This window comes from Aristolochia californica, unplaced genomic scaffold (genome assembly GCF_029961685.1).
Source record: "Aristolochia californica isolate CCGP_79_NKW_82.1479 unplaced genomic scaffold, dmAriCali1.0.hap1 SCAF_13, whole genome shotgun sequence".
NCBI classification, from domain to species: domain Eukaryota; kingdom Viridiplantae; phylum Streptophyta; class Magnoliopsida; order Piperales; family Aristolochiaceae; genus Aristolochia; species Aristolochia californica.
This window is the reverse complement of record NW_027181804.1, coordinates 4,075,237-4,135,990: the sequence shown is the minus strand read 5'-3', so window position 1 is coordinate 4,135,990 and position 60,754 is coordinate 4,075,237. Positions and strand designations below refer to the sequence as shown.

Here is a 60,754-nt window from a genome sequence, read left to right as displayed (position 1 = left end):
AGATTCTCGACTAGTCATCGATAGATAGTCGGATCATCAAGGAGAGTCCCTTCATCTTTCTGATATTTGGCATTGACCTCCATAGGGGTAGCCACCGAAGATGTGTCCTCCAACCTAGCGAGTGTGATAAGATCTTGAATATACTTATGTTGGTTTAAGAAAATACCTTTGAGTGTGTGATGGACCTCCAGCCCTAAGAAGTAGGTGAGGCGTCCAAGATCCTTCATATGAAAAGTGGCATGCAACACCTTCTGAAGCATGGTAATCAGTTCAGAGTCAGTGCCAGTAATGATGATGTCATCCACATAAACCAAGAGAATGACCATGCCTGCAACAGACTTATGATAAAAGAGGGAGGAATCATACTGACTCTGGGTAAACCGGTGGAGGATAAGTGTGCTACGAAATTTCTCAAACCAAGCCCGGGGGGCTTGTTTAAGCCCATACAAAGGACATCAGCTTGCAGACATGATCAGGAGAGGATGTAGACATACCCGAGGGAAGCTTCATATAGACGTCTTCCTGCAGATCACCGTGGAGAAAGGCATTCTTCACATCCATCTGATGCAATGGCCAAGATTAAGAGGCTGCAATGGCTAAGATAGTAGGGACTGTGGTCATCTTGGCAACTGGGGCAAAAGTTTCCTCATAATCAATCCCATATTCCTGCCTGTTCCCTAGGGCCACAAGGCGGGCTTTGTACTGATCCAACGATCCATCGGAACGCAGCTTGACAGAGAATACCCACTTACTTCCAAGAGGCCGAATAGTAGGAGGGCAAGCCACAATGTCCCAGGTGTGATTCTCCTCTAGCGCTTGTAGTTCAGTTTGGATGGTCTTTTGCCAAAATGCATGTGCTATAGCCTGTTTATATCCAGAAGGAATGGAAATAGAAGACAAAGTAGCTACCAGAGATCCAGGGGAGGGAAAACCTTACCGGTCAGGAGGGTGAGAACTACGTGTGGATCTGCGAAGATGGAGGGGTGCAGGAGCAAAGGGAGGATCAGGAGCAAGCGCTAGGTCAGAAGGAGGAGAGGGCAGCAAAGCAGTAGGTTGAGGCTTATCAAAGCTCAGAAAACTAGACAAAGAGGTAGACGGAAGTGTAACTTGAGAGGGAAAGAAACATTGGTTTTCAAAGAAGACCACATTCCGAGAAACACGGACTCAATGCGCCTGAGGATCATAGCAAACATAGCCCTTTTGAGAACCGACATACCCAAGAAATGCACACATAACGGATTGAGCAGTAAGTTTATGTCGTTCATGATCAGGTAAATGCACAAAACAAATACAATCGAACGTTCGAAGATCTATGTAGGACAGAGAATAACCGAATAATTTAACAAAGGGAGAGACATGATGCAAGACAGGTGAGGGCAGGCAGTTAATTAAATGACGGAGGTAGAGAGAGCTTCACACCAAAACCTAGGAGGAACGGATGATTCAATGAGAAGGGTGTGGACCATATCAAGAAGGTGATGATTTTTGCGCTCAACAACACCATTTTGTTGGGGTGTCGAGGGACAAGAACGTTGAGAAATAATGCCTTTGCTTTTTAGAAATTTTTGGAATTCTGTCGACATGTACTCACCTCCAGAGTCAGAGCGGAGTACTTTAAGGTGAGCGGAGAACTGGGTTTCAATGAGTGCAAGAAACCTCTCAAAAATGACAAAAACGTCAGACTTAGCTCGTAGGAAGTAGACCCAGGTAAATCGACTAAAGGCACCAGAATCAACCTGAGATACCAAAAGTAGAAATGGCAGAAATGATCATCCGTTGTACCATTTCAGGAGTGAGAGTGGTGGAACTGGCAAGTGCTGGTGGAACAAAAATGATAGGGACCGAAACAGCAGGCGGCAATGTGGCAGAACTAGATGTACCGGTGGATGTATGATAAGTTGTAGGCTTCCTCCATGGAGGTCGTGTAGGGAAAATGGTGATGTGATGACCCGACTTCTTACAATAGCTACAGAATAGAACCGACCTCTTGGGGCAGTCTCGAACAAAGTGACCATAAGCCTTGCAGTGGAAGCACTAAACAGAACTGGTTTCCCGACCCTGAGGCCTTCCTTGTGCTACATAAGCTACAGAAGCCGAGCCTGAATGCGAGGTTCCATGCCAGCCTGAGTAGTAAGGCGCTGCTCCTCCCGGAGAAGTTCACTCAAACAGGCATCTAGGGACGACACCGGATGACGATTCATCAGATGTGATTGAGCAATCTCAAACTCGGGACGAAGCTTCATCAAGAATTGATCCCGTTTACTGGTGTCATGTACAGCTTGCACAACAGAGAGAGCAGCAGCAAGGACATCCTCGTAAACAATGTCAGTGTAGTCAGCCCACAGATTTTGGAAGCCCGAGAAATATTCTTCAATCGAACGATTGCCTTGGGTGAAATTTGCAAGTTCATATTCAACTTGAAATCGACGGGCCGTGCTAGTTTGACGATAAACCTTGTGGAGGTAATTCCACATATCGACTACAGTTTTGTAGGGCCTCAGATTTGGGACTAGGTGAGGCTCAAGAAATCCAAGTATCCAAGTCATGACTATAGCATCCATGATGATCCATTTTGACAACGCGTCAGCATCGCCAAGTGCCGAATCACTCCCATCAATATGACCCAATAAACCTCTTCCCTGAACAAATAACCGAAACTGAAATACCCAAGTACCGTAGTTCTTGCCCGTGAACAGAATAGGAGCAAAATCGGACTTGTCTGCTGACATGATAAAATTGAATCTAGCAAAATTCCTAATGCACCCCCCGCAAGATAAGAGATTCTAAATATACCCCCACTTTTCGAAAATTGCAAATAGACCCCTACACTTACAGAAATTCAAGAGTTGCCCCCAGGTTAATAGTAATTCGAATTAGACCCCCAAACTATTAGAAATTTGAAAAGCACCCTCACACCTTTAGAAATTCCAGAATGGCCCCCAAACTTTCAGAAATTGCAAATCGGCCCCCAAAGGTTCTCAAATTGCAAAACAACCATATGCCAAATAATCACTCGAATCGAACGCACGGGAGAAAAAAAATCTTACCTTCGTTCCCCCTTCCGGCGAGTTTCCCGGTGAGAACCCCCTTCCTGTTGTAGCTTCTCCGGCAATGAAACCACCGATGGAGTTTTTTCGACGACGGAACCACAACGTTTTCGTGCTCGAAAAATACTTTTCGACAACCCCTTTCGTTTCCCCTTCCGGCGAGAACCATCTGCCGTTCGTTTCCCCTTTCGACTAGAACCCCCTTCCTGGCAACGGAACCCCCGTAACTTGTCCGACAACTGAACTACCCGATAAGTATTTCCAACAGCGCCCAAAATCAATGCCGAAAGCGAAGAGGAAAAAAATTCGTCGGATAAAAATACGTCGGACGATTACTCTTCAGAGCTCTGATACCATGACAAAACAAGATCAAGGGACTGACGGAACAGTCCAAACATCCACAAGAGAGAGCGTAGCTCTCTGGTTTCACGGCGAAACGAAACACACGAAGGATCAATCCAAAATTGTTTTCGTCGGGGATTTTCCCCTTTTCATTAAGTATTTATCCTTTAGGTTTTCCTGTTACAAAATGGCCCAAGACAATACCCCCTAATCCCATTAAGCCTAATCAAATAACCCTATATACATATCCCAAATTATACAACAATTATGAACATAAATTACATTTAATATACATTTTAACATATCGTAACAGTTGGGGCAATAGTAACAAGACCAATAACCAAAATAGACAAAGAAGCACTACCAGAGGGTAGCTAGCAACCAATTAGGTAGGGAAAATAAGTCTACTGCTTAGGAAAAACACAAAAATAATGAAAAGTATCAAACCATGGGTTCCACATCAACAAGGGCAATCACTCAACAGTGCATGAGGAGTTAAATGGAAAGCATGACATTAAAAGACACTAAACAATAAACCATTAACAAATAAGGGGGGAGAACTTACCACTAAAACATGGATAATTGTTATAACTTCACCCAAAAAGATTCTTCTCTCAACCAAAAACTAAAGAAAATGAAATAGATTATGACAAAATTTTATAAAATGAATTGTAATGACAGCTATAGTAAGAGTTCTAATAAAAGAGGAAAAGTTTTTTAAAGAATAGTTATTTTTGAGTTTGAGACAGTTGCAAACACGATAACTTGTAAACTCCAAACCATAATAGCATGTATTCCGAAGGCGACTAGATAGAGATTCTATAACACAAAGCTTAACATGATAGTATGAGACATCTAATAATCCATAATCGACCTTAACAAACATCTAGTAACTCATAATTGACTTCAACAGACATCTAGTTGTCCAAGGTTTACCTTAACATTGTTATTAATTGTAAAGAATGTCGTCGGTTTTAAGTTTAAGATAACAACAAACACAAAAACCTATAAATTGCAAACCATGGCAACATGTATTTCAAAGATGACTATACAAAGCTTCTACTAAGCAAAGCTTAACGTACATCTAATAATCTAGAATTGACCTTAATATATATCCAATAATCCAAATTTGTACATTCTAAACCATGGTAGCATATTTTCCGATGATGACTAGATGGAGCTTCTATGAAATAAAGCTTAACATGATGACAACAAACATCTAATAATCCAGAATTGACCTTAAAAACATCTAATAATCTAGAAGTGACCTTAAAAACATCTAATAATCTAGAAGTGACCTCAACCATTTGATGTATTTTGTTAAAATAGAAACAAGATTCACACAAATAAAGGAAAGGAAAATATACAAAAAATAAAAAAGATATTTTTCACATGATTTGATTGACATAACATATTGTTAAGCATCAAGGTAGTTCAAGACACTAGTGAACATACTTAAAAAATAAAAAAACAAATGGGCAAGAAGTTACCAATGAACAGTAGACTTCATGGATCAAACATCAAAGGATTCTAGTCTTTAGTTCCTTGTGGAAGAGAACAAAAGTCAAAGGAGGCATAAATGTAGAGAGTAGACTTCATGGATTAAACATCAAAGGATTCTAGTCTCTAGTTCCTCGTGGAAGAGAACAAAAATCAAAGGAGACATAAATGTAGAGAGTGCTCTATTGATGAAGCGATTCTTATCCTCTTATAAGAAGTGCAAAAGAAAAAGTCAAGAAAGGGAGAAATATGTGATTTCTTTGATCACATAGGTACTTCATTTTATAGCTTAACTCCAATTGGTGAATTATAATACTAGAGTATAAAAAGGTTATTACATAGGTGATTGTTTTGATCTAAAAATCAATTTTCTTTTACCAATCTTCCCCATAGAATTCTTTTTATTAGAAAAAAATTACGTTGATAGATATCTTTGCACTTTCTATAGCTATATTAAAAAATTAACTGTAATGTTTATACTTACTATGGAAATAAAAAGATAAATTTTATCATTAAATTAAAAAATAAGATGGATATTTCTACCGTTAAAGTCCATGGAAGAATAGGAACAAGAATCCGAGAGAAGAGAGGCAGCAGTGACAAGAAAGTCAGCAACGACGTCAAGGGTGTAGGGAGACAGAGACAGAAAACGCGGGATAGAGGAAGAAAAACAGGAAAATAAGGATGCACGAGAGAGGGGGGTGCGAGAAGATCAAATAGACCTTATTTGAAACGAAGAATTTTAAATCACGGAGACGCTGGACCGCTTAATTCTCGAGTTTAAGAAGCGGACAACTCGAGAGCCGATCAGACCCATGGAAAAGTCTAATCCTTTAAGCGGACAACTCGACAGCCATTCATACCCATGGAAAAGTCTAATCCTTTGACACTAGAGCACAGGGCCGGCTGCGCACTTTCTCCTGTGTACTTCCTATAACACCCACCTACCCTTCAAAACTTCTTGTTCATCTCTCAGCTCTGGGTGACTTCTTCCTCTCTTTCAATGGAGAGCTCAACCCTGGACTCCCACCCTAAGCCCTCCGCTTCCAACGTGTTTACCCACGAGTCCCCTTTCCCCATCTATGCCCTGGCTGAGTCCTCCTCCTCCAGCGGTTCTCCCCGCCTCGCCATCGGCAGTTTCTTGGAAGAATACACCAACAAGGTCGATATTGTCGTCTTCGACGAGGAGACCCAAAACTTCGTGTCCAATCCCTCTCTCTCATTTGATCATCCTCACCCCCCTACCAAACTCATGTTCCACCCTTCTTCCTCCAAATCCCCTGACCTCCTTGCCTCCTCTGGAGACTTCCTCCGCCTCTGGGAAATCCATCCCAACAACACGGTCGAGCCCCGCGCGGTGCTCAACAACAGCAAGACCTCGGAGTTCTGCGCTCCTCTCACCTCCTTCGATTGGAACGAAGCCGAACCCAGGCGGATTGGAACCTCCAGCATCGACACCACTTGTACAATCTGGGATATTGAACGAGGAGCGGTGGAGACCCAGTTGATCGCCCATGACAAGGAGGTCTACGATATCGCCTGGGGGGAAGCTGGGGTTTTTGCTTCGGTTTCTGCTGACGGGTCGGTCAGGATTTTCGATCTGAGGGACAAGGAGCATTCCACCATCATTTACGAGAGCCCCCAACCCGAGACCCCTTTGCTTAGGTTGGCCTGGAACAAGCAAGATTTGAGGTACATGGCCACTATTTTGATGGACAACAGTAAGGTGGTCATTTTGGATATCCGGTCGCCCACGATGCCGGTGGCGGAGCTGCAGAGGCACCGGGCAAGCGTGAACGCCATCGCCTGGTCCCCGCAGAGCTCCAGGCACATATGTTCTGCCGGGGATGATTCGCAGGCGTTGATTTGGGAGCTTCCAACTGTGGCAGATCCGAGCGGGATTGATCCCATTTTGGCATATTCGGCCGGGTCGGAAATTAATCAGTTACAATGGTCAGCTAAGCAACCGGATTGGATTGCGATTGCTTTCGGAAATAAGATGCAGCTGCTTAAAGTCTGAGGTTAGTAATACGCTCGTCGTAGACTACTAATGCTTTGCTAAGAAATACGCTACCAGACACTGCGAATTTGTGTGAAGTATAGTGTACCAATCTATTATGTACTTTGTCCAAGTTCCCTCTCCTAGACATGAGTTGGGTATTGTGCCTTCGGTGTTTGCTGCTTTGTCTTTCCCCCTGGGTTGTTTTGGATACTTGGACTACTGAATTACCTGAACGAGTAGATTGGACTTGAGTGCTTGAAAGGAGTGAACTGTAAACTATGCTGTCAATACTTGTGATCATTTTCCCATCTGGAGCAAATTCTATCTTACAATTTCTGCAAGTTGCCTATTGTTGAGACCTCTCTATGTCAGTCTAGGCTGTGACTATGCTGAAAAATGCCTGAAATTCTCCATGCTCTCCACTACAATTGATAACATTCCAATATGGATTACAGTGTAGCTTTATGATGTTTTTTAAAGAAATATTCAACACTTTTCTCATCTGTCAGTGGTACCATGGATTCGCAGCTTGTCCAATTCTCCTTTGATTCTTAGGATTGCAGGTCGAAAGTCTATCCATTTCTCACTCCTCACTCAGGTGAAAGTCAAATAGTTTTGTTTTCAACTACATATCTGCCCATGTTGAGCCAACTTGTCCACAGTTTGAATTTATCATTCGATTCATATTCTCTTCGTCATTTATGAATGAAACAGTTCCAAAACTTACATTTTAGAAATATTTTTCACAAGGTAGTGAGTTTCTGGAGTAGGGTGCCTTATGTTTTTGTTAATGACCCGTTGGTAATCGCCATGCTGGGGTGGCTTTCTTACTGTGAATTCTTGAGTTAAAGTCTCATGGACGTCAAAGGGTGTAACCTATGCTCCAAGAAAGTGAGTTTTTAATGATGTTCCAATCACTCTGTGTTCCCGTTAAGATAAAACTGTTGCATCAACAGAATATTTCAGGGCTATATAAAACCGTTATGTCATTGAATATTACAGGGCTATCTTCATAAGGGCCAAATTTGCAGTTAGGGAAACAACTAGTCTAAAGTAGGTATGCCTTTCTTTGGACATTTATGCAATTGCATTTGCCTTGAGTGTGTACATTGATACCATATCTTTGTCTTTTTTACTGATTATTGTTTGCTTTTATGGCCTTTTGAGTACGCTAAAATGGAGAGATGTGCTATTAATGCTGATATCATTAGCTATACTTGTTTGAAAAGCTTAAAAAAGATCAAAGGTTAATCAAATATTTGAGATTCAAATTGCTATGAATAATTTAAAACAAAGCTATAGATGAATCAAACTCATTTCATGCAATTTAGGAGCAATACAATTACTTTTTGCCATATTAGGTAGGTTCAGTCTTCATATAGAGAGGGTCTACTTCCACCTTCTCTGTATATGTAGGCTTTAAAATGAATTAAGTTATTTGCTATGGAAAGCAAACTGTTTTCTTTCAAATGATGTTAAGGTCTCTTTGCTTTGCTGTTTGACTTTGAAGACTTATTGCACCAGATTCAAATTTCATGAAGCAGAAAAAGATTAAGAGAAAAATGTACTGCAAGATCTGTTAGTTCAATAGTACAGCTTTTTCAAGGAAAAAAAGTGGAATAATGGGTTTAAGTGAAACTAAAAAAGTTTTGCATTCTAAAACAAAATAGAGCGGAAACGCACCACCACCTTATCGATTTTTTATTTTTATTTTTGAGAAAAGTGATAATATATTAAACAAGAGAAAGATTACATAATAAGAGGGCCTCCCATTACAACCAGAGCAGGGAGGGAGGTCTCGTGTTTAGTTAGACCGTCTGCCAAAGAATTGGCTGAACGAGGAACATGAGACTAGATACAAGGTTGGCCTCAAGGTCAGAAACACAGTGATAAATATGCCATTGTCTTCTAGGTGAAGTAGCAGCAATGGAGCACCAGTGGATGACAACACTGGAATCACCTTCAACAATGAGGGGGCCTCGAAGATGGTCGTGAAAGGTAGCTAGCCCATGGTATAAAGCCAAGAGTTCAGTAGCAGTAGAATCCGAATCGTCCATTGAGTCAGCATAGAAGAATAGAATAGTACCAGAGGCATCCCTGATAACGCCTCCAAACACAGTCGGGCCTCGGTTTACCCGAGCACTTTTGTCAAAGTTTAGATTAAAAACCCCTTGGGGAGGGGGGACCAGGGAATACATGCTAGTGGACGGCGACTTCCTGCCATTTGAGTGATGCATTGCCAATAGTTCTCAAAAAGGTAACACTGAAGGTGCTGAAGGCATCCTTTGTGTGAAGCCACACTGAAATGTGCCCAACAATCGAATCAATGATCTCATTGGTTGAGTGGGATTTTGAGCTAAGCTGCATGTTGCTCCTCTCCTGCCAAAGCAATCAAGGAATGTGTCCAAGGTAGGCAGAGGCCAACATGTGACCAACTTGGGCAAGGAAATATGTTGGAGGAATTAACAAGCATCAGGTAATTGCTCAGGCATACAGAAAGTAATGCCAATGCACTGCAAGATCTGGGGCTAGACTCTCCAAGAGAAATGACAATGTAAGAGCAGGTGCGGGATAGTTTCATCAACCTGGGAGCATAGAGGACAGAGGCTGCAAGGAGCACAATTTCCTCTTCTTTTAAGATTATCCTCCATAATAATCTGGCCATGGAGGGCACACCAAAGAAAGAATTGAATCTTTGGAGGAGCCAATATCTTCCAGGTGATAGAGTATGAGGAGGTTGAGGTTCAAGTCTGCCGGTGATGAGCAAGTAAGCGGAGGAGACCGAACATGTTCCATTGGGGTCGGGTGTCCAAATGATTTTATTCGAGGTAGTGGGCCAAATATCCACATCTTGAAGGTCAGATAAGAGTTGGGAGGCTAAAATACCCTCCGGATCAGAGAGCCCACGCCGAAAATGAAAATTCCAACATCCAAGGGAGGACCAAAAGTCAGCAACCATGGCATTCTGCAAGGAACAAATGTGGAGCAATGGGGCAAAGAATCTGCTCAGATCCATGCCATTACACCAGCGATCGGACCAGAATTGAATTTTTTCACTATTGCCAGCATATTGATTGATCCTAGGTCTAAAAGAGCTGAGTAGACGGTAGAAGGAGCGCCAAAGAGGTGAAAGACAATGTTGGTCACTACCATTAATCCACCATCTCCTATCCAAGCGAAGGTTCATAGCAACCAAAGGTCTCCAAATAGCATTAGTATAGAGGTTAATGTGCCAAAACCATTTCAAAAGGCAAGCCGAATTTATGTCTCTGGTTAAATGACGCCCCCCCCCCCCCCCCCCCCAAAAAAAAAAAAAAAGCTTTGGGTCGACAAATTTCTGCCTAGGTGATATTTGAAGATTTTTTTGTTTTTTGTTTTTTTGCTATATGACATCCTTCATCTTTTAGACTTATGTTCATATTTGAAAAAAAAAAATTGTAGATCTTTGCATTTCTGGTCTATATGACTGCTTGAATTCACGCCAGAAAACAAAGGACTAGAAGTCAAAATGCAATGAGTTGTTAACCAATTGCAGCCAATGAGTTGCTAACCACTGTGTGCTTCACAATGCTTAGAAGTCAAGCAAACGACAAGCTGATTTGGACCCCTGATGACAACGGCAAATTCACAGTTGCTTCAGCCTGCAAGTATCAAAGGGGAAGAAGTCATATATCTGAGGTTCACACTGCAGCCATATCCTGGAATTTGTCTGGCCCTTTGCAAGAAGATTCTTACAGCTACCAATCTCTGGCTAAGGCACAAAGGAAACATGAACTCGGACATTGTCTTCCCTTTTTGCGTCCTGGAGGATGAAACAATTGATCACCTTATTCTGCAATGCCAATTTGCATGGAAGGTTGGACCAAACTGCTCGGCGAAATTGGAATCTAATTCCGTGTGATCTCTCTAATGCTAGCCACGAGCAAAGGCACTCAGATTTCAGGTCTAGGCAAAAAGCTCCTCTCGGCATGCATTGCTCACATTCCTTGGGGCTTATGGCTTGAGAGAAACGACCACAGATTTAACAATAAATTTTCTACAATGGACAAGGTTACCCTTCGGGTTACTGGTCTCAATTAACTTTTTTTCTTTCTGTTTTTTTAAGAGTAAATATATATTTTTTGGTGGATTGAGCCTTTGGCTCATTGGTCATTAGGGGGATCAGGGGTTTCTAGCATGAGGTTTTGAGTTCAAGTTTTGCAAGGAAATGATTTTGTATATATGTAATTGTTAAGGAATAGTCCCACATGGATTAGTGAGTACAAAAATTTTGAGTTTATTAGTTGAGAAAGAAGTTTTCCTAAGTTTGCTTGTCATTTTGGGATGGGCCTTGGACCCAACTTAACATAGTATCAAAGCAGGTACTCATATGTGAGCCTACACTTAAACTATCCACTTGTAGATCCAAAAAAGAGGGCCTACACCTAAATTATCCACTTGTAGAGCCACAAAAGAGGACCTGTACTTAAACTATCCCCTTGTAGAGCCACAAAAAGGGCTTGCACCTAAAATTATCCACTTGTAGAACCACAAAAGTGGGTTTACATGTGAGGGGGAGTGTTAAGGAATAGTCCCACATGGATTAGTGAGTACAAAGATCTTGAGTTTATTAGTTGAGAAAGAGGTTTCCTAAGTTGGTCATTTTGGGATGGGCCTTGGACCCAACTTAATAGTAATCAACATTCCAGAAAACTATCTTTATAATTATTATTAGACTGGCCATATAAAAGAAACTATCATCAACAAGTGTGGCATCCAGGACAGTAAGAAGATTGGGCTTCAAAGGCTTCCACATCTGTTATAGCCTTTCTTAGATTCAATTCCAGCAGCAACTTTCGATGGAAAGTGAATCTACTGTGGTTATTAGTTGGGCTCCGGTCGATTCCTAGTTTTCATTAGTAGAATTGAAGGCATATTTGTAAAGTCCTGGACACCACTTGGTCCTATACTACCAGGTGCTCTGGTAGTGCAGTGGATGCTTTGGCAAGGGAAAGGGTGACTATTCAGCAACTTGCTGTCGCTATTACTCTACTTCTTTGAGTTTCTTTTGGCTTGTTTTTCTTCTTCTTTTTTTCCATACTGCCATGTTAGTTGTACCATTAGATCTTTGTTTAATAAAAAACATTTTGTATTATCTCTTCCCTAGGAGTATCTTAATGGAATCAGTTTTCTCATTGTCATCAAAAAACAAAAATCAGCAACAACTTGCATCATGCTTGAAGTAGGAGCTTGAATATTTGTTGTCTGATTGTACATGTGCCGGGTTAACATTTGAATACTTGAATAGCTTGAATACAATTGCCGTTGCTAAGCAGCTTCCACTTTGTTTGCACTATGTCCCTCAAAAACATCTCTTTACTGCTGAAAAGATTGAATGCCCATACTTCATGCCCCATTTAGTTTGGTTCAGATTGTGTTGTCAGCATCTCAAATTTTTTTTTTTTTTTTTGAAATAAGGTGTGAATATATATTGCAAGATGAGGAAAGTATACATACCTAGCTAAGAAAGCCTTCCTCCACAACAAACTGTTGGAGGGAAACGCCTTGTTTAACCTGATTATCTGCTAAATGATTAGCAGATCTAAGAATATAATTCCATTTACGATGCAGTTGGGTAACTAAAGTACAAATATCCTCAAATAATTCCCAATACTGCCAAGGAGGTTTTGAAGAATCTATACGCCAATTGATAACAACTTTTGAATCGCTTTCAACACAGAGGGCCCTCCATCTTTTGCTTGAAGAGTTTTAGCCCATTGTACAACCCATGTAGCTCAGCACTGGTTGAATCAGATATATCAATCGATCCAGCATATGATAAAAGAAGATTCCCTTTTTTGTCATGAATGACTCCACCAAATCCAGCCGGCCCCAGGGAACCAAACGCACTTCCGTCAAAGTTTAATTTGAAGTCCCAATGGGGGTGGAGACCAAATTGTCATAGGAGGAGGGAGCAACGGGAAAGACATTTCCGCAATGAGACGCCAGTTTTCACGCAAATTTGATCCTTTTAAGTTCTGAAATTCCTTCCGCATGAGGACCCTAGAGGATACTTGCCCAATGATTCTATAGCATAAAATTTTCCAGGGAAGAAATTTTCGATTAAATTTTCTGTTGTTTCTCTCTTTCCATAGACTCCAGACAATGTAACCCACACAGCAGGAGATTAATATTGTCCCAAGTTTAGGAAAATGGACTCTAGTAACAGTGAGTACAGTGGAAGGTAATGATTGAGATGAGCAGTATTGTAACCCAATTTTGTTGTTCATGTGTAAGGCTGGACATGAGGGGGAGCATTAATGGGAATATAATCTAACACAGATTAGTGTAAAAAAAAATAATACAGTTATTTGTTGGAAAAAGGCCTCCGAACATTTTCTAGTTATTTTGGGACAGTAACTGATTGGCTGTTCACTTGCTGAAATTGTTTCAAATGATCCTTTTTTCCCTCATTGGGTTTACAACATAAAAAAATACATTATCAACTAGCAATTCTCTATTCTACCATCTACAACTTTACCAATGTAGAAGTTGAAGATTGTTGAGTGTGAGGCAGAGAAGGAGAGGAGGAGAACAGTAGGACGAAAGCTGTTCAAGAGACACCAGCAATTATTAGGGGTCAAGCTTAACCACTAACCTCGTTTTATTTAGTCACTTAATGATATTACATAACTGTCTAAAATACCCCTCATTTCTAAACACCTCATAACTCACTAATTACATATCAGAATTGCATAAAAACAGTACTAACCTGAGTCTAATCATTATGTAAAGACATCTGACCTATGAGGGGAAACATATATACGGTCAAATGACCATAATGCTCCTGGATGCTTATATCAACAACCAATATAAAACATTTCAGTGGTTAAAGTTACATGGTGCCTACCATTTACTATATATTCTTCATAAAAAGTTCAATTTATATTTACAATAAAATCAATTGCCTATTGTAGTTTTAGGGGTAAAAAACGTACCTTGAGCAATGATTTGCTAGCATTTGTCTGCTGTAGAGGAATTCGCACTTGACACAGTTCATACATGGAGCAGATGTCTCTGTATCATAGCTCATGACCTCTTGTTTTCTTTTGCATTTTTTTAAGGCATTTTCTTAATTGCAAAAACATCAAATTTGATACTAAGGTTTTAGGATGCAGAAATATATTCATGGTTACCATTCAAAATAAAAAAATAAAAAAATAGCCATGCTTACAATTGCTCCTTAAATAGGCAAGAGGTGGAAGTTACATAACGGAAATATTTCCAAGTATGCTGTCCGCTTTTACACGGTAATGCGTCATGGAAATTTCTGAAATCAGTTATTAGTTTTGCGAATAGACAGATTTGTCCAACAGAGAGCATGGTTCAATTGTTTGTCAAGGAGGAGATTGGGCAACTTCATCAAGCAACTTTGTGCTTGTTGTATCTCTATGGTGGATTTTTGGCAATGCAATAAAGATTACTGTTAATGTACCCAGGTCAACTTGCCAAACTGTGTGATCAATTTAATTGGATCAAATGTTCCACTGGCTGCTAACTTCTTGCATAGAAGCTTTTGGAAGCTATAAATCTGTTGTGTCTTGTCCAAGCTTGGGCTTTGGGACAATTCAGAGATACTCTGGGTGACCGAAGTAACAGAACCAAGACTTGAACCCTTCTTTATCATGTTATTGAGTTAGAGTGCCTTAATCCGTGATCTCAATACAATCATATAGAAAGATTTTGAGTCACATAGAATGTGGGTATAAATATTCAATAGGATTCCAACCCGATTGAACACTGTCATCAACAAAAACAGAACATTTAATGATGTTCATGACAGAACTTGTTTGGAAAATTGGCTGCTGCTTCTTGTTTGTCTGGCACAATGTGGAAGAACTCTTTACTGATTAGTAGTCATGTCAACGCATAGTAGATATGGGAGCTTGCATGAACAGTGATTGTCTGATGATGTAACATCAAATGATTTAAGTAGCTTATGTTGTTCTGTGTTTAAACCTTTGAAAACTCTCTTGCAGATTGTGTACAATGACTGGTATGTGATCAGATTACTTTCACTACAATCCTCGTCGACGGTGGCCCAAATCTGCGGGTACTCACGCTCATACAGCCATTTGTACTTCTAAATCTACTTATGATGAAACGGTGCATATGAAAGGATGGTTTCAAGTAGCAACCACTCATAGATCCTCGAAAACGAGAGGGATTATATCCGTGTACTGACTATTAGTAGATGTTAATACCCAGAACGTCAATCGTCTGGAAGCAGAAGGGGTGTGTAGTAAAAGATTGTTTCTATCTCCACATGCAATCTTGCACAGCAGATATCCGTCGTTTTTTCCTTTCACGATGCAAAACTAGTATTCGACAAATTGCGTTAAAAACTAATATGGGTCGTTTACGAAACTGCTGGGGGAATTATGTGACGGCCTTTCTTTGGACGAGAATGCGGGCGTGTGAGTCAGTAATTCTCTCCCTACCGTCTTTTCAAAGAGAGGAAAGCAGAATATCATCACCCCAATTTTCTAACAAATAATGCCTCGGATTTCGCTATGGTTATGAAATCAACTGAGGGGAACAGGAGAAACGTTTATTTAATCCGACATCGTGTTTTTTTATTTAATAATCACCCGAAGCACTATCCTGATGACGATGAGAGACGTTTAGCGCTTAATGCAGGATGAGAACAACAACGAGAGGGTGATTTGGTTTTGTATTATGTGATGCGTCATGTGTTTTGACATTTTCTGTCAGTTTCGGAAAAGGAGGGCGGCTGAGGGCGGTGGTCCGCCACCCACTGCCACCGTTATCGGTTGGATATGTTGCCTACATTTTAGGCGTGCATGCACCTTTCCAGGAAAAAAACACCGCATTATTAGTAGAATTGGATTCTACGCTTCTTCTGATCCGATAAGTCTTACTTCTCAGCTCTCTCATTAAAAGAAAAGAAGAAAAACAAAAATCAGGAAATCTGAGACTCTCTCGTAAGTTCTTAATCATAGTAAAGGAACGAATCTGCCTTAAAGATGGCAGCCACCCTCACACTTGTTCCCCATATTTTTAGTGAGGAGACAAATCCCCTCAGGTGAAGATGGCAGCGGCAGCCTCATCCGAGGAAGAAGGGTAGAATCCAATTGTATTAAATATTAATTCCTAATAAATATACTTTTTTACAAGGAAGAAGCTTGGATACGTGGGGACGAAGCAGAGATGGGATTACTATATGGAACGATAATGAAATTACAAAACAGATTACGAAGCTCGAAAATAATGCATCTTGTCTTCCCTTTTTCTCAAACACCAATCCTGAAAGCCGAAAGCCTCCAAATCCGTGATATCTTCCTTTTTCTTGAAGAGTAATTTCTTTTTTATCTTGGAAATCCTTTTCCCTGTCCAAGTCCTTAATAAATGCAGAGCGCGACCATTTTCCACCACTATGCTCTTTGTATATTTCGTCATAACGCTGGGCCCACTTGACCTATCTGGATATAAGTTGCGTAGCTAGTCTATCCACCCCGGCCTTGCGCGTCCACGGTCAATTTCTCTTGGGCCCATAATTAAAGCCCACAATCGGGTTCCTCCAAGAAGTTTGCGCCCTTTGAGGCTAGACGATTGATGGCAGTGCCAAAAACAACAACCCAGTAGGGACCACACGACTGTTGACTGCGTCAGCACACCTCACGAGGCCTGTGCGGGACCCAAGTTTAAGCATTTCAAAAGTAAAGCAAGCCATACGTGTGACCCACGTGACGTGTGAACAGAAGCGTCGCCAACAGCCGAGAAAGCGTGTTGGTTAGTAATAAAAGAAATGTAATTCCTGTAACGTGGCCACCCGTGGGTGGGCCAGATTCTTTTATAATTTTTAGTGGCGAGATAGAAAAGACAAGGAATTCAATTCCTCTTCTTGGATAGCTTTTACCTAATTTTTTGGTTGGCCAGCGTTGTTACTGAGTTTGGACTCATTTGAACGGTCAAGATAAGTTTTCTTTCTTTCACATTTTGAGAATATTTTTATCCCCAAATGGTCCCACGTGTACTACAACGAAGTTGGCTATAAATACGAGACCTGGCTCAGCTATCTTCCTTGACACTACCCACCAAACCTCCCACTATTTCTCCTCTTCCTTCTCCCTCGCCGTCCTCTTTCTCATCTTCATGGGTTTTCCTTCAATTTGTTACAGGGTTACAGTGCCTAAACCGCTGGTAGAGCTTGCCGACTTGTGGATCCATATAAAGCTCATGGTTAGGCTGGCCTTCTTCTATCTGGGTCTTTTCGATCCGACTGATGTGAGCACGAATTGGGAGCCACATGGGATTCGTCGCTCGCTGGCTGATACCCAGTCGCCTTCTGTATCTATCACGCCCCAGGAGATCAAGAAGAGGCTTCCTATTGTAGAATTTTCAGATTTCGTTAGATGGTCTGGGGAAGGAGCGTGCCAGGAGGAGGGACCGGTTTGTGCCGTCTGTTTGAGCTGCGTGAAGGAGAGGCACAAGATCAGGGAGCTAGGAAATTGCTCCCATGTTTTCCATTCCGGGTGCTTGGATAAGTGGGTGGATCAGGGCCAGGTTACTTGCCCTATGTGCAGGTCTATGTTGCTGCCGCAACAAACTGAGAAGAAGGGGGTGGAGATTCTTGGATGGTGGAGAGGATTTCTTTTCTCTTTGCGGAAGATCTGGTGAGATTTTGAGAATGGGGGAATCCTCCACAGCCATTTTTAACTGGTTTGCCGATAGGAAGAAAACAGAGGGAAGAAGGGAACTGATTACATAGACTGTTAAACATGCGTGATGTACATAGGTTTCCATTCTTTTCTTTTTTTTGACAGATTTGCAGCGAAGTGCTTGCGTTGTACATAAACATTAACGCTTTTCTTATCGTCTCTTTCCTTTTGTTTATTCTTCTTGCTACGAACTCGGAACAATGCGAATCAGTAGACAAGCATCACTTGGGCACACATGGCAGGCAGCCATTAACTGAAGCCTCCCAAGTTTGCAAAAGAAAATACAAAAGATCAAGATTCGAAGCCATTACAGATTATGACGGCTTGAATCGAACATGGGTGCAAATTTTTGCTCAAAATAATCACCCAGATGTCATATCAGTACAAAATTGAGTTGAAGACAGTTGAGCTTTTCTCGTCGAACTAAAAAAGTTTTGACTTTCATATCTTAAATATTATAAGATGTTCAGAGAAAGGAGACAAATGTTGCGTCTAAAAGAAAAAAGATGAGAACATTCAGCCGGGGATTTAATTACACATTAAATGATGAGCTTGGAAAAATCTTCTTATTCTGGGTTTGTAGCTAACATCACTTGTGCAGGACGATCGAATCATACTTGAACTTCAGTCAAATTTGAAATTGTCTAGTCTCTATTTGGATAATTGGGGAGAGGCCTTGAGTTGATTAGTTCTTAAGCGGAGCTGTAATATTTGCTTCTAAAGTGCCAATCTGACCAAAAAAAAAAAAACACAGGGACAACTCAAGAACTGTAAATTTTCTGCTCTGAGCAAAGTTTTCTACAATTTTTACCGCCATTGACGAGCTTAGTTAAGGCCTGATTGTCACAAAACCCGTATAAAGATTATTCTAAATTCAACTTTGTTTCCACTGAACTCTAAGTTGCTTGCTTTTAAGATTTGCTCGATATGGGTTCGGACGGTTTCAGCAGGAACTTAAATAAGTAGGTCGTTTCCATTGTTATGATGGAAATGACGAAACGACGATTGTAAAGATTATTTCTACTGTTCTCCCCAGTTAGATGAAAGATTGGGAGCTAATTTCTTGGCCTTCATTGATGTTAATCTCCCGTGTTGCAAACATCAAAGCAAGATATTGCAAACCTTGAATGAGCATATCATAGAGTGATTAAGTCTGACCCAAACTCTTTGATTAGAAGAAGATTTGGGCTAAAAACTCAGATTTTAGTAAAAAATGAAACTCAATTCACGTCAATGCATGGAGAGATAATAAGAGAGAAAATATGAAAAAATATTTTAGCAAAACTGACCATTGATAGTTCTGATATCAATATCTCCAAAAATATAACTCAAAATCATAAACAGATTATTGGACTAGAAACTAGACTCAAATATATTTAAATTGATACCTAATTTGGCATAAAAAAAAACCTTCATTCTTGAATCTTTTATGACCTCTTGAAATTCTTCATTTAGTAGTTTGACCCTAGCCGACCCCAATACGAATATTTATTTAAATATAGATCAGATTGACATAAAATTTTCTCCTTATGAAACTAGACTTCGATACCTTTCATCCAAATATAACTTTTCTTCATAAAATATATTTATTACGAGAGAAAGAATCTAATAAATTTCGGATTTTTTAATATGATCGAACAAAATACTCCTTCTTCTTTAGCCAGCATGACCATTGACTCTTCTAGATTGATATCTCCCTCTAAAAAACTCGGACTGAGAATTGGTTGGATAGGTAAGAAAATATACTTATATATCTTTCTTTTGATATATAATTCTTCATATAAAGTCTCATTTTTTATAGTATAAAATGACTCAAAATTTAAAGTTTTCTACTACTACTCTAACCTCTCTTGTAGTCTAACCTTTGCTATTTTAAATATCGATTTCTCTTTGTAGAAAACTCTGATTGATAAAAAAAAAAAAAAAAAATGGAAAGTAGACTCAGAGATCTTTTCATAAATATATTGAAATATAAAAAACTCGTTACAAAGGTGGAACACTAAAAAAACAACTTAGGATTGGAAAGAAAGAAAAAAGATAGAATACGAACCTCAACTACTAGAGATGATAAATAAAAAAGGATTACATTATCTTTATTGGTTGACCGAGTAAACTCGCAAAACCTGCTCTGATACCATATTGAATTTCTAGAAAAGGGAAAAAATTCACTTACTTGTTATAATTTGAATACAATGAGTCTCTATTTATAATAGAGGAAACAAATATAATCAAATTACAATTAAATTACCCTTATCCCAGTTACACCCAAAGTTAAACACTAAAAGACAAGTCCTAAAACAATTAAATAGCTGAACATAAATAGAAGATTAACATAACTAAAACACCTTTATCTAAAACTCTTTTGTGAGACTCCTATAAGACTCCATCATATTAATTTTAACTCTAGTGAGAATTCTTACTATGAGTGTCATGTTAGACTCTTCAATATCTGTTCTTCAACAATTCATTTTGCTACCTATTTTTGTGTTTGTTACTCAATAGATTGATTCTTATATAAGAAATTGGGTACGGATTCTCCACACTTATTGTTTTTGCTTTTGTTTATATCCAAATTGATATACAATTGTATGAAATGTTTCCAACTCTTTCTTTTTAAGGCCAATGAATTTAAATTTTCTTGGTTTATTTTTGCTACATTTTTTCTTTTTTAGATAATGTGGTTGTTGCTCAATAAGAATCAATTTTTGTATAAACATGTTAACACGAGTTATCCACATATTTAGTTTAATTCCAATCTTAAATTTGACCAATTGCATTAAACATGTTCTAACTTTTCTATAACTCTTTTTTGTTTCCCCAAGGAGGGTAGTCCCTAAGAGTTATTGCTTTTAACAAATTACATAATCATAATTTTTGGTTTTACAGATGTTGTCATCTAGAAAAGCACAAATGTATGTATCAAATACATTGGAGCTTCAATTAGAAATCAATGTTTGGGTTGTGGGTTCTTACCATGGATTTAATGGTTGTCTATTTTTTCCTCTATAATTAGAATCATGACATTCTGTTTTCTGCTTGATAAAATTCTCATCATTTTGCACAAAATATTTCAGATAACCATATTAGTGAAAACACTAGAATGATGGTGATTGCTGGGCACAAGAGTACTTGTATGCATTTGAAATAAGCAATAGCTTTTGAACTAGATACATACATTGATATAGAAGTTGTAGTAAAAGAGGCATTGCAGGAGGTGAATAATCAATCATACTCCCATCCCGGCTCTTATGCTGTTTGTCAAGTGAAGAAATACGCTGATATCATTCCAAGTCTCTCTTTTTTTTTACCAATATTACTCTGTTAACTATATAACATTACAAAACATATATAGGAGACCGATTACTAACCCCAATTCTCATCATCCATTCTTCCTTCCCCTTTTGTTTGGATTGATTTGATTCGGTAGAGATGAGATCATCACATCCACTCTATACTCCAGGCAGAGGAAATTGGCTAGCGAATTCTTCAACTCTCCACTTCAGATCGGAAATCTTTGCTAGGAGAGGGAACTCGGGAGATTCTACATAATCCATGAAATCTTTGAGCTTTGTTCCCTTGACAAGACTCTTTGCCTCCAAAGCAATCTGCACACCCTCATGAATGAAGTCTGCTGTGGATAGAAAATCCTTCTCTTTAAGGTCTCTGGTTGTCATAGCTGGGGCTCCAATTCGAATACCGCCAGGGACCAATGCACTTTTGTCGCCTTCAAAGTACCATCATTCAAGAAACCACTGAAATCAATGATTATGGGAGAAATAAAAAGAAAAATGAAAGAGAATGTGCAGCGATCAACTCACCTGGCACAGAGTTCTTGTTGAGAGTTATGGAACTCATATCCAAGATTTTCTCCACTCGAGCACCATCAATGCCCTTTTTCAGCATTTTATGAAATATCAAGGCCAAGGAAACAATATTTTGAAAAATGCAACTCCAAAAAGAAATGCACTTTTTATATCGACAGACAAACTGAATCTTTCAGCAGAAAATCAAGGCCCATAAGTCTTTTGGTACATGGATCTACTTAGTCAAGTTACAAACACAACCAATTAATTAAAAAACATGCAAACTTAAACAGAAGTCTGCTCAGCACTTTCCTTTTGACAGTTGTACTAAGAGAACGACAGCTTCTTACTACAAAGAAGTTAGTGGTATTAACAAGATAAAAAACATTAAAAAAAATCATTACATTGGGAAAGGACAATTAAACAGCATATTAGTGAAAACACTTATATGAATCATACAGAGAACTAAATAATCAATTCACGAGAAAACACTTCTTAAGTAGCTCATTAATATTTGAATCACCATAGAACATTTGACAAGACACTAGAAAATTGTTCGACCATTAGAGTTGGGGAGCCAAGAATGGAAAAGGAGATCAAAAGCTCACCACTGGTCGTAGGTCCACCAATACAAGGTGATTGTCTGTTCCACCAGAAACTAGCTTGTATCCTAATTCCAGCAATCGACTCGCAAGAGCCTTGCAATTTGAAAGAACCTGAAACAACCACCCACACACAACAAACAAATGTTAAAAACAGTAGGTTGCAAAATCTGGAAGATGAAGTAAATTGGAAATTCTATAATAAAAGGAAATACCTGTTCTTGATAGAGCTTAAATTCAGGAAATTGAGCTTGTTTTAAACAAACTGCAAGCCCTGCAATGGTGTGGTTATGTGGCCCCCCCTGTATTCAAATTTTAGTGTCAAAGCCACCCATAGCAACATAAAAAATTAAGAAAGAAATAGATGAAAAAAGTACATAGTTCTCCGGCTAACCTGTAAACCAGGAAAGACAGCATTGTTAATGGCAGTTTCCAAGTCAACTCCCAGAACAGGATCCTTCTTGTAAAAGATCATGCCACCCCTGGGACCTCGGAGTGACTGAAAATATTGCCTTTACAAGTCAGGCTACGTCTAGATGATCTTTAAAGATAGAATAATTGAAAGAAAAAGCAAATTCATGGAACAGATTAAGGCACAAAATTATCCCATGTAATCTAACACTACCTGAAGCTAAACACTGCTACAATTTGTTTTTACTCAATTTTTCCTCCTCTGAATAATTATAAACTTTTGGAAGATCAGAAACATAAAAATCCAGTGTAGGAGAATTTTCCACAGACATATTTACAAATATAGAGAATATTCCTCTTCTGCTAGGTATATAGAGAATATTCCTCTTCTGCTAAGTGTATGTAGTGAGCTAACTGCATAATTATATTCCTTGTATACCAAAATTGAATTGAAAACCTTCACAAATAATTGATAATGCAACACAGTCCAAGAGTGACTCTAGCAATTGAAAATTAATTATGTACCTTGTGAGTGGTTGTAGTGACAACATCACAGTACTCAAAAGGATCAAAAAGCACCGAGGCAGCAACCAGCCCACTTATGTGTGCCATATCCATCATAAGAAAAGCACCAGCAGCATCAGCAACCTTCCAAATTGTAACACATGAGATCAAATAGACATGAACTCAAAATGTTGAACTGTCTATGTAGCTTAATGAGTATTAATTGCAATATATATTATCACACAAGACAAGTACCTTCCTCATGCGTGGGTAATCAAAATCACGAGGATATGCACTAGCACCAACAATGATAAGCTTTGGTCGAAACAGAGCAGCAGTTTTCTCAAGCATATCATAATCAATAAGACCTATTTGCAAGATGAATGAAGAATTTTTATTTAAACAAGCAGAGAGAGATACTGATGTACTAGACTATATCAGAAGCAGATCCTTTTTTTTCTCCAGATTTGATCTATCAAGAGCTTTATATCGGGCTTTTCAAGGATTTACCTGTATTTTCATCGAGTCGATAAGGCATAGACTCAAAATAGATTGATGTTGCAGACACACGTCTTTTAGGAGTCATGAACCCATGAGACAAGTGCCCACCATGAGGCAAGTCCAGACCCTAATCAAGTTAAAGATAAATTTAATATAAAAGCACATATAATACGGAGGATTAGATGACAAAGAGTTGAAAAAGTAAACCCAAAAGAAAGAAGAAAATTAAAGTATTTTGAACAAGCAAATGACAACAAAATAAATTTCAAGTCTTAAACTCACCATTATCCGGTCATGTGGCTTAAGAAGTGCAGTGTAAACAGCAAAATTTGCTGGAGACCCCGACAAAGGTTGAACATTCACACCCCATTTCTTCCCATCTAGATGGAATGCAGACAGAGCCCTCTCCTGACATAGAATCTCAAGCTGATCAATGAATTCATTGCCACCATAATACCTGCAAAAATAAATTCAATAAAATACTTCATGAGATTCAGAACAGAAAAAAGTAATACTGAAAATCGTATGCAAAAAGCTGGAACTGCCACAATCATACCTTTTCCCAGGTAATCCTTCCGAATATTTGTTTGTGAGGCAGGATCCAACAGCTTCCATAACAGCTCGAGAAGTAAAGTTTTCAGAAGCAATGAGCTCCAAACACTGAAACTGTCGATGTTTTTCTTTGCCAATTATTGCATGCACTTCAATATCTGTTTCACTCAGACTTTTGTCCTTCATACTACTTCCATCACCTAAGAACAACATATAGAAGGCCACCCATGAGATGCCCGGTGATCCTAAATCTTTTGCAGTTAACCATTAGTAAAACATGAACAAGTTAAAGAGTAGATTTGTTACTGTAATAGAGATGTTCAAATTACAAACTGTGAAATGCCTAACGTGTAAACTCCTCTTAACAAATTGAAGCAAAAGACATATCAGTTGAACAGTCGAACTCTAGTCAATAGATTTGAGTAAGTCCTGTTGTCAAAGAGCTTCACGGCCAATTCAAAGTAACCTATTAAAAGAAAGGAAAAAAATTAAAAAATTCTCTGTACATGTCAAATTACCTTCGTAGTCCAGGATAGGAAGAGGTACAGATGAGGGCGGCTTTCCTGTCACCAAGCTTGCGTCACCATAAGAAGATTTACAAAATTTTAGATATTTCTGCCTTCCCTGAGATCGAAGGCCACTGTTTGTATTGGAAGGAAATGAAGAATTTCTACTCCAAATCGACTGGCGTAAAGTATCCATAACCGACCCGCTGTAAGTTTGCATCCTTTTAAAGACGAACAAAAAATAAAAGCAATGTGAGGAATACTGGTATGTTATCAAACTAGAATAGTTCTCATTTCTAACAGGTTGCTACTTTTTTTCTGCAGATAAAAGCTGTGGAAGTGCGCTCCACATTGCAATCAAGTTCTAATAAAATAGAAAGGTTGAAAATTTCAAAAGACACCAAACGTTTCACGAGATAAACTGAAAAAGCTTCTAATGGATTTTATAAGGAATTTCTAACCCCTAAAGATTGAAGCTTGATAACGAAAGAAATGAAAGATCGAGTCCGTATTTCAATCAAGTCAAGATTTCAACAAAATGACTGGTGGACAAATTTAAAAGACACCAAACAAATAACAATAATGAAGACCTCTTCCAAAAATCGTGGTGGAGGGGTTTTTCGAAGAAAAAAAAGCAAGTTGCTTACAGTCACTGGAAGAACAAGACCTCACAGAACAACCCCAGGATCTTTCGGTCTCAATGAACTCAAACAACTAGATATAAGACGAATACGCATTAGAAGAATATCGAAAAGAGGAAATGCATGAGAAGAGCAATATTGATTAGAGACGGTATCAGAGGAACAGATTTCTGCGACCAACCTGGAATTCCTAGGCTTTCTTCACCTTCACTTTTTGCAATCGAGTATGAAGCGGTGTAGAGCTAGAGAATAGAAATGAGCTAAATAACCACAACACAATCCAAATAAGTAAGTTTTTTGCCGCCGAATGAAAGGAAAAGACTGCCCAATTGATACGGAAGCCCTAAAAAGACTCCATCGGTGGGCCCTGTCGGCTTTTCTTGTATTTTCTTTAATTCTTAAAATATACCATTATATATCATAAAAACAATCTAATTTTTAGTTAACCAAAATTTAAAAATTCTGGACAAATAAACTCATCTTCATCCCGTGAATTCACCTACAAGGAGGTTACCAAGCTACAAAGCTTTTTTTTTTTCATTTTTCTAATATTAAATTAATGTTTAAATTTATATCAAGTCTAATATTAGGTTAGATTAAATATCTATGAATTAATTATGTTAAATCACTTTCTTCCAATTAGTATTTACATAAATAGTTAATAGCATAAACTTTACTCAATATTGAATATAATTTAGAATATATCAATATATAGATATATATTAAATATTAATTAAGAAATAGTGTTAGTTATAATTAAAATCCTACAAACAATTGCAATACATATTGCAAATATTCAAATTTGAATTTTAAATAAAATATTTAAAACATAGATTTTTATTAACTCCTAGTCTTAATTCACATTTATTTAGATCTTTATATTTTATTCTATATTTTTGTCTAGATTGAGTTTTCTCTTTTGAAAGAAGTTTTAGGGGGGATTAGTGCACTTTGTAAGTGTTGGGGCGAAAGTGGGAGGGAAAGTGAAGTATTTTCCCGGGTGAAAGTGAGAGGAAAAGTGAAGTATTTGTTTGTGTTATTGTGCGCAATGAAAAGTGTAGTGTAAAGTATTTGTTAGTGTTAATGTGCACAATGGAAAAGTGCAGAGTAAAATACTTATTTGTGTTAGTATGTACAATGGAAAATGTGGTGTAAAATGTAAATACATTATTTATTAAATAAAATATTTTGATATATCATGCAGTGTAAAGTGTTTGTCTGTGTTAGTGTGCACAATGGAAAAGTGTAGTGTAAAATACTTATTTGTGTTAGTGTGTATAATGGAACGTGTGGTGTAATGTATAGATAGATTATTTATTAAATGAAATATTTTGATACATCTGACTTTCATAAAATTAAATTAATATTAGTTAATAAATAAAATATATTAAATATAACAATTAAAAAATGCTTATTTTTATATTATTAAAATTGTAATCAAATTATAATTTTGTAATATCTAAATATAAAATAATTATACAAGCATCGTACCACACAAACATCATAATACAAATAATACAAATATAACTCAATCACCTATTTAATATACAAAAATTATAATTGTACATACAAAAATACAACACAAATTTTTTGTCAAATTAGGTGGGGAAACAAGGTGGATCTAGGTCCATTTTTTAGCTTTTTTTTTTTGTCAAATTATAAATTAGGGTAAGGGTTCGAGGTAAAGTTTAGTTCTAAAAAATATGGCCGAAGGGAATGAGGCAAGAACAGAGTTGAGGGAAAGGAAATGGTGTGGAAAAAACCTTGGTTTTGAAGTCGAGGCTCAAGGTTAGGTTGAGTGTTTAGAAACTCCATTTGACCCAAACATTAAACAAAACTAAAACTATTTTAAAAGGAATGAAAGAAAATAAAAATAAATTATTAGTTTTAATTATACTCTATAATTAAAAAATAAATTTGGGAAGTAATTAAATACTAAGTATTGCATAATGAAAATGTCCAAAATATGAATATAAAATCAAAAACAAAAAAAAATTTATAAAAATAAAACTTAAACAGAACATAAATAATAACAATGGTTATTTAAAATAAAAAATTAATAATAGTAATTATGGTGTGCCTTGCTCTTAGTTATTGTAGCTCGTCTTCCTCGCTTAGCGAGTGGAAAGACAAATAACAAGGGGTAGACATCCTAACAAATAAAACCGTTAAGAGGACAACAGAGGTTGCATAGAGGGGAGAGAAGTCGTCGAAGGTCGTTGGAGCTGGGGACATCGAGAGGAAGAGAGTCAAATACCGGGAAGAGGTCGTAGAGGGGGCGATTAAAATTGCTGAAGGTCGCGAGTGAGAGAGGAGCTGGAGAGGTTTCAAAGAGGGGAGAGAAGTCGCCGATGGTCGTCAGTGCTAGGGACGGCGAAACGACGAGAGTCGAGTGCGGGGAGAAGTCGCACAGGGGGCAATTGAAATCGCCGAAGGTCGCAAGCAAGAGAGGAATTGAATTTTTTTTCTCCCGATAGCCCGAGCCTGATGTAATTGATGGAGTAAAAGTGAATTCAGAGTTCCACCCCCTTTGATTTCACTTTCTCTCATACTATGCCTAAAACGTGGGAAAGTATATTACATTTGTAATTTAATTTCCCTCGTAACTTAAAGAGTGCAATAACTGTTTTAACATATTTTGAGTTTAAGTAAAATATATTTTACTTGGAGATGCACTAACAGGGCATTAATGTTAATTGAATGTTGTCAGTTCCTAGCTTGGTACCATTAGCATTTACTTTAGTGCCGTTTGCATGATTTTAATTTCTACCGTCGAACATTTGAAGAGTAATACGTTTCCCTTCACGACCGGAAAATTTCCGGTAAGTGTTCCATTGTGAAGATCAGTTTCTGTTTCATTAACAAATTTGTTCGAATTGGATGAATGTCCTAAGATGTTTAATTTACCATCAATCATCTATTCATTTAGCTTTAATTCCCTCTGTTCTTTTTTTCCATTCGACGCACGACGCTTTCCTCCGACAATCGCCGTCCGTCCATCTTCCCCGGTCTTCGTCTTTCCCCCTCGGTCACCTGTAGTTGCTGCTTTCTTCCAATCTCTTCTTCTGGGCTTGTAAATTTCATATCCGTTTCGCAAAACTTCAGTAGAAGAATGCGAAAGGGTTGAGATTAACTTTCATTACAACCTCTTCTGCATTGCGGCTTCTGCCACGCGTTAACCGTCAATGCGTCGCCAGAAAGTACACCGTGAAAAGAAAACAGGAAGCAGGGACGACGTTGACCTGTATCCATTGTCTGACTGGGCATTTACTTATTTAAATAAAAAAGGACATAAATAAACAACGATCAGAGGCACTGACACGGGCAACCGCCTACCACTTCCACTGTTTCCCGTTACAAAGACGCAAAAGCTCCCTCTAATCCGTCTGTCTCCGTCCCTCTGACTCTCTGGTTTCTTGCTCTCTTCTCAGAATCGTCACTTGCCGGTCTTCTCTGCTCTTTCCCGAGTAATGGGTTCACTGGGCAAGGTGGGAACCATCGCCCTGTCAGTGGTATCCGGCGTCGCCCTCGTCGCGGTCGTGTTGGAGCTGCTTTACCTGTTATGGTCGAGACAGCGGCGGAACGACGATAACGGCGGGTCTAGGATGCAGAAGCGCTCTGCAGAGGAGATGGAAGCGGAGCTCACGTGGCGGAGGAGCACGACCACGCACTGGGGTCTCCTCGGGGTGCTGTTTGCGATCAAGGAAGAGAGCGGAGACGAGTTGGCGGAGGCCGAGGACGGCAAGGGGAGGGGAAAGAAGCGACGGAGAAGTAGAAGGTTCTCCGGAGGAGGGAGCCAGGACTCAGGGGGAGGGGCTTCCTCTACGGGGACAACTCCTTTTATTACCCCTCCGGCATCGCCGCCTCCGGGTTCGCCCCGGAACGTCACCAGAGAAACGGTATGATAAAAACCGAAAACAAAAGAAGAAGACAGAAAAAGGCCGAAAAGGAAATGGGAGTGCAGTAATCACATAACTTTTGACGAGCTCACGAGGGCTGAGCGGATATAGATGAGAAGATGGCGATGTCGCAGGTCACCAGCTCTTTTTATTCATTTATTTACTTTCAACCTTTGCGATCGCACTGAGACGCTTGTAAATTATACATGAAGATATGGATTTACAACTGCTTTTCAATCAATGCCGTCGAGTTTTCGTTGGTATAATCAATGTCACGTAGAATGGCTTCTCTTCTTCTCCACCGCCGGATTCCAACTCCTCCGATTAGACCGATCCATATATGTAGTCTGTTTTTGCGTATAACCCAAGCACCTTTCACTCTTTCACCCACCACCTTAGCCTTTTAACTTTTAATAACTTTTTTTTTTTTTTTAAATATCACGAGATTAGATGATGGGATAATTATTTGATTGTGCCAAATCGACCACTCCCATCGCATGACAACCCTCCCCCTTCGTTTTCTAATCCATTCTTGCCTTCGCACTTTCCTTTGTTTGGCCTCCACCGCTCGCCACCCCCTCCAACTCCATCCTCCTCAGCTCCAGCCAATGCCACTGCGCCATGTTTCCTGTTGTCAACAACATCTCCTCCGATTCTTCCTCTCCGCGTCCTGATATCTTCTTCCTCGCCGCTCTTTCTCTCCATCTACTCATCAAGTCTCCCTCTACGACGCGCCGCTGCCGCCTCTTCCTTCAGAACACCAACCCCGTGACTTCCGCCTCCATGGCCTTCGGAGGCTCCAAGCCCCTTCGCTTCCCCTCTCCCCAATCCCTCTCCGATTGGCTGAAACCCCGTCTCCCCTCCGATTCGCTTTCTGCCTGGGGTCTTGCTCCCGGCACTAAAAACCTCCACAACCTCTGGCTGGAGCTCTCACAGGGTGAGACCTCCCTCAACGACTCTTACCCTCCCACTCGCACCGTTCAAGTCGCCACTATTCGCATCCTCTCGCCCACTAGCCCCTTCGAGATTCTTATTGAGTCCCACCAGGAGCTCTCCGACGGCTCCGTCCGCCAGCGCCGCCGCCCCCTCTCCGAGAAGATGAAGCCCGGGGAGGGGATCGAGGAAGCCGTGCGACGCGCCGTCCGGGAAGAGCTTGGATTCCTCGTGCCGGATAGTGCTGAAAGCGTCAGGATCGTGCCCGGATCGTATTGGGAGAGGGTGGAGGAGAGGGTCTCCCTCTCGTACCCTGGTCTGCCGGCGCGCTACGTTTTGCACTCGGTGGATGCCTGGGTTGATGGGCTGCCCGAAGGGGAATTCTCTACAGAAGAGGGCGGCGAATATGAGGATTCTGAAGACGTAAGAGTTGCAGAGAAGGCTGTTTTCGTGAAGAAGCATTACTGGAAGTGGATGAGAGTCGATGATTCGGCAGTTTGATTACGTGTTCATTTGAGTTTGGAGTTCTCGGACTTGACTCACCAATATGGGTTTTTGTTTCGATTTCTTTCACTTTTCTTTTTCTTTTTTTATCAAAATCTTTCACTGTATATTACGCATCAATTATCGGGAGCAGAGACTGGAGTTATTAACTTTGTGTCCTTTGTAATTGAGATCATATGAAGTGAATTATTTTTGCCCGAAGACAGAACACATACAAACTGAATCGTTAGCTTTGTACCTTGTGCTCTGTAGAAAGCTAAGAGAACCTCTATCAAGAGGAGATCTGTTTAAAAGACTTATTCCTTTGTGAAGCTTGAAACTTGAACAGACTGCTGTGTATAATCCGCTGTTGTCTCATTGAATCATCTGCGTGTTTACAGCAATGTGTTTGCATTGCATATATACTACTTACAGGTGTTCATATTACAGTACACGAGCCAGGTGTACTCTCGTATATAGCTCCTTTTGACTCTCTCGTATCAAAATATTTTTCATAGAGACCATTCTGGGATGTTTCTTTCAACCAAAAACTCCATTGTAATCCACCGCTCATTGCCAGGTGTGGGAAGCCAGCTGATCAAACTGGCAGATGTGCTTCCAAACCTCACATGTACAGTGCTCGTCACTCCAAAATCATTTTCTAAAATCCTTGAACTTGAGCTCCCTCATTCATGAACTCGTGATAAAATCATGGCCTTGACCCTCCATGAACCAAGATACTAATTTCCATGGACAGTTGACATCAAAAGAGTTTCTTGTTTTGGTCGGATCAACCAATTCGAAGTAAGCTCTAGACGCTATACAGTATACAGCAGAGTATTGAGAGTATCTTGCATTTTCCTGACAATAAATGGCAAAGAGTTTGATAAAATACAACATTAAAAATGTGGCAGAGGTAAGTACTGGAAGAAAAGGAAATAAGAGAAGAAAGAGCTGCAACAATATAGAGAACAGCAGTGGAACAAACCAATGCAAAATCTGCTGCTTACTTAGGTAACTACAGTAAGCTCGAACCTTATCGAAAGCATTCAAGTTCAATTTTCTCACATTATTCCGGCTGCAAGATAGCTTCTGAACACAATAGTTAGAATGCACATCTGGATGGAAGAACATTCTGACATTCAAGACGTGGAAAAATACTTTTCCTTTTACCAGATATTGAGCACTTAAACCAGATTAAGTCATGGCAGGACTCCAACAATGCCAATCTGAGATAATCTTAAGCAATCTAAATCCTAGAATACTTAAAGTTCGAAACAAGAAAAAAAATCCTAGGAGCACTTAACTACAAGGGTTCACTCTAAAACCTAGTCTTATACAAAAAGTAGCATCTTGAAAGAATAACTCATCTAGGAAACTGGACAGAACTCTTACCTTAGTATTGCTATGACCTTTGAGTGATTACCTACTTCTGAATGGTTGAAGAGCATTAATGCTTAACATTCTCCTTTGCTTCAATTTCGAGGCAAAAGCCTAAGGGTATGGATCAATTTTTAATGGCAAGTGACCGAATCACAATTTCATACGTCGCTACTGCTTTCAAGTCCTGCGGAGCATTTGATTAGAAACAAATTCGGCTTCTTTGTGAAATTTCTGCTTTTTATCTGACTCGAGAGCATATTTCAAATCTTTCAAGCAACTTAAAGCAGGTTGGAGTCCTCTTTCTGTCAGCTCATAAAACAGAGAGAAAGCTTCTGGAGCCCTCATTGTTTGACAAAGACCTGTAATGATCATGCTAGAAAGTTGCAAATCCACTTCTTGATCATTTGCCATAATAAACAGCAAAATTTCTCGTGCCTCTGAGAACCTCCGTTTCTCACAAAGAAATTCTATTACTTTCTCCATTTTCAATGAATACCCATTAGAGTAAATCAGCTTAACAATCTCAAATGAGTCATCCTTCAGTCCAGTCTTGAAAAGTAGTATAACCGTCTCTGTGGAGAGATTGATGTTTTGACGAACTTTCTTCTCTAACATCAGGGTAAGAAGGCTCGCAGCATCCCGAGCACAACTATGTTTTACTAGTCCATCCAGAATGGAATAAAATAGAGTAGTTTTGGGTGTATGATTGCTTTTCAACATCTTTTCCAAAGTTTTATAAGCAAAAGTTGGGTCTTCCTTGTGCAAAAAACCATCAATCAAAGAACTATATACCTGTATATCTGGGACAAATTCTCTCCTCAACATCAATACCAAAATCTCAAACCCATCTTGAAATGTGCCTTCTCTACAGTGCCCCTTGATCAGGGTCTTGAATGCTGTTGGATCCTGCGTGCCTCTCTTCATGAGCTGTCTAAAAACCTTCTCTGCCTTTTGAGTCTTTCCTTCTTTGCACAAGTAATCAAACATGGGATTATATGCTGCAACAAGGGGGACACTCCCCTCGTTCCGAAGAAGGATCTGCTTCTTTTCGAGCTCATCAAAAAGTAGCTCTGCCTTCTCAAAATTTCCTATTTTGCATAGACTTCTAATAAGGAGACTGAAAGTTGCAGCATCGGGTTCCACCTCCAGGTCTGACATTTTCTCAAATATGTTCATAGCTTCATCTAGATTTCCAGTATTGCAATGAGAATTTATGAGAGTATTGAAAGTGCAAGTATCTGGTCTGAATTCTCTACTGCTCGGCAAAATCTCCTTAATCTTATCCAGCATCCGAACTTCACATAGACCCATAATGAGAGTATTGTATGTAATCTCATTCGGTTTTAGCCCACAAGCAACCATCTCTTCAAAGAGATCTAAAGCGTTGGAAACCAGCAGTTTCTCACAGTACCCTCTGATCAAAGTTGTGTAAGTAACGATATTAGGCTTCAAATGTGGGTGTTTGTTAAACATACCCTTTAGAAGATTGTGCGCAATCTTCACCTTTCCAGCTCTACAAAGACCATCCACGAGTGTATTGTAAGTGATTATATCCGGCGAACAGCTGAAGCGCGACATTTCCTTGAAAAACCAGAACCCATCGTCCACCATTGAGTTAAGACAAAACCCTCTGATCAGAGTGTTGAACGTACAGACATCCGGCGATACACTGGGTGAATCACACAGTTCGTAGAACAGATCCTTCGCCATGTTAGTCCGTCCTCGACTAAGGAGCACAGAGATGATAGAATTGAATGAGTAGATGGAGGGCGACACGCCGTGGTCCTTCATGCTCTTGAACAACTTAATAGACTCGTTGACTAAGCCAGAGCGGCCATAGGCGCGGATGAGAGAGTTGAAGAAGCGGTCATGGAGGGCGACGGCGCCGGAGGAGAGTTTGGGAGTGGAAAGAATGAAATTGCGAGCGGCGTTGAGGTTGCCGGTGCGTGTGAGGATGTTGATCATGGCGGAGTAGGACTCTGGGAGGTGGGGAAAGCGAAGGCGACGGTGAGCCCATTTGAAGAAAAGAAGAGATTTTGCTGGATTTTTAATAAGGTGGATAGTTTGGATGAAGGTGGTCTTGGAGAGATTGGGAGAGAGCGGGGCGAGGGCCGCTTCCAGGAGAGGGGACCAGGAGCGGTGGCTGTTGATGAGGCGAGAGATTCTATCGGAAGTTTTAGTGGTAGTGGAACATGGTTTTGGGGGCGATTCCCCTTGGCGGGAAGAACCTTCTTCTCCTTGTAGAAATCGGGCAGACGATGCTGTTGCGAAGCGGGAGGCGAGGGAGGCGTAGCGGAGCTGTGCGCGGAGGCGGAGATTGCCAAACATGACGATGGTGCTCTAGCTGGGCTCCCTTGTGGAGATTTTCATGGTTGCCACGCCGATGTGGGCAGCGGGGCTTGAAAATTGGTCCAATAGACGATAGGCCCACGGATTGAATAAAATAAAATAAAATAGATAATTTAATTGAATTAGTTACCATAATTAGTGCCACATATGAGTCGAACATAAACATGACATTAGTTAAACACACATAGTGGACAAGGGGTATTGCTGATGATTGAATAAAAGGGAAAACAATTAAAATATAAAGTATAAATCTTAATAAAATTATAAAAAACTATATAATATATTAAAAATGTTAACTAAAAATAATTAAGTTATATTTATTAAAAATATCCACTCTCGCTTTAATAAAAATATGACCTAATTCTAATGTACGACTTTTATTTCGAAGATATGGGTCAAGGGTTACTTTGATTAGCATCAATCATCTAGGGGCAAAATTGCCTAATGGAAGGGAGAATGCATCTTTTTCAACTATTAAACTCAAGATCTTTGTACTCACTGATCCTCACGTATAAGCCACAAGTGTATAATTTGGGTAGAGACTCACATATGAGTACTTGCTCTGATACCACATGGACTTGGGTCAAAGGTCTATCCCAAATGACTAACTAATAAACTCAAGATCTTTGTAATTACTAATCCATGTGAAACTATTCTTTAACAAGCAGAATAAGAATTATGTTAGGCAGAATATAAAATAATTAATGCAAGGAGAAGGGCCCCCATGATGGGTGGGATTTTGTCGAAACTGAACTAAAAGGTGGACGTATTTTTCCCTAGTGACAAGTGATTCATGTGAAGTAGCTTGATAACATGTCCCACAATGAGTTCCAAAAAGTCTAAAGTTGTCTTCCACTTCCTCTTTTATCTCCAATCTTACTATTATCTGCTTTTTCTCTCATGTGTTTGCCACTTGCTCCCTTCACCCTCTCATTGGACACCGGAGGGTGTGGCCATCGGAACAGAAACTTGGCAATTAAGGTAGGGTTTCCACTTTGGATCCTGGCTGAATCTCTTGACATGGTTACCACTTACCAAGCAAGGATGTGAGAATTTATATGACCGTCTTGAATACTGGTTGCGTTTTCAGAAGGACGTGTTAGAGCTAGAGCTAGAATTTATACGAGTCGTGAAGTGGCTTTTATGTCTTTCTTCTTCCGCCTCTCGACGAGTGAACTGACAACCACATCACCAGGCTGATTTGACCTCTTCAAAGTGGGTCTTGGATTCATGGGTTGCTCGCCTCTCGACGAATGAGTTGACAATCACATCACCAGGCTGATTTGACCTCTACAAAATGGGTCTTGGATTCATGGCTTGATCCCTCGTAAAGATCGATCAACAGTAGTTCGGTATTGGTGGATTCAATTTTTGCTGTCGGAGAGTGAGACCCAAGAAGAGACGATCAGATTGAGCCATCTCAATGGCTGTGCAATATTTTCAACTTATTTTGCTTCAGAAATTTTAAGGGGAAGTTGCAGGCTCTCTCTCAAACGAAGTCAGTGATCACGTTATGGAAGAGCAGAGCGCGTTTCATGAAATGCTCAAGATGGTGGCTATTGCAGGGAAAGAAGGACATATCTCACGCAGAAAGGGACCCTGGATGACCAAAAAAGGTTAAGGCGTTTCTCTTAGCTCAATAATTAAAGAGACGAGTGACATGGAAATATGAAGATTCCTTACTCCTTAGAGATGAAAGCAGCTGCACTGCGCGCTCTTTATTTTTCTTCATACCGAGAATCTCATCATCAATTCCTATCTCCACGAACCAAAGTAACAAGCGTCTCATCCTCATCTTCAAATCCCAATATATGAATTAAGATAGAGTTGCACCATACCTTCTCAGCTCGATCGTCTCTATGAAAAAGGAAGAAGAAAGAAGAAAGAAGAAAGGTATAAACACTTTAAGTAAAGTAGCACAATCACCTTTCTGCACTCTTAATCTTACAAGAACTTTGGTCTCAATCTCATAATTACAATACAAAGGTAAGCAGCAAGAGCAATACCCTAAGCAGCTAGAGCAATACCAACTTTCTTTCATCTCTCTGGTTTTACACTATTTCCAACTTAACTCAGTCGACTGTAACTACAAATCATCAATCAAAAACCAAAGCGAACTTGCTAGACACTGATCAGCAGTACGGGATTATTCATCACAGGTAAGTAGAACACTGAACTCCTTGCTTGGAAGTACTGGTCAGGGAAGCAGACACTGCGTTGGGACCAAGAGCCATGGTTGCCAGGCAGTCGACATTGAAATGGTAGTGACCGGAGACCCAACTTCCCACCTTCCACCGAAGCTGGCCATTCAGCTTCAGATTCAAAATCATTTTTCCTTCCAGTTGGTCCCGGTTCACTTCGTAACCGAAAGAAGGAGCAACAGGGACCCAGTTGCCGGACAACAGAGCACTTAGAATATTGCTCTCTTCATGGTTCTGATAGAAAGGAGGAAGAGGAGCATCAACCGTAATCTGCTGCCCTTTATACGAAGCATAAGCTTGAAGCCGGTCATAATAGATCCCAACTCTCTGGTTCGGGTTCTTGGACACCAAAGTGATTTGAATCGTCGAGTTCAGGAGATGGGGGGCGGAGAGGTTGAGCTGGTAGAGATCAGACTCTTTGAGATAGAAGTGAGGCTTGGAGGGGCGGAGGATGAGCCAGACAATAAACACCAGGAAGAGGAGGGAGAGGACCAAAGTGGAGATGATGTAGAACAGCTTCTTGTAGAATTTCTCTACGTTCAATCCTTGTTTGGCGCAGTGTTTTGGAGATCTTATGGGGAGCTGAGACATTTGCAGTAGGGGAAGGTGAGGGACGAATCGCCGCAGAAGAGAATCGTGGAGAGGAGGAAATACAACGCCGATCGAGAAGTAGGCCGATGGGTTTAATAAAAAAAAAAGGACCGCATGCACAAAGCAGCAATTCTTTCTGCGGAGGCGCTAGCTTTTGACCGGCAAACATGAGTGGAGTGATTACTCTTAAAGCGATTTCATTAGCCGTTGATCAGTTTTTCAAAAAATGGTGTTAATGTTGTTTACTACAGCCCTCCGCAGAGAGTAGACATATAAACCTCGCAAGATATTTTTGGAAAAACATACTTAAGAAACAGATTAAAAAAGGTGAAATTTTATAGCCTGATCCCCAGATAATATAAAGATTCATCAAAGTTTATACCAAGATATACGAGGGATATCTGAGGCAGAGCAGGATTAGGGTGGATAGCTTTTGGAATAATTGAGTAGAAAGTGACACACCAACATGAGTAGCAAGGCTAGCCTTTACAGAGATTGGAGAGAAATGGAGCAGAAAAGCTAGAAAAAGTTGGCCATCTGAAGGGATGGCTCTTAACTCGCTGCATAAACTTCTAGAGATCAATGTTACCGATTTTAATAATGAAACCAGAATCAAGAAAAATCCCCTTACTACTAATCTGTTTATTATAAGAATTGGGTCCTCTTCAGTTTATTGATTTGTTAACAGAAGAAGCCAAAAGATGGAGAATCTCCTCAGTACTTTTCATGAGTATTGGCTGCTCCTGAGACTAGACCGAGGCTTTGTAGACTTCTAATGTTTGTTTTTGTTTCTTCGCCTCCCCCCCTCTCTCTCTCTCTCTCTTGTGTGGCTTCTGGAATCAAGGTTTTCAATAAAGTGGTGGAGGAGGCTCTTTAGGATCTTCAGGAGAATATTACAGTCTGTGAAGCAGTAAGCTTTGAAATCTAGCGGCTGACCTTTAGAGGTTTTTGAGTTTTGATCCCCACAAACAGGGAAAGACTACTGAGTAAAGAGTGTTTAGACTATCTGGGACTTCACGATTCAAAAGATCACACAAGTATTTCCTTTGATCTCATTACTGCCTTCTACTTTTCGGCTGTTTCCTGTCTTCTTCCAGCTTGAATTCTGAATATAGAAGGGGAGTATTTTGTTTTGGCAATTGGGTGGTCACTTATTTGCTTGTTTGCTTTTGCTCTGATTGATTGAGGAAGCCACCTTTTTCATACTTTGCACCAGAAAGGAAGTGGGTCAGGTTTGTGTTATTACATGGGGGCAAGGGAAGTGGCTAGGGAAAGTGGGCTATTTGGTATGACTGATTGATCTAATTGATTGCTAAGAGATAAGTCGCTTGAGTGCTCGGAAGGTTCACATTAGGCACGCGTTCATCCCTGATATGGCCTTGCTTCGATGGAAATGTTTGATAACAAAAACAATGTTATCAAACTTGCTTTAATCATCAACTCAGTGAGAAAATTGGGTTTGGTTCTATTTGATTTAACAGTGTTTAATTTGTTGATCATTTGATATCATATATTATTATAAATTATAAAAAAAAAATAATTGACATTTCCCCCTATTTGTATGAAAAAAAAGGTAAGGTCTTGCTCCTCCCTATTTAGTTTGTCGGATGGTACTTACCTCTACAACTGAGGGTAAGGGATCAACTTTGTCACATTCTTTCAATGAAAGAGGAGAGACGAGGAGCTAGCAACCCCCTCTATGTATGCACACTAAGTAGGGGTAGTATTGAGCCGAGCCAAGTTCGAATCTGTATATGTTGAAGTTTGACTTGATTTGAATACTTCAAACTCGAGCCCGATCTCAAACCTAGTCTCAAACCTAAAATTGGAATTGAGTTGAGCCAAAAAATTTTAACCGAGTTTGAACTTGTGCTCGAGTCAGGTTCGATCTTTAACCTACATTTAAAACATAAAAATAAATAAAGAGAATAGTGTGATGAACTTATTACCATTGAACTGTAAGTTATCGATGAGAAGTCCAAAATTTTACATGGAGCATACTATGTATAATAACTAACTTAATAGACCTAAAAGAAAGAGCAAATACCTCCATCAATAATATTCATTTCATTGACAAACAACAACATTAGATGTTGAGAGACCCAAAATGGTTAAACTATCAATCCATCTTTGAGGTTTGAGGTAAATAAGAGCAACTATCAACCAACTAAAGAGGATATTGACGAGAGCAATTAGAGTGAATGACGTTTTTGTAAAAAAACTATGCCAACGATTTGAGTCATGAGTTAACAAGTCGAGCTTGAAAAATCTTGAGTTTGACTTATTATACTTAACGAGCTTATTTTTTAGCTCAAGTAAAAATTGAACTGAGTCGAGCTCGAGCGGTTTGACTTGGTGCTTCCCCTAACACTAAGGGAGAGGGGTAGCGACCGACCCTCTCTTCCCTTATCTTGTCACCATCATGCCAACCCTTCTCCTTCTGGTCCTTCAGTTCACGCAATTACAAGTAAACAAATTAAGGTGAAATAGATAAAGAGCAGTTTTATATACACTTAGGTGGAGTATGGATCATGAAATTAGAAACTACACAAACTGAATTTAAGAAGAATGCTTGTATTCTTGAGTTATTAAATCAATTAGGATTAATTGAGATGATGAATGTTGAAATGAGATTTCAGCTATGAAACTGATCCAGCCAATTGGCTCAATGAAATGAATGTATTCATGTGGGGAGAATGAGTTTCATTCATGGATCACTTTATTAGTCTGATAGATTGTAATAGATTAGAAATGAAGTCTACACTAAACTAGTTAAAACTAATGAATGAGAGAACACGTATTAGGTACAAATCAATACATATGGCAGATTCATCTATAGATCACCTTGGTCTCAACAAGTTTGGATGAAGTTCTGCTAGTTAATGGCACTATGTGCCCCTATTTTCTTCCAAATGGGAAGAATAACAGGCAGGTAGGGGAAGACCACCCTCTCCCCCAATCATCTGCCCGGCCTGCCCTTGCTGGGCCTACTTCTCTAGGAATAAAATGCTGATGGGGGAGGAGAGAAATGGATAAGGGCAAAGAGGGGATGGGGATGGGGTTCTAAAATAAAGTTTTTACCCTTATTAAAATTTTCTAGGCTGCATTAGAAATTACAACATAAAAAGGGCTTTAAAATATAAAAAAATACAGCCATAATATGCCACATTCAAAGATGGTAGGTCTTCTAAGACTGTTTGGAGACCCACATCTAAATTATATTTAAACATATAACATATAATAGACATACTTGAAAATTATCCAAAAATACAAAAAAAAAAACAAAATGAACCTAGAGAGAACCATGTTTTTTTCCTTTCTAATTTTAGAGATCATATGTGCAACCATATAAAAAATGAAAAAAATTAATTACCGTATATATTTGTCTTAATCTAAAAAATGATGAGTGATAAAAAGCTAGTTTAATGCATCTTGCTTTATTTTTCCCATGATTTTTTATTGGAGTAGTTGGAAACTCATTTTCCTATTATCTTGAATTTTTGAATTGTAAAAAAAACTTGATACCACTTAGGCTATGTTATGTAATTTTTGGAATATGTACATTACCAAAAAACTTGATACCACTTAGGCTATGTTATGTAATTTTACTATAAAAGGGTATTTTGTCATTTTAAAAGTACATTCAAAAGAATTTTAATTGGACCATATGAATTATTTTAGCCTGAAAATATTTATTTGTGAAAATTTTAAATAAGAGAGTATTAATTAGGTAATGGTGATGTAAGGGTATTTTAATAATTTTATTAAATTCAATTTTTATTCAACCACAAGGAATGTTTTTACCACATAAACATTTATATAGGTAAGAATATTAAAAGATTTTTTTTTAATTATTTAGGTATTTTACTAATACATTAAAAATATTTTTAAATGGACCATACAAGTGATTCTAATTTAATTATTTTTTTATATTAATTTTAGAATAATTTTTATGCCATAAAAATTTCAGATATTTATATTACTAGCTATATAAATCGAATTCCTCTCATCAAACTACTTTTACGCCCCCCCCCCCCCCCCTCCACAAAAAAAAAAAAAAAAAAAAAAATTTAAAATTATTACTTTCACCCTTTGTTTAAATATACAATACAAATATAATTATCCTTTTCCTTTTCTATTTTATACTTTTACTAAATTTTTTAATTTATTTTAAATAAGAAAGGAAGTCCAACCTTCTTCCTGGGGGTGGCATCCCCTAGTCTTCATGTTGTTCCCTTCTTGTTTTTGTTCACATCTTGCATGTAGTCTTCATGTTAATCTCATCTAGTTCTTGTACAAAATTTTCTTATAGTCTTCTTCTTGTTCTTCCCTTTGGATATTCTAATCACATAAAATTTGATTACCATTAGACGTGAAATTCTTCATTATTACTTCTTTCTTGTACTTCTCCCCTTCAAGCTGGAGATTTCTTTGTTCTTTACCAAGAGATCCAACTTGCACAAAATAATGGTGAGAGAATAAAAATCACCCTTAGCACAATAACAAAACTTCACTATAGTCTAAAATGGCCGCTCAAATTTAAAGGTGGTTTAACTCATTTTAGGGTAATAAAAAGAGTCTATTTACTTTTTAAGGGTAACTCAAAATATCATTACGATAAAAAAAGAATAAAATTAAGCTGGATGTTGTGCACACTCTTGGTCTTTGTAGGTAGTGGGTTTATAGACATTGCTCTGAAGTTATTTAAAAAAACACAAATTGAAGAAAATACTTCGAGGAATTAAGGGTGTGGATAAAAAATAATAGTTCTCACACTTCAAATGGAATGAGGTGCACAATGAAGTTCTTCATACTTCCAAGTACGAAGCAGACACTTTTAGATCAATGGATAGATAAAAAGTGACTAGGTTTGATTCAAGAGGGTGATAAAAAAATAATTACCCTATGAACATGATGATTGAGAAAACTTAAAAAAACTCTAATAATAATATTTTGAGATGGAATGCAATAATGAAAAGTTTCTAAAAAAATAGACTTCTGAAATAAGATAATTACTTTTTAACACAACTTGACCAATTTAGAAAGAAACTATTCAAGAGAGAAATTCTGGAATAATAGAGATTTATCATACTAATATTTGAAATTTAGAATGGGGAAATAAAACTTTCTAATTCAAAATTTTCAAACTTTATAAAAAACAAAGTTAAACTCATATAAGGAAATGTTTCTCTTAAGGAAATTAATGTAATGTGACACCAAATAAATGAAATTCTTAAGAAAGGAAAGATACTCAACTTGGTAAAATCTTGAGTAGAGTTTGAAAACAAATAGGAAAGTTAACCAAGATTAGCAACTCAAAAATTAAAACAAAAAAATCGACTTAAATTCGGATTTTTGCATGCAACAACCTATCGGCATGAACTTTGGTTCTTCCAATGTAGATATTTTTCTCTAGAAAGATTGGATTGAGAAATGATTTATTAGGATAAAAAGTAGAGCTACAAAACCTTCTTTTGAGATGAAATTCTCTATATAAATTATTAGTCATGTTGATACAAACCATTTAGAAAGTTGAAGCTTTCTGTTGCTACTCAAAACTTTTCAGCTATTTAACCTTTGTTGGTTCATAAGTCGATTTTTCTTTTTTTGGAAAGTCTAATTGAAACAATTCTTTTTGCACTCGTAGAGTCAAAGATCTTTTCAACAATATACAATTTGTTATATGAAAATTATGGTAATAGATTATGAAATCCTATGAAAAACAAGAATTGAAAAAAAAAAAGACTAAAGGGAATAACAAAAATTTCCTCTTTTTCTTCTTCCTCCCTTTTTTTCTCTACGTTTTTCTACTTTTCCATGTTAAATTTTTGCCTGCTCTGATATGATTTTGATATCTAGGACTTTTACATAAAGACAAGAAATCTCAAGGGAAAGAGAGAAGAACTCGTGGAAGAGAGAGAATATGAGACAAATTCCAAGAAGGGAATGAGACTCAATAGGCTAAAGTTTGATGCTCTTCCCTATGCTCATTTGGTTTTATTTATATTTGTAAAGAGATGTTTACATTGTCAATAATGTCTTTAGGGCTACAACTCCTAGGAGAAAAAAGAAAGGACATACATAGGTTTCTATAATTACAAAAGCATGCCACTTCTTATTGAATAATTGTCTTATTCACCATAATGCCGCCCTATACACATGGGTGTCTTTTAATAGATCTAAAAATAAAAATTATTAATGTATTTATGAAATTAATGTTCCTCTTCTTAAAATAACGACAAAATAAGAAAAAAAGGAAGTGCAGTAAAAATCATACAAAGAATAAGATTATGAAAACTTTGCACAAGGAAGCATCATAGGAGACAAAACCTTATAAGAAATGAAAAGAAAGCAAGTAAAACCTAACTAGTATAGACGCATATGACAGCCAAGTTTTGGTCTTATAAATTACTTGAATTTTCATGTGGTTTTTTTTTTATTGTTTAGTTATATAAAAAGCTTCACAAAAGGGTTTTGATGTGGGAGAAGCCCACAAAAAGTCCGTAAGATTTTCTTGTGCCCTGCAATGGGTTCTGCACGGATGAATACCAGGAACCTCACGGCCCATTTGTGTACAGTGATTATAGCAACTCAATATCTAAACATTTTGGACCAGACCAAATGTAACTCTTTGCCTTCACTTTTTTTTTTTTTTTTTAAATTAAACCTTGTGGCACCTTAATTGCCCACCCCTAAACCCCATGTTGATGAAGGCTTAAACTAGTCATAATTTATAACCTTGATGCATGATGCTCGACAACCCCTTCAAATTGCGCATGGGGACTTTCATGGAACATTTGCTATACAAAAATAGGAAATATTGTGGGGTGCACTAGGCATGGTGAGGATATGAGTGAGCTCATCTTTAGTTGCTATATAACCTTGTTTGGATTTCACCAAACTCAAATTAGTTATGGAGAGTATGACTCACTATCATGCCTAGTGCACTTTTGTTATCACATGATAACATAAATCTTCCTAAGCACCCAAAACGTGGTGTGATGGTGACATGGTAGATTTTACCTTTGGCTGGCGATGTGGTAGCTGACTTTGTGGTTAATGTTGACATGTCTTATTAGACTTTCTAGTTGGGTTGTTGATGAGTCAAAGTTGGGTATTTTTTAAAATTAAGTTTTTAAGTTTGTTATTTTGATAAATAATTTATTAAAAATGACTAGTTTAATAAAATACCCTGTATTGCTTTGGTCGAAAATAGACCATTATAGTAGCACCTATGGCAAAGGAGCCATATTCCCAGCCTCTCTCGTGTAGCATGTCCGTCTATCGCAGCCCATGGCAGCAAACCTCTACCCCTCACGAGCCGTTGAGGTCGATCGACACTTTAGCACAAGAAATGGGAACAAATAACAAATAAATAAAAAAAAGTCTTCAACCGATTTGCAAGTTTCTCTAAATGTGAGAAGAATTTAGAAGGGGGTCTAAACAGAAACCATAACTATTCAGTAGATGTTTCTATGCCTCCACAACAATGATGTCTACCATGAACAGGTGAAAGACATCGAGTATCATCGGTTGATTAGAGAGGACGAATGTGAACAAGTTTGTAGACGTGGGAGCTAAAATGTTCATTGGAGGGAGATGAAACCAATTCAAGATGAGTTTGATACCATAGGGTTGAGTGGGATAAAGATCTTACTAGAATAAGTGTATTATTGTCTTTGTGGGTTGACCGAGTCAATTTACAGAACCTACTTTGATACTATGTTGAATTTATGAAACAAAAAAAAAAAACAGTGACTTGATTATATCTGAATACAACGATGGGAATGCATCTTCCTCTCTATCTACAAAAAAAGGGGAAGAGAAGGGCAGCCCCTTTGTTCACCCCCTCCATCTTTCCATATCACACCTCCTCCCCCTCTTTGCCTCTCAGTTGGGAGAGAGGTGAGGACAGCCCCGCCTAAGATACTTACAGAGCCACTCGCAGTTTGCTGATGTTCATCCAATTGAAGTCCATCTCCGAGACTCATTAGAGTCTGCCTTATCACCGATTCCGCATAACATGACCTGGATTACCACTTACAATAATATTTCTTCCTTGGGCTAGGCGAATTCTCAATCCTGGTAACAGCAATATATGTGTTTTACCTTAGCCTCGACGAAAAGAAGAACAAAGAGTATCTCCACCCACCCATTCAACTTATGTTTCTAGGGGTCATGATTCTCCTCTCTATTCGATTCGCTTCCCATTTGTATAGGAGAGATCCCATTCACCGAATTTGAAGAACAAAAAAGGGAAATTCTGCTCGCCATTAATTCAATCATTCAAACCTTGGAAAGGGCGGTCCTCCGATCTACTAGTTTTCTATTCCAGAAAATTCCGACGAGTTGAGACTGCTTTTCCTCTTTTCCTTTTTTCTACGGCCTTAAAGCCTACTTTTGGATCGATAAGGAACCAGGCTTTTTCTCAGACTCACTTTCCTCGCGACCAAATTGTAGAAGTGGTGTTAAGTTCAAATTTCATTTGTCCTCTTTGATTTAATTGCTGGAACTGATTCTAATCACGGACCACAATTTCTGTTGCAGACACAGGAAAAATAGGAAACCAACAAAAATTGAAACAACTGAAACATGTGGCTTATTAGTGAAGGAAAACGTGGATAAAACGTCCGATTGTAAGTTTACGTTCGTAGTGGACACCTTACATCACTCGGTCGGCAGCATATTGCAAAGGTGGAAGAGATGAATTCATTTAAAGTGAGGTTAAGCTTGGATGAAGCAAACGCAGAAAACCCATTAAAATTAGAAAGAGATGATAGCAAAAAACACAAAAGCACAAAAGCACTGTATGAAAGAAACATGAACAGGAGGCGGATAGCAAGAAATAGAGGGACCTGATCTTCACTTTGCTGAATAGCTCATTTACATAGAGGTTAAGCTTTGATTCAAGGAACAGTCTCTTCGAAGTAAATAAGCAACTTAGATGAAGCAAACGCAGAAAACCACCCTTTAAAGTTAGAAGGCCAAAAGCACTGTATGAAAGAAACATGAACCGGAGACGGATTGCAAGAAATAGAGGGACCTGATCTTCACTTTGGAGAATTCATGATTTTATATTTATATCTACTCCCTTACATGTCCTTTGATTGTTCATCTCCTGAAGAGAGAGCGTTAGGAACAAAAGAAGAAGAAGAAAAAAAAAAAAAAAGGAAAAAGATCACCATGATGTGATATGTTTACAAACAAAACCCCATGAAAAGAGAACAAACAAAATTAACCACAGGAAAAAAAAAAAAAAAAAAAAAAAAAACTCAAACATCTACACTGCAACCTGGAGCTCCAAGCAAGGGAGCTTGGCCTGCGAACCCTTTCTTCAGCCCTAGTATCATATCACATCTCACGTAAAGCCCATACCGCCTGGTTTTGATAGCTCCCCCCTTCCATCTCAACCTCCCCAAGAAAACCAGCCTCAGTCCCACCACCCCATATGCCTCGTCCGTCACCAGTCCATTCGCCACATGCGGTGCCACCGGCACTACCGCTCCGCCCAGCATGGGTGACATAGATACGGTGCTCCGGTGCCCTTGAACCAGCGGCGGCAGCGATAGGGGAGGCGTGATGGCCTGGTTCTTGTAGGAGACAAAGGCAGTGAGGCGGTCGTAGTAGATGGAGACCCGGTCGTTGGGGTTATGGACGAGAATGGTGAACTGCATGGTGGTGGAGACGACGACGGGGGAGGACGTGTTCAGGTCGTAGATGGCGGCTCCCACGACGGTGAAGTGAGGACGGTGAGGGCGGTAGATAAGCCAGACGATGAGTACGGTGACTCCAGCGAGGAGGAGGAAGATGGTGAGGGAGATGAGAGGCGTGCGGCGACGGCTGTGGCAGTGTTCAGTCATGGTTATGTGTTTATGATGCTCTCTGGGAGGGGAAGTCTCGGTCATGTTACAACCGGTGTGCTCTTCTTCTGCCATGGACGAAGCTGTGAGATAAGTGGGAAGGATTATATGGAGGAAGAGGGAGAGGGGAAAGGTGTCCAGGAAAGGGAAGAGGTGGGTGGATGGATGGAAAAATGGCTCAAGACAGAGGAGAGAGAAGAGAATATGTTCGACATTTGGAAGAAGTAGGATAAAAAAGAGAGGAGAGAAGAATAGGGCGTATAAAGTTGGGTTTGTGAGACGTAAATGGGTTCTCTTTTCCTTTTTTCTTTTCGTGGGTTTTTGGACCTGTTAAAAGGCAAAACATGAAATAAGTAAAAGTAGCATCTAATGTTGCTTAAGTATTACTCTCCCCTTTAAACTATGAACACCAATAATCCATTATACAAGTACCCAATTACAGGGAAGAATTTTAGAAACCTTCACCTGACTTACGGTTTACCAAAACTTCGAAGAAATGCTTGAGATAAGGTAAAAAGAGCATGGGTGAACACCATAACTTTCTCTTCCCATATCTGTCACCCTTTGTAGTGGCAAGAAGAAGCTTCATGTAAGAAGTTCCATTCTTCTTAAGCTTTTCTGAAGTTAAAAAACGCATTATAATATGATGTTATCTGACAAATCTCAGTGACACTGCTCTCCCATTTTTCTGCATGGACAAGGAGTTCCGTCGGAGACCGGAGATGAAGCTTTCTTTTGGTAAGAGACTGCAGAAAGTTAAAAAGCCATTGGATTTTAGACGGGATGACGGTGAGCTTCGAGAAAAGGAGAGCTGCTGGCTGACAAACGGATAAGAAGAAAAATGACGTGGGAAGCTCTAAGAGTGTCCGCCGCCACGTTGTCCTCCAGTCAGATACCCGTTTGACATGTCTTTTTTTTTATTTGTTAATAAATTCCTCTTTTAATTTTGTATAGAATTTCAAATTATGAAATCAACCTTCGATCACTTATTTTGTACAGAAAATAGAAGGAGGAGAAGAGAGTTAAAAATAAACTTTGGGGCTTAGCTTCTGCAATTGAAATAGAAGGGGGTGCCAAAGGTGTTTGATTCTCGTTCATATGACAAGGTCTGTTCTCAATTCCCCTGTGAATACAGAAGCATGTGCGTTAATTGTGTTCTAAGAAGGATTTTGATCTCATTTTTGTATCCCAAATATAAGATTATTTACATCAAGTTCAGCAACGAGGGAAAGTCTATGCTCCACACAACAATACAATCACATCTATGTGATTGATGCATATTGAGGCAAGAAGGTCTGGTGCATAGCGACGGTGATGGAGACGATATATGGGATAGAATGAGAGGCAACTGAGAAAGATTTTTGAATAAGAAGTGAGGGACGGTTAAGACTAGGAAGAGGTTCTCTGGTGAATAAAACAAACAATGACGGTTGGAATGAAGCTCTCAGGCGAACGACGAATGGCGAGGAAGAGGGAGGCGCTGACTTAGGCGAAGGGAAATGAGAGGTAATGAGCACAAACTTTCTTCAAATTCCGAACCGATTAAGAAAACAAAATCGAAGACAAAAACGGTTATTGCAGAGAACCTTTGTTGCGTATGGCACTTCAATGATGCTCTGAAACCATTCCAATAGTACAAATTTGAAATGAATAAAATTAAATATTATCGACTTCCTCCAATGCTCTAGGATATCATCATTTCTGAACTCCCACCATTGATTGAATTCAACTGAGGAGATGTAGATGCCATGCCAATCAAAGTCGAAGTTTTGAAAAACAAAAATCATTATATGAATCAATATCTCTGTTTGAGAGACCAAAATTAGAGTAACTAAGCACCTTGACTTTACGGGCTATAACACCTGATTGACATTTTCCTGAAGATGGAATGACTACAACGAGTTACCAAAACTTTATGGTATTTACAGACGATGGATTAGATAACAAAACTATCAATGAACAACAGGTTAAATGGTGCTTCCAACATATCAAGGGCAACTCTTCAGAGATCCTTTAATCACGGCAGTGGGTTAAACGACTCGTGTCTACTATCTCAGGTACTCCATTGTACTCCGTTTGAAGACAGTTCATTTCAACAACGATGTCCTTAATCTTTGAATTTGAACCATATAAACATCTATCTCAAAAGTCACATATCAAGGATCAGATTGTACTTGACGAACAAACTGCCCTTTCACTCTAGGCCTTTGCTCTGCTAGTCTTTTCCTGCTCTGATATCGAACCTGTCATGCAATTCTACATTAGGACCATACTTAACCAACCACAACAATAACAACAACAAAAACCATGAAAATAAAAACAACAGTTTCTTTTTGATAAATAAAGAAATAATTATAGTAATAAGAAGAAGAATCACAAAACTTGCGCTATCCAGCACATGAAAAGAATCACTCTTTACCAAAAGAGGAATATATCCTGCACGTAGTTCTTGTCTGCACAGCTAACAGAAGGAACAACATATATTTATGTATAGTGACATCAATACCTTTTTTTCAAAGCAACGATCCTTCCTCTTCAACCGGAACTTGGTTAAGGCTGCCTCTCTTTGGGAAGACCATCTGTAATCCACAACCATGACTCCATCATTTGTGAAAGGACCTTCGTCAGTCCCACTTTCTGCAGCTGTTGCAGGAGTTATATTCTTGTTGCTGCCATCACATACACTCCCACATCCGCTACTATTAAGATAGCTTTTACTTCTATTGCATAACCCACTACTCCCACTCTGAGCATTGACAAAAACATCATGTCTCATACCCTCTGATTCTAACTGATCATTCCTGGGCACAGGCCTGTAGATAGATTTACAGGTGTTTTGATCATGTAGATGATGACTCTCCTCAGTGTGGTGCTCCTCTTGATTAGAATGATTGCAATTCTCATGAAACGCTTCTAAATGATTGACTGGATTTGCAGACCATAAGGGTGGGCCTGGCTGTCCACAAAACAAGGGTTGTAGTAAAGCACCATACCCTGCATTTAATCCATCATAACCTGTGCCTCTGATGGGAACAGGAAGAAGAGTGGGCCCAACTCTAGGACCATCAGTGGCATCAAGATGATCTTGATTGGACAGGGGACTGTGGGGCTCACAGTTGGATTCACTTGGTTCACTGTTGTAATTGGTTGGGTGAACTTGCTTTAGCATAGTCCCGTCATGTGGCTGTATTGTCTTATTGTTGTACCTGCAGAATAACATACTACATGTGAATCACATGACCTTCAAGAAAAATGGCAATAAAAAATACAAAATATTTAGATTCTTCTACAGAGGATGGTTTGGCAGGGCTCACCATGAAAAAGCTGAGGCACTTGAATGGTTCCAGAAAGCTCCTCTAGTATCAGGATGTTTTCCCTCAACTTCATTGTTTCCTGATGCACTTGGGTGGGGCCTCATTAAAGAAAGTTCAAGAAATGGCAAAGAAGTTGACTTGGAATCAAAGTTCTTTGCTTCTGGAAAATGTTCTGCATTCATGCAATTCTTCACATTGTCATCTTCTCGGACATAAGTTGGCTGAAAATGCATATAACTGCATTGTGGTCGATTATCTATTGCTCCAATGAAGTCAATGGCTTCTCTACAGGGTTCAAAATTTTTTTTTTGGAAATCATCGGAAGCACCCCTATCCAATGGTCCTTCTATGATTATCTCACTTGAAGCCATCACTTGGTTGCATGTAGCTGCTTCAGATGTCAACCTCACTGATATATTTGAAATAAAAGCACCTTTGTAAGTATCTCTTTAGGATATGACTCCAGCCATGGAAAGAATAGCATAATGAGACAAGGTATCTACTGTTGCTTACCTTTATCAGCCTTCTCAGATACTGATAATGGGCTATGCAGCTTCCCACATTTTTTGAATGTATGCTCTTCTTTGTCAGAAGCAAGGGGCTCAAGTTCCTCCTGCATACTGTGTGGGAATGGGCTCTCAGCGTCTGCGTCCGGGTTCGTACATGAGCTCTGCACAAGTGGTGTGTAAAACATCATCCAATCGTTCTACACTATACAGGTAACTTGTCAGCAACTTGTGTCATGAAAAGATTTGTTAGCTTTGATGTTAACAGGTGTTTTCCCATTGGAAGTCAAGGTATGTTTGTAAGGGTTTTTAGAATGCTCCTGAATTTCTATCTTGATATTGGGAGACATAATTCTCCTTTAAAAATTCATTTACTCTCCCAACATCAAACAAGTTCAGTTAACTCAATCTCCAAAAGAGTAAATCCCCAAATAAAGTAAAAAAATTATAAAAAAGATAAAGAATCAACTGCTAACCTATGATCCTCTACAATCCTCTGAATACCTACATGTCCTTTGGTTTCTTTTTTGAAAATTGATTACACAAGCTAGCTACACCTCAAGCCTCAGTGAGACTTCAAACCAAGACCTCACACTATGAAACCCCCATGTGACCATTGATTCCAAAGGCCCAATCCACTAAATGGTGTTATCTAACTCAAGGTTTGCATAAAAAGACCAAAATAGACTTACAGAGTGATATTATGACTTGTGGAGCTATATATAACTTAATTTATGTGAGGCAACTCCAATGCTGTAAGACTGACTTAGAAACCATGTATTAGAATAACCAGAACCATTGATGTAGGTTTTAAGGTGAGTCCTACATAATTTGTGTTGATCCACAATGGAGGGTGATTGACCTGCCATTTATCGTATTACTTTGACAGAAATAACTTTTGCCTCTTTTATACTACAAATAGAGTTAATTAATAAAATCTAATAAAAGAAATATCCAGGTATTTTTTTAATGATGTAGAAGATGCAAGTATTATTTTGAATTAAGCCATTTATGCAATATTTCAGGTGTATATAAGTAATTAACCCTTAAATAAAAACGGAAAGAATTCCTAAAAGGTAAGACAATGGGGAAACAGTAAAAGTATTTACTTGACTGTAACTCCTTTTGTCACTACCCTCCATTTTCTTCTTCATACAGACCATATTATCACTTGAGTGGTTACTTGCAGCATTATTTTCAGAAACAGCATCCAACTTGTTCTGTGGAGGGAGGTTCCCATCTTGTTGCTCTTTAGGAACACCAGTTAACTGTAGACAAAATTACATGTTCGGTTTAAACTCAGAAAGATGAATATTGAGATAATATCTGGATGATTTAAGAAATGCTGTGATCAAGGAATCAAAATTAAACTAACATATTTTTTTCAGGAAGTACGTATACATACAGATTGCCTCCTCCAAACATGTTGCCACAAGTTCTTGAGCTCATTTTTTCTAATAGGTTTGACAAGGAAGTCTGCAGCACCTTTCATCATGCACTTGAAAACCATACTAATGCAATCTTGTGAGGACATCACTGCATGAACAACATAGTGTGGTCAGGCTAGTAAGACAAAATACTGATCTCTGGAAGTTCTTTCAAAAGCAATGAAAAAGATCTCTTCCCAATAAAACATACTTATGACAGGTATATTTTTGCATGCCTCATGCTCCATTATCATGGTGAGAAGGCAAAATCCAGAGACTGAGGGAAGTTCGACTTCCGTCAAGACAAGATCAATCTGACAAGCTTTCTCCTGCAGTATTTCCCAAGCTTTTAAGCCATCAGACACTGCCGCAACTGCTCAAATATTTTAAGAAGAGCATGTCAGTCTAGAATTATAACATTATGATTCACAAAAACTATCATTTCAAAAAAAGATAAAAAATCATATGCTAGTTTCATCATCTCAGAAAGATAAAAGAGGGGTATTTTGCGTGCCCCTTGCCAAATATTTTGTCAAGGGCTAGGTAGGCAGACACAATAAAGGTAAAATGAACTTAATAGTCTGGACATATATGTAAAATGCTTAGATACAGCACAGAGGGTGAAGAAAGTACCGAATGCATAAAAAGTGCAAATCAATAATATGTAACCCTTCACCAAAAGCTTCTTTTGTCTCAGTAATCATAATTTAGTGTCTCAGCTATTGCAACTTAGATTTTCTGCTCTAAATACACTTAATTCAAACATTACAGTAGAAGATTGACACTTGTTTACATGTACACCTGCATTTTATTTCTCCACTAATATCTAAAATGATTTTGGAGAAGCACCTTTAGTAGAGCGAAAGCTTGCACATTCAAGTAGCTCTCTGCTATTTCTCTTCTCATAGACTTGTGATCACACTGTAAAGGAGACCATTGTTATGATTTGTCTAAAAGTCATGTCTGATGTTTTATTCATCCACAATAAGGACCAATTGACTTGTCAGCACACACTTGCCAGTGATAGACCCCGTTGTTTTACTTCTGAATCTATCATATGATTCCTAGGTGCAAATTATAATCTGAATTCTCCTCCACCATGATCCAATTATTTTCTTTCGCATCATTGCACGTAAGGACAATTTTCTCTTGGTATTACTTTTATTGTAATTGGATCTTATAAAAACTTTTGTTTGTTTTCCGTATGATCAACCAGTTCAGTAGCTGTATCGTTCCTCATACCCAGGCATCGCTACAGACTATATAGCCAGCTGAACAAGACAGTATAAAACTTAATGTAATTTTCAAATTTAAGATTTAAATCTTTGCAAAGTAGCTCCCAACAACTTCCGTCGAAGAGAGATTTACAACAAAGACACAACCAACAATTGCTTTACTACAAGACTACTGGTAACATAAAAAGCGCAAATTGGGTAAGTCACCATTTCAGATTTTTTTTTTACAGAGGAAAATAAACCTCCAGACATTTCCTATACATAAAATGAAAGAGTCTACGAAGGTGCAATTATACGAGGACGAGTATACTGCATAGCATCGAAGGCATTTCTGACTTCTCCTGGATATAATTTTCAGAAAATGATAAAAATACTAGGCGTAAAAAACGGTTAAACCCCCGTCCCTCTTCCTCAAAAAGCACGGACCGATCACCAAAGAAGAGACCAAGCATGCCAACCTTCCAACTGCTCCTTGTAGATACTAAAGGAAAAGTTCAAGTATTTACAGCCCCGGAAGAAAACTTTAGCGTTGCCAAACAAGTCCAACAGTCGAAAGCTTCGTGAAGTGGCAAGGGTCAGACCACCCAAAGTCCGTTTTCAATTAGAGCAGAAATCTAAGGAAAAGCAAAAACAGAAACAAGGAGAGGAAGAAAAAAAAGCAATCTACTCCCTGTGTAGCTAGAATTTTCAAAAATACAGTTAAAATCCCCACCTGAAAGCCATAAATCAAGACCACGTAAACAAAGAAAGTGACGAAAACAAAAGACACGAGCCCACCTTTGTAATTACATTTCCTCAACAACGCGGCGATGATCTGCCTAGTGGAATCATCACCCTCGACCAAAAGAATTCGGAGAACCATTCGAGGCATAAAGTTCTCCCACCTCACCGCCGGCGTCTCGGAGCGTCGTCCTCTTTCCACTTCCTTAACTCCATCCGTGCTAGCAGCTACTTCGCCCATTTGTTCTCCCGCTTCCTTCTAAAAGCCCTCCAGACGTCCTCCGCAACGAAGCAAAAATATGATCCAGCTCTGCCGTCAACTGCTCTCAATAAATCCAATTTCTAATGTCTCCCTCTCTCCACTGAAAATATCTACTCCGCTAGAATGCACCGCGAGCTTTGAATTAAACAGCGGCGAGGTATCCTGGCTCGCGCAAAACAAGCGGTCACACCACCTGCGCTTCGGGAGGCCACCAACCAAAAAATCTAGAAGACAAAACCTTCGGCTTGCAACCGCCCGCAGCTTCAGTTGGTGGGCCCCGCAAATGCGTGTCTGACGTGGCACACCGCCGTCCTCTGGTTTGGATATTTTGAGGCGAGGGAAGCAAGGCCATCCGATGCGGGTCGCATGGGGGCCCACGATGGGAAACGTGGTTGCTGCAGCGGCGACGCCGGTTAGATATTTTTTCCGGACTCTCCGGTGTCGAGAAAGCTGGCAGCCTTCGGGTATTCCACGTGTCAATTACTTTTTATATTCTTTTGCCCATTTCCGCGTTCGTTGGGCCAGACTTGAGAGTGAGAGAAACTCTCTCCCGTCTCGATGACGTGCCACGTGGAAGTGGTGAACGGTTAGGAAGGAGCAATGGTTTCAATTTGTTCTCCACTTGCTCGGACAATCGGCCAAGAAATGACGACTGAAGTTGATTGGAGTAAATCAATGGACCAAAGATCATGTCGGGTGGGCCAGGGGACAGGATAAGCAGAACCTCGTATAGACGAAAGTACTGGCGTTGAGAAATTGAGATCACTAGCAGACATTGGAAGGTAGAGGGTTTGCCACGTGGCCGGATATCCACCACTTGCGATGTTTATGAAAGAAAAGAGAGATATTTTACCAAAGTTGACTAATTGAGCGTAATTAGTGTTAACTTCCATTTCATCTAAATCCAATTTGCCTACGTCATTTTTGAATCTTAATTATATATTTTATCTAGAGAAAGCAGGGCTTTTGGAGATAAGCTTAATGATAAGCTTCTATAACATTAGCCCCCCACCCCCAAGGGAAGGAGGGGGCAACCTACCTCCTCGTAAATTGGCCAGCAAGATAAGTGTTGTTAAAGTAAACATAAAAAGTAGGAATAGGGCCAAATGCAAAAGAAGGGTTTTTCTAGAGAGAGAAATCGACATCTAAAACAAAGAATAAGTTACAGAAAAGTTTCGAGTAGCAGTAGAAAACTTCAACTTTCTGAACTATTTGTATTAATATTATTGAGGATTTATATTGAGAAATATATATATCAACAGAAAGATATGTGATTCTAATTTTTATAAAAAAATTATTTTTCAATATGATATTTCTAGAGAGAGGTATCTACGTTGGAAAAATCAATAGTCATATAGGTAGCATGTACAATGCAAAAATCCGAATCTAAGTCATTTTTTTCACTTTTTTTAGTTGTTAATGTTGGTTAAGTTTCCTATTGTTTTCAAAATCTAGTCATGATTTTACCAACTTTATTATCTTTCCTTCCTTAAAATTTTTTTTTGTTTGATCTCATATTATATTAGTTTCCATAAGAGAAGTTTTTCCTACTGTGAGTTTAGTTTCCTTTTTTTTACAAAGTGTGAAAGTTTTGTTTCCTAATTCTAGATTCCAAAATTATCTCTTGAATTTTTTTTTTTTTTTTTTGTAAATTGGTCAAGTTGTGTTAAAAATTAATTGTATTATACGAGAAGTCTATTTTTAGGAAGTTTCCATTATTATGTTCCATCTCAAAACTTTCTTATTGGGTTTGTTAAGTGTCCTTCATCATCATGTTCATAGAGGAGTTATTTTTTTACCTCCCTTTTGAGTAAAACCTGGTTACATTTTATCCATCCATTGGTCTAACAACGCCTCCTTCTTATTTAGAAGTATGAAGAGATGCATTGTGCGCCTCTTTCCTTTCGAAGTATAAGAGATGCTATCATTTTATTCACACCCTTAATTCATCAAAGTTCCTTCTTCAACTTATTTTTGTTAAAATCACTTCAAAGCAATGCCTATAGACCCAATACCTATAAAATATAGGAGTGTGCCTAACATCCAGTTTGAGTCAAGTTTTTTTACTCTTCACCCAAGTGGTGTTTGTTTTTTTAGCTACCCTTAGAAAATGAGTAGACTTTTTGTTATGCCCTAAACTTGGGTTATTTTTTCTCCACTGAAATTGAACGAAGTGTGTTTCTGACTATGACCATTTTGACTGGTGTATGGAGCTTTGTTATACGACTAGGAGTGATTTTTCTTCTCTCACCATTATGTTGTGCAAACTAGGTCTCTTGGTAAAGAACAAAGAGATCATCAACTTGAGGAGAATTAGAAGAAGTACAAGATAAAGGTAACTAACAATGAAGAATTCTGCATGTTGTTATAATCAAGTTTTATGTGGCTAGAATATCCAAGGGGGGAGACAAGAAGAGAACAAGATGAATACTACAAGCAAGATGTGAACAAGAAGAAGATGAATCAAATCAAGACAGTTAATTTTTTTCTTCAAGTAGACCAGTTTCTTGACTAAGATTATTTGCAAGTGAAGTTACAAACACTAGCTTGAGGGGGAGTGTTAAAAGACACCCACATGTGTAGGGGTGGCATAGCTAGTGAAAAAGGAAAATTTTTATAGAGATGACATAAAATTGTAATTATGCAAGATGATGTATATCCTCTTATGTCTTTTTCCTTTTGAAACATGTAACCCTAAGGGCATTGTACTCATTGTAAACACCTTTACACAACTATAAATACAACCTCAAATCATGGGGTAAAGCATTAAAACCTCTTATTATTAGCTCAAATTTATCCGTATACCTCTCTTTTCCTCTTCTTTCTCTCCCATGGTTTCTTCTATCCTCTATCCTAAAAGCCATAATTCTTCTCTTCTCTCCTTCCCTTGAGATCTCTTGTGTTTATGTGTTGTCCCTAGCAATCAAGACATACTATTCGAAGCATCCATTCTACCGAACATGAGAGAAAAAAGTCTTAGCAAGCAACTATCCAAGCCAATGTTTGAACAACTAGTCAATTGCATAGTGCAAAAGGAAATATAGACACCATCTATTCAAACAATATAAAGTCAATTATTCAATTTGACCTAGAGAGAGAAAACTCTTTGTTGAATCTATTTACCTAGACGTGTGAACAACGTATGAATAATTAGACCAACAGAGGCCCTAAAAGAAAAAAAATTGGAAAAAATAAGTTTTGCCATGAACATCACTCAATCTAGTTGGTAGTTTGAATAGATATGAAAGAGAAAATGTACGATAAGAAACTACTTAGACATCTATTCAAACAAATGAAAGAAAACAAAAGGAGTAGCTTACAAAGATCATCCAATCGAACCAAGACCATTTGAATTACTCGTTCTAGAAACTTTGGGGGTGAATATTCAAAACTTTGATTTAGCCACTCATTAGTGGCCTACCATTATGATTTGAAACTCAAAACTAAATATTTGAGAATTTGAAAAATTCAAAAATAGCAAAATAAGCTACTATAAGTATTTGAGTTAACCCAAAGTTTATTGTGTTGATACAAAGTGTTGGGAGCCTTGTTTTTCAACTTGTTTTGAGTTTTTTAGTCAACCCAAAGTCCCAACAATAAAAAAGAAAGACTAGTCTGTTTACTATTAGACCTCATTTATTTAATTTTTTGGGGTACAATTTTGAAGTTTACACATCACCATAGCAACCACAACCTCGAGTATAAATAGCTTACTTTGAAATCAGAGTTATAGTTGATTATTTCATTGTTTAACTTGTGTATTTGGACTTTAAAACCATAATTTGAATTCACGATATTCTCTTAGTTGTTGTTTTTCAAAAAAAAAAAAAAAACATTGTTTGGGGCTATTTTGCAATTCTCTATACATTGAATTTTTTTATTTGTGTGTACAAATTATGCTTGGACTTTAAATCAATTAAATATCCAGACCTGGAGCTGCTTATCACTTTGGTGGCCATATAGGTGTGTTGTTCGTGTTTGAGCTTGTATTTAAAAAAAATTACCTAATTGAGAGATTTTATTGTTGCATCGGGTGGCTTCTCAAAAGGAAAAGGAGGCGGGGCAGGGGTATCGAGGGGGGGGGGGGGGGGGGTGGGGGTTGTTGAATTGAGAGTTTGCAATTAAAAATTGAGTGCACTGAATAAATTTAAAATCAAGTAAAGTAATAAAAAACCAAAGTAGGAGACAAAAAAAATTTTAATAAAAAATTTGAGATATAGGGATTTTTGCAAGTTTATAAATCATTTCTCTCAAAATGGGTTTGTGAAGAAATTTTAATAAAATAATAGTTGAATGCAATAAATTACCAAAAAAATGCTCTCTTACCCTTCATAATGTGTATGGAGTGGGGTTTTGTAAGTTTTCACATCAAGCTAACCGTACTATAAGAAAACCAGGCTTTGGGGCAACAACGAATTTAATTTCCTTGGCAGAAAGACCTCTCCTAACAAATATTACATTTCACTTCGTTGAGAGAAATAATAGTTCTCTCCCAACAAATTACAAACTCGCTAATAGAAATCACTTTCTGTCAGTGAATTTAATAATTTGTTTGGAGCTATCAATTTCTAGAATTTTGCGCCAACGAATTATTGAAATTTGTTGGGACATATATGGGAGGATATAGCTTGATTGATCTTTGCTTTAGAGCTTAATATGACAGTTCTCGGTATGATTCATCAATCAATTAGATTGACTGATTATACTTTATGTGTTTCTATCAAATTGCGTTATGTATGATCAATCAAACCCATGTAGGTTGATCGATCATGCTCTATGCCAGACTAAAAAAGTTGGTTTTAAACATGATGATGATATAACTAAGGGGTTTTGCAAGTTTAAGACTTTATAGTGCATTGGTTAAACATGATTTTGATAAATGACATGTCCTAAAGCTCAAAATCTCTTGCATACCTTAAAATTGGAGTTTACTATTGTCCACCCTAGACTATTCAAATCTTCATTTCTTCTCTCATAAGTGCTTCTTAAATATGACTTGACACTTGGTTGAGTTTGAGGTCTTGCACTGAGTTTTGTTGGTTCTTTATGTAGACCTTGATTTTTGTGTCTCTTGAAGGAGTTGCATCTAAATGTTTAATTAAAAATATTAGTACAATGTGGTTAAATTTTGTTATCATCAAAATATAGATGGAGGTTAACCTAGATCAATATTTGTATATGCTGAATTTTATGCAAGTTACAAGCATTGGTCAAACATTGTGTAGGCAAGACTAGCTCATCTCAAATCAATGAGAAAAATAATTGTGTAGGAGTAGTTGTTGATAAGCCCTATTGTGGGCATAAACTGAATTACTAAATTGGTTGCTGCAAATCCTTTTATAGGTCTAGGTAGAAATATTTATGTTGCTATTGTGAATATCCTGGTGTGGTCTTTACTAGAGAGCTTAGAATGTTGTTACTCCTTGTGTTGGTCAACATTACTGAAAACCCTTTTGTTGGTCTAGGTTGGAGAACTTGATTAGCTAACATAAATCTTTGTGATGGTGTGCAGTATAAATTAACAACTACAGTCGATTGACATTTGTAGTTATTTGCTATAGATATTTGACTCACAAATACATTTAATTAACTCTAAGGTACAAACACCTTGGAGTTGACTAGCAATCCAAGATAGGATTATGAACCACTATAAATCTTTGTGTGTTCTTTGTGGATTTGTTACTTGTGTGTTATCTTTGACTTTGAAATTGATATTGCACAGTGAAAATATCCAAAATGTAAACACATAAATTTAAGTAAAAGAAATAAAAAAATTAGCAATGAAGTTAATAAACCTATTCACGCCCCTCCCCCTCTAGGTTTGTTCTTCGTAGGACCTAACAATCATAAAGTAACTTCCTTGAAAGATGAAACTAGGTAGAAAAATTTAAGAGAGTAAGAAAAAATGGGGCTAGTTTAACCATTTCACTCACTATGGGGGGTTAGTCAACTTGAAAGACGAGATGATCTTCAATCGCATAACGCCCTTCAACACTTTGGGGTCCAAGAAAGTTGTCAAATCTCAAAGGTTCGAAATTCTTCCAGAGGTGTTGAAGCTTCATATCCTCATAAAACCTAGAGTTTACAATAATAAAAGAGTGACAAACTCTGTCACAAATCCTTGAAGATGTCAAATGCAACAAGAGACGAAATTTCTTGTGGCCAATGATAAAAAACAAGTCAATTTACCATCCAAGTGAGGAAGTCAATCCAACTATTGGAAATTCTCTATAGGACTTTATTAGAACATTGTAGAAATTCTCTATAAAACTTTCAACAAGCATGCACTTTGTTGCAAAGCTATAGCACTTCCTTGATTCATGGAATGCAACATGTGCAAGATCAAAGCTTCATCATCACATGTCACATAATAGCTAGAAACAAGTTCTAACCACTTATCAATCAAAGAGTCCTAAATCCAGTCATTGGTTCTACTATAAGACCAACAAAAATAGACGT

At 38.5% G+C, this 60,754-nt stretch overlaps 7 protein-coding genes and 1 pseudogene across 7 annotated transcripts; 3 read left to right on the top strand and 5 right to left on the bottom strand.

Annotated features, from left to right (window-relative positions):
* Nucleotides 1–5,796: 5,796 nt before the first annotated feature.
* On the top strand, nucleotides 5,797–15,214 carry LOC137949086 (protein TRANSPARENT TESTA GLABRA 1). Its single transcript, XM_068795359.1, has 2 exons — nucleotides 5,797–6,910; nucleotides 14,910–15,214. The coding sequence occupies exon 1, from the start codon at nucleotides 5,893–5,895 to the stop codon at nucleotides 6,907–6,909; it is 1,017 nt and encodes a 338-aa protein (XP_068651460.1). The 5' UTR covers nucleotides 5,797–5,892; the 3' UTR covers nucleotide 6,910; nucleotides 14,910–15,214.
* Nucleotides 15,215–16,993: 1,779 nt separating this feature from the next.
* Nucleotides 16,994–17,787, top strand: LOC137949019 (brassinosteroid-responsive RING protein 1-like; annotated as a pseudogene).
* A 2,963-nt stretch (nucleotides 17,788–20,750) lies between these two features.
* Nucleotides 20,751–25,419, bottom strand: LOC137949085 (serine hydroxymethyltransferase 3, chloroplastic). The gene is made up of 12 exons (XM_068795358.1): nucleotides 25,314–25,419; nucleotides 24,504–24,712; nucleotides 23,990–24,185; nucleotides 23,716–23,890; nucleotides 23,443–23,560; nucleotides 23,188–23,300; nucleotides 22,954–23,076; nucleotides 22,412–22,516; nucleotides 22,233–22,319; nucleotides 22,024–22,131; nucleotides 21,431–21,503; nucleotides 20,751–21,336 (listed from the first exon to the last, which is right to left on the bottom strand). The coding sequence occupies exons 2-12, from the start codon at nucleotides 24,709–24,711 to the stop codon at nucleotides 21,062–21,064; spliced, it is 1,581 nt and encodes a 526-aa protein (XP_068651459.1). The 5' UTR covers nucleotide 24,712; nucleotides 25,314–25,419; the 3' UTR covers nucleotides 20,751–21,061.
* Nucleotides 25,420–29,536: 4,117 nt separating this feature from the next.
* Nucleotides 29,537–30,680, top strand: LOC137949015 (uncharacterized). The gene has a single exon (XM_068795270.1). It carries the CDS (start codon nucleotides 29,653–29,655, stop codon nucleotides 30,463–30,465), a length of 813 nt encoding a protein of 270 aa, XP_068651371.1. The 5' UTR covers nucleotides 29,537–29,652; the 3' UTR covers nucleotides 30,466–30,680.
* A 139-nt stretch (nucleotides 30,681–30,819) lies between these two features.
* LOC137948764 (pentatricopeptide repeat-containing protein At1g02060, chloroplastic) lies at nucleotides 30,820–33,870 on the bottom strand. The gene is made up of 2 exons (XM_068794926.1): nucleotides 31,843–33,870; nucleotides 30,820–31,308 (listed from the first exon to the last, which is right to left on the bottom strand). The coding sequence occupies exon 1, from the start codon at nucleotides 33,793–33,795 to the stop codon at nucleotides 32,008–32,010; it is 1,788 nt and encodes a 595-aa protein (XP_068651027.1). The 5' UTR covers nucleotides 33,796–33,870; the 3' UTR covers nucleotides 30,820–31,308; nucleotides 31,843–32,007.
* Nucleotides 33,871–36,123: 2,253 nt separating this feature from the next.
* LOC137949050 (NDR1/HIN1-like protein 26) lies at nucleotides 36,124–36,971 on the bottom strand. The gene has a single exon (XM_068795311.1). It carries the CDS (start codon nucleotides 36,969–36,971, stop codon nucleotides 36,333–36,335), a length of 639 nt encoding a protein of 212 aa, XP_068651412.1. The 3' UTR covers nucleotides 36,124–36,332.
* A 9,142-nt stretch (nucleotides 36,972–46,113) lies between these two features.
* LOC137949039 (NDR1/HIN1-like protein 1) lies at nucleotides 46,114–46,958 on the bottom strand. The gene has a single exon (XM_068795297.1). The coding sequence runs from the start codon at nucleotides 46,904–46,906 to the stop codon at nucleotides 46,244–46,246; it is 663 nt and encodes a 220-aa protein (XP_068651398.1). The 5' UTR covers nucleotides 46,907–46,958; the 3' UTR covers nucleotides 46,114–46,243.
* Nucleotides 46,959–48,511: 1,553 nt separating this feature from the next.
* On the bottom strand, nucleotides 48,512–54,333 carry LOC137948072 (two-component response regulator-like APRR9). Its single transcript, XM_068794004.1, has 8 exons — nucleotides 54,091–54,333; nucleotides 52,290–52,451; nucleotides 52,057–52,187; nucleotides 51,761–51,919; nucleotides 50,659–50,815; nucleotides 50,146–50,554; nucleotides 49,338–50,037; nucleotides 48,512–49,074 (listed from the first exon to the last, which is right to left on the bottom strand). Exons 1-8 carry the CDS (start codon nucleotides 54,272–54,274, stop codon nucleotides 48,988–48,990), a joined length of 1,989 nt encoding a protein of 662 aa, XP_068650105.1. The 5' UTR covers nucleotides 54,275–54,333; the 3' UTR covers nucleotides 48,512–48,987.
* Nucleotides 54,334–60,754: the final 6,421 nt, after the last annotated feature.

Excerpts from the sequence above, each read along its gene's own strand:
- LOC137949086 (XM_068795359.1), top strand. The coding sequence starts at position 5,893 with ATGGAGAGCTCAACCCTGGACTCCCACCCTAAGCCCTCCGCTTCCAAC.
- LOC137949085 (XM_068795358.1), bottom strand. The coding sequence starts at position 24,711 with ATGCAAACTTACAGCGGGTCGGTTATGGATACTTTACGCCAGTCGATT. Across the intron at positions 23,891-23,989 it reads GAAGGATTACCTGGGAAAAG|GTATTATGGTGGCAATGAAT; the intron begins GTATGATTGTGG and ends TTATTTTTGCAG. Across the intron at positions 22,517-22,953 it reads TCACTACAACCACTCACAAG|TCACTCCGAGGTCCCAGGGG; the intron begins GTACATAATTAA and ends CAATATTTTCAG.
- LOC137949015 (XM_068795270.1), top strand. The coding sequence starts at position 29,653 with ATGTTTCCTGTTGTCAACAACATCTCCTCCGATTCTTCCTCTCCGCGT.
- LOC137948764 (XM_068794926.1), bottom strand. The coding sequence starts at position 33,795 with ATGATCAACATCCTCACACGCACCGGCAACCTCAACGCCGCTCGCAAT.
- LOC137949050 (XM_068795311.1), bottom strand. The coding sequence starts at position 36,971 with ATGTCTCAGCTCCCCATAAGATCTCCAAAACACTGCGCCAAACAAGGA.
- LOC137949039 (XM_068795297.1), bottom strand. The coding sequence starts at position 46,906 with ATGGCAGAAGAAGAGCACACCGGTTGTAACATGACCGAGACTTCCCCT.
- LOC137948072 (XM_068794004.1), bottom strand. The coding sequence starts at position 54,274 with ATGGGCGAAGTAGCTGCTAGCACGGATGGAGTTAAGGAAGTGGAAAGA. Across the intron at positions 52,452-54,090 it reads GAGGAAATGTAATTACAAAG|TTGCGGCAGTGTCTGATGGC; the intron begins GTGGGCTCGTGT and ends ATATTTGAGCAG. Across the intron at positions 52,188-52,289 it reads CAAAAATATACCTGTCATAA|TGATGTCCTCACAAGATTGC; the intron begins GTATGTTTTATT and ends TTGTTCATGCAG.